Here is a 72089-nt window from a genome sequence, read left to right on the forward strand (position 1 = left end):
GACTAGGTCGTTAGGGCCATATTTTTCAACATCGTCGGGGGCTCTAAATAGTTCTAAACGCTCCATCAACCAAATCTGCAAAAAAAAAAAAAAAAAATTGAAGATTCCCGTGACACGGCAGATTTCACCATGTCACGGCAGACACCCACCGTGACACGGTGCCTGTTTTGTGTCACGGGGGCTACTCGGAGAGTATGTTTACCTGCAGCAGTACCAGAGAGCCCTTCTTGATGGCTTTCCGGTCAGCTTTTGCTTCGTCAAGGCCACGAAATGTTTCTCCAAGGCACGTCGGCATAGGAGATCTTCCAGATTCGACATGTTCAAGCACAGACGGTAGACAAGCATGTCCTACCCTACCGTTTGCAAATAAAAGCTTTCTAAACATGCAAAAAATATATGCCCTTCTACGATATACATGATAAGACTCAGAGACAGGGCGATTAAAATATAAATTTGCAAGTTTTTCCGAGTCTACCTCATTACCTCACACAATTCTATTTAAATCTGGATCTGTTAGATTTAGATGGAGTTCAAAATCTTGGTAATAATAGTCACGTAGGTAGGCATGGCAATAAGATTTCTAGCAGGAAATACAAAGATTGCACCGAATTCCTCTGGCAGGGGACAGATTTCATCATAATCAAATTTAAAACATTGTGTTTCTGGACTCCAATAATCTAATGCTGCCCTAAGAAAATCATGTTCAATAGCTACATGTCGCAGGGCTAGCAAACCCCTGACATGAAATAATTCTAACTCTCTTTTGTTAGCATTGGTCAAAGAATAAGACCAGTCGCGCAATGTATTATCAAAATTCTGAGACATGATTATTGAAATATGAAATTCTAAATTATTTTGTGTTTCGTAATTATGCATATCATGAATATACTGGTCCTATTTTATAGCAAAAGCGCTCGAAACTGCTCAGAAATTATCTTTTCATACGCGTAAAACACACCGTTGCGGAATAAGCGTACCGTGACACGGGAAATCCCACCGTGTCACGGGAACTTTTGCCGCGACACGGCAGTTTTTGCCGTGACACGGTATAAAGTGCCGTGTCACGGCACCCCACACGTTTTCTTTTTTCATCCTTTCCCGTATCTATCCAGATTTTTTTTAGTATTTTATCTTCACCGTTTATTTTTCAGTTTTCTAAGAGTTTTATTTCTAATAAAATTCTCAACTTTTTTATTTTTATTTTATTTTTATTATTATCTTTATTTATTCATCACTTTAATATTTTATTTTTTTATTTTTTATTTTTCTCTTTATCATTTTGTTTACTCGTTCTATTTATTTTTACTTGTCTTTTTATTTCTTTTTCTTTTGGGGAAGGTCGGTACCCTCCATTACTCAACTTCGTTTTTTGTCGCGTCATTAATAAATACACGATCACACACAATGAGTCTCAAGCACACACTAACACACAATAATAAACACATAAACAAATAATGTACAAAAGAGTCATAATAATTAAACAGTGTCAAGTGTCATCATAGTATGTACAACTAAAAAAACTCGGTCAAAAGTCTCTAGAACTAGAATCAGTATCATCTCCACCCTGTGAATATGGGAACGGTGAGCCAAAGAGTCCCTCCATCATCCGAGTACGGGGAGTAGTGTCCCTACTAGTCCCTGTGACCCCAGCAGTAGTCAAACTCAAGGCAGGACCCGTCCAACCGGCAAACGGTGTAGACTGACTCAAAGACGCGGGAATCGTCGGTGAAGGCATCGTCCCATACATTAGAACTGAGAACAAGCCTGACACTTGTGGAGGAATCCCAGACAATGGAGCTGAAAATGAACCAGGATCCACGGGAGTCAAGACAGACCCAAGCTCAGGCTGTGGAGGCTGTAAAAAACGACTGCCGCTGCCCCTGAATCTGGCCCGGAAAGCGCTGGGAAGACTGAGGCTGCTGCCACTGAGCCTCCTGAAACGGCTGAGTAATCTGAGGCTCTCGTTGAGAATGAGAACGCCGGTGAATCTCAGGAGATCGTCTACCACGACCAAGCTCCTCGTCCGAGCCTCTATGCCTCGAGCGCGAGCGGGACCTCCGTTGCTCCTGAAAGATACAAAATCAAAAGGTGTCAGCAATGCAAAATAAAACAAATGGTAGAAGTGAAAAAAAAATGAAGGATACCTCAAGAACGTCGCTAGAGCTACGACAACTCGCACCGCGCCGAAGCTTGATGATGCAGTACTTCAGGGCGTCAACCAGCTTCATGAATCCCATCATCTCCGGGCGGTTAGACTGAGGATAAAACAAAGAAAAGTCAGTAACAAGCGGTGTTAAAAGGATGAATAATGCATCAAAAAAACTTACCGGCTCAAAGACCTGGGGCAAAGACTCCTGCGCCTTTCTGTAACCCTCTGGCGCGTCAGCAATATGGTCCTCAGTGATACCAATCGGCCTTGGATAGCGGACAGACTAAGGCGAAATCTCGATCCTCCCCACAGGGCGAATAGTCGTCTGAAAATATAATCGAATAATCAAGTTATTCAACTATTTAAAACAGAGACTAGTAACAAAGATCCTTAGAAGAAATCATACCTTAGGAAGACGGGGTGGAGGAGCTAGAGAGGGAAGCAAGTCCTGCGCATAATCACCCTCCATGTGCACAAACTCCTGCCATGGAAAAGTATAGTGCTCTCCCCTGTTTATCAAATCCCTAATCAAGCGTGAGTCCAGCATCGACTCTGGTGGAGATGAGGGCACCACAAAGCGATCACCGCTATGCTGACGAACGACATGCTCCCCCAAATACCAGACAAACGTAAGGCCTCAGGAAGATCAGTCATCCCGGCCCAAGGACGATACTGGACATCAATGGCAACATGAAAACCATAAAAAGTTGGCATGAAACACCAGAAACGACGTCGGAGGGAAAATAACAGGCAACAAAACTAATTCTTACGCCAACAGAAGAGGTGCCTCGGCGTAGCAGCCCATGCAGCGCAGGGACAGACTCCACCCGTGACTCTCCTCGATCACGCCAGCTGGCCCCAACAGGAAATCATGGACCGCTCCACGACGCCAGCGAGGAGCCAAGCCTGGGAAGTACTCGTAGAACCATAACTGCAATGAAAAGTAATCTTTGAGCACATGAGTCGAACAAATTAAAGTGAAACAAGAAGAGGAAAAGATCATCACCTCTACGACTCTCCACAGACCATAGACAGTGATGGGAGACTCGTCGTTCAGCTGCCGACAGCCATGACGTAGCGATAAGAGAAGGTCGGCGTATCCGAGGCTGGCCCAGCTATAGGATCCTATCTCATGGATCCTAACCAAAGAAGGGAGGTAGCAAAGGAGTACGTGTGAACTCCTATCAGGAGAAAGAGTCATAGAGATCAGAATCAGAATGAAGATCTGCACTCGCTGCTCAGTCGATGTCTCCTCCATGTCGAAGCCACGAGCTAAAACTAAAGCCAGCTCCGATCGCCCGCTCCTAGGACCACCTCGAGACATTGGTCGGGTTCTGATATGCTGAACGATCGGACCTTACAAATTGGCTGCCTCAGCCGATCCCCAAGACAGATCAGACATCTGAGCTACGGCCCGGTCAGTAAAGCGCAGCCCGCTAATCATACTGAAGTCTAGAGGGGTCACTGTCATCTCCCCCCAAGCAAAATGAAAAGTGTTGGTAGTATCCCAAAAATACTCCAACAATTCGCGAACGACCGTCGCACTGCAACCCTGGGGGCTGCGAAACCCTACGACTGTCGTATAGAAATCTACTAAATCAGCCGATTCCCATAGGACGTTCGTAGCAGGATCCTTCGTAATGATCTGGTGAAGACATGGTAGCGAAGCGTGCCGTCGACTATGCCAGAGAGTGGGCGATGAGAAACGTGGTTTTCACCGCAGAAAACCAACTGGTCCGGAGTCCACAGAGGTGGAACCCACCTACCTCTACTCGTAGAAGCCCAAGGCTCGGACTCTAAGGCATCGTCGTCCATACCCTCGGGAATAGTGGGAGTGTCCTCCCAAAAAGCCTGACGCCGGCCGTGGGTGGAAAGATCGCGATCCCGTCGCCTAGGCATGCTATTATAAAAATAAAGATCTAAATGCTTAGCATCATTTCCTAAGACATTTAATTCAACTTGCATTTTTATAAAAAATCTAAATACTTAGCATCATTTCCTATGTTATTTAGTTGTTTATTGCATTATACGCCAAATTTTTACCTCAAGGCTAAAAATTGGCAAAATTATGGAAGTATTTATAGTATTTAGTTTCTCCATGACAAACTAGTACTATAGTTCTCCTAGCCGTATGACACTATGTTCTCCATGACGATATAGTACATACATGAAATATGTTTCAGAATTGCACAAAAACAATGAATCAACACATAATGACATATTTTACAAGATTTACCACCAATATTTCACCATTTCAGGTGCAAAAAAGTAACATGAACATCATTTCATAAAAAGTAGTACCCAAAAATGGTGATTTGCTCAATTCTTCATCAAATCATGCAATTTTTGTCTCAAATTTCACACAAACACACATACATACATATACAAGTAAATTCATGGCAAGAATTTCAACATAAAACCTCAAAATCAAAAATCCCCAAATTCATTTTCAAGGGTTTTTCATGAAATTACTCATTTGAAGCAAATTCGAGACAAAAATTAAGAGGAACTTACATAGATCCTTGTAGAGGTTCGAATATGAGGAGTATGGAAAAAATTTGGAGTGAATTCGGTGAAAAATCGAGCAACAAAAGCTCGAAAAAAAAAAAAACTCCGCAACCCAGCAGACCACCGCGACACGGTCAGTCAATGCCGTGACACGGTGAGTGTGTGCCATGTCACTGTGAGCCTGAGAAGAGACGGAGCTTCGGCGACACCGGCGACACCGGCGGCAGCTTCAGGCAACAGCAGGATGACAAGCAGCAGTGATTAGCAGCGAGTTGAAGAGAAAATAAAAAAAAGGGGGAAGCAGAACCGCCGTGATACGGTAATTTATGCCGGCCGACGGTAGAAGCTCCGAGCACCGGTGAGTACGTGCCGAGACACGGCAATCCGAGCAAAAAGATTTTTCTTTGGGTGAAAATCGGACAAGAAAGAGGAATGGTGGATGAGCAAAATAGGAGAAATGGTTGATATTTAAAACCATAAAAAAAAATCCCGTGCAACGGACACCGTTCCCACGTAACGCTCATATATTATGTGGTGCACATGCTTTGACTGGTCAAAGATACCAGTTGACCGATTTTTCAGCCAACAAATTCCCGCGCCATGGGAATTTGTTCCACGTGAAGGGCCCCCCCTACCGCTTCACGGGAAACAGCTTTGCGTGACGGGGAACCGTGCCGTGTCATGGGAATCTTTTTCGTGACGCGGTGGCTTTGTGCCTAACCTACACAGTTATTTGCGAATATTCCTGACATTTTGACTAAAATTGCATGATTTTTCGCATAAATTGAACAGTTATTTTTCGCTGGAATTACGCAGAAAATTCTAACTGATTTTTAAAGGGGACTAAAATTACCATTTTACCCCTAGCAAGCATCAAAGTCTATTTTTCGGCATTTTAAACACCTAATATGGTCGGATAATCGATTTGAAGGGGTGAATCATCTGCGGCCCACGTTTGGGGATAATCGAACCGTCATATACTTGCAAATTTCAGCAATCGTCGGCTTTCCTCAGGCATGGAAAGCGTTATCGGTGGATTTTTCTTCAAGTATAGAAAACCGCCAAGTCGGCTTTCCTCAAGCTTAGAAAGCGTTATCGGTGGATTTTCTTCAAGTATAGAAAACCGCCAAGTCGGCTTTCCTCAAGTATGGAAAGCGTTATCGGTGGATTTTTCTTCAAGTATAGAAAACCGCCAAATTCCTTTGTCGGCTTTCATCAAGCATGGAAGGCATTATCGGTGGATTTCTTCAAGCATAAATGACACCAAATTCATTCGTCGACTTTCCTCAGGCATGGAAAGTATTATCCGCATGGAAAGTATTATCCGGTAGGTTTCTTCAGGCTTAGAAAGCTACCAAACTCTTTAGTCGGCTTTCCTCAAGCATGGAAAGCGTTTCAACAAATGTCACTAGGTGGATTCCTTCAAGCATAGGAAACTGCCAAATTCGTTTGTCACCGATACACTGGTGCCAGATACGTATTCTATCCTTTTATCCTTTTATCTGTAGAACTAACATGTTTCTGCAGGTATCGGCGTATACAAAATGATTTAGGATCGCAGAACGTCTTAAATCATTCTCCGTCCCTATCGGCTACTTTGACTATCGTTTTTGAAACTGACGTTTCTACATGGACTAGTCTTAATGTTTAGTAAAAGAATAATTTTTATTTCAGCCCAAACTTATATTTAATTTTAGCCCAAACCCTTTTTTATTTTATTTTTAGCCCAAACCTTTTGTTTATTTTTATTTAATTATTTTCTTATTTTAGCCCAAATAATAATAAGTCAGAAAAGGCCCGACATTATCAATCGACACTTAAAATGCCGAATGGAATTAGGGTTAAAATGTTTTTAGACGGAAAAGTGGGCTTGAAATTCCCGCGCCACGGTAGACAGCCACCGTATCACGGGAATCCTTCCCGTCTAACGGTGGGATTTCCCGTGACACGGGACATTCCGTGTTTTTTTCGCGTAAACCCTTAACGCGTTTTCTTTCCCGTTTTCTGAAAATTTCCCGCGTCACACCAAAATTGCACCGTGTCACGGGAATGTTTCCCGTCTGACGGTGGGATTTCCCGTGTCACGGTACAGTTTGCCGTGTCACATGATACTTTTTTAGGGTTTTTATCATTTTGGGGTTCCGTGTGCTCCCTCAACACATTTTCCCTATATATACCCCCCTCATTTCTGATGTACAGGGCATCAATTAATTCTCTAGTTTTTACTTTTCTCTCTTCTATGCTTTAGCCTAAACACTAGCCTACCCTTCTCATTTCAAAATTCCTTCTTCAAGTGTTCAAAGGAGTCCATACTTTACTCGTGGTTTTGTCTTTAAGCCAAGGCGTGAAAGGTAGAACTGTTTGAGGGTTTGGCCCCAAATCAACTCTACTTATTTAATTTAATTTAATTATTGTTTTATTATTTCCTTGAAGTTACTAACTCGTTTATTATTTTGTAGTTGCAAACAAACAGAATTAAAGTAAGAATTATGTTCCTTTTATTTCTATTATTTTTCTAACGATTTTATATTGTTGAAATTGTGGTTAAATTGCTTCCAATATTAATGTTTATTCTATTATTGTTATTATGATCACCATATTGTATGTTAAAGGGAATATGTAATTGAAAATCACGCCTAATAAGATAATTTGGACAACTGGTTTAGGATCCTTTTTAATCTTGTTATTAATTGTAGTGATCACCAATATTTTAAAATAATGTGTGCATTAATATTCAACCAATTTAGCTAAATAATAGTTGGAGCGAATTGAATATTTTGTTTGTATGCCTTTGAGATCACAGAAATGCTTTTCACTATAAGAATCGAGTAGAGGCCAATACGGGCGAATGTGACTCCATGACTCACTTCGTACCATCATCCCCGATCCTCCTTTCGTGGTTCTGAACCATATAAAGTTAGTAATCTCATGGATTATGACTGGGGTGTAACCTTCACGGGTCAATCATTGTTGCCTTCGTTGTCCCTTATTCGTGGTTGCCTTTTTATGATCCGTGAACGGTTTATAAGTTCCTTAAAAACTTGTTGGCGGCTCCCTACTTTCCTTGTCCTTAATCGTATATGTCAATTCTCACTTCCTATGAGTGCCAAGCATATTCACCACATGCTTTTAATGTAGGCGCACTTCGAACGACGCCTACAGGTATTGCAAGGCAGCAGGGGCAAAGAAAATTGACGCCTGCTCTGGTTCTCAACTAGTCGTACTCCAGGTCAATGGAACGTACTAGGCCACTCATTTGGCCATGATAAAATATTTGCAGGCAGTCAAAAGTGAAGTTGGGACACTTGAGGAGTTCCATCTAACTCAGGTGCCCAGATCTTCAAACAATCAAGCGGATGCTCTGTCAAAACTAGCATCATTTGCCTCGTGTGAAATGCCTCGGTTGGTTTTCTGGGAGGTCATGGAAAAGAGAAGTATATCTAATGAAGCCCCATTGGAATTCTCGACCGAAGATCTAACTAGATGGACAACATCCGGGCTTATCTTGCAGACGGCACGCTCCTTAATTCACCCCAGGAGGCGGCTGTTCTGAAGAAGAAAGCGGCAAACTTCGAGCTGAGACAAGGAGAACTCTTTAAAGCTGGTTTCTTGAAAACCCTGTTGAAGTGTGTTACCCCAGAGAAGGGTAAAGAGGTCCTCGAAGATTTGCGTGCGGGTTTCCTCACCTCCCATATAGGCGGCAGGTCTTTAGCTGCCAAGGCCAAGCAGCTCTATTTCTGGCCTACTCTGGAGTCGGATGCCATGGAAATGGTCAAAAAATGTGACAAGTGCCAAAAGTTTGGCAAGCTCATCCATCGTCCGGCCACAGACCTGACGGTCATCCACAGCCCAATACCCTTTGCCAAATGAGGTTTGGACATACTAGGGCCTTACACAGCAGCACCAAGCGGCAAGCGCTACATATTGGTAGCTATGGATTACTTTACCAAGTGGGTAAAGGCGGAGGCGGTCAAAAACATCAAGACAAAAGATGTTATTTCCTTCATCTGGAGGAATATTATCACTTGTTTCGGGGTGCCCATGTCTATGGTTTTTAACAATGGTCCTCAATTTGAGACGCCTCAACTCAAGAATTGGTTAGGAGACCAAGGGGTCTTAAGCTTCTTTGCATCAGTCGGCCGGCCTCAAGCAAACGGCCAGGTCGAAGCCTTCAACAAGCTAATCTCAAACGAGATTAAAAAGAAAATTGAACGGGCTGGTGGCCTTTGGGCGGATGAATTACCACACGTCCTCTGGTCCATCAGAACGACTGCTAAAGGGGCGACTAGAGAAACCCCATTCCTCATGGTGTATGGTGCAGAAGTTGTCCTGCCTATTGAACACTAAGAATCTACTGTTCGAGTCATGTTATATGACGAAGAAGTAAACTGGGAGGCCATGCGGCTAGCATTGGACTCACTTCCAGAGCGCAGGGGCAATGCTGCCTTGCGCCATGAGATTTACCGTCTGAGAATGACACGAGCTTACAACAAAAGAGTACACAAGCGTCCTCTCAAAGTGGGGGACTTTGTGCTACGGAAAATGGAGGCAGTCGGTAGGGCGAATGAGCAGGGAAAGCTAACCCCAAATTGGGAAGGCCCCTATCGAATATATGAGGAAGTAAGAGACGACACCTATCGCCTGGAAGAACTAGACGATAGGCAGCTGCCTAGAACTTGGAATGTAGATAACTTGAAAAAGTACTATTTCTGAGTACGAATGTAAATACCTCAAATTTTGTCATTTCAAATTTTTTTAATGAGAATATGCCTTCATTTCCCAACTTGTCTTTTTTATTAGCGTCGCCTGTACAAAATACAGACGACCAATGTATTTGGAAAGCGTCTGTCCCAACAGCATACGCCCCAATCTCTCTGAAGGAGCTGAGTACTTTAAAGCAGTCGTTCTTACGAAAATCTTTAAGTTTATGCCAACACTTAACGAATATCTGCTTAATTCTTTAAAAGGCCTAAGGCCAGATAAAATCATTTTAAGGTCAATGGTTGGATGTTAATTAACGAATAGAGGCCGAACGGTCACAGTCTGCTCCAACATGAGTATGACAGTCTGCTCCAACATGAGTCAGATAACCGGCGACGTCCATTCGGGCGAATTCGTCGAGGAGAAGCATCTCCCATTTGGGTGGCACATTGCTCTACGAATACATCAAGCGGCCCTACCGAATGCTAAAGCAGCAGTCGTTTGATTTAATCGAAAGTGAAATCTAAAAAGGCCAGAATTTTCTAACTGTTCCAGCACACTCGGAAAAGGGTCATTGTTTCATAAGTAGAGGCTATTAAGGAATTAAGCCGGATGTGCCTGTTTTTGCTCTGGGGCAAGACAGGCGGAAAATTTTGCTAATCTACAAGTTAAGTTAACTTATGAGGCCTTTGGCCAGATACGCCTGTTTCTGCTCAAACGCAGGACAGGCGGACTATTACTTACGAAAAAAAGAGCTAAAACACTTCGCAGATTAAAAAAGAGACATGTGGGTCGGATGTGCCTGTTCTTTGCTCTTGGGGCAAGACAGGCGGATTATTCTTCCTAAGTAAAATTAAGATTAAGTTAAAACTTAGCATCTTATCTCGACGTGGCCTATGGCCGGATACGCCTGCTTTTAACTCTTGGGGAAAAACAGGCGAAGGTTTTCTTTTTAGCAAATTTGCTAAGTCAAGAATTTTGTATTTCGTTTGTACCAACGGCCGAATGAAAACAATTATTCATTAGCTCCGGATGGCCGTCTGTCGCATGATTTGGGGCAATCACCATAGTGATTGATTGACTTAGAAACCATGCATACTCTTCTAATTATCAATAATTTCTAAATCAATCAATCCACTCAACCAAAACCACTCGACATCCGTCCAGGGGCAAGAACATTCGCATGGTATACAGGTTATATTACTTAGTAAAAAAAACATGCAATGAAAAAATTTAAAGAACAACAATATGAATAACTTCAGCCAAACAGCTGAATAATTTCAAATTAAAAAGCCCAATTGTCACCAGACGACTGGGTAAGATTGTTTGTTGGCAAAGCCAGAGAAATTGTTAATTTACTCGACTCCTCGGTCGGTAAAGATACACATTTACTCGGCACGCAGGCCGGAAGATGAGATAAATGGTCGTTCGGCCGCAGAAAGAGCTTATAAAAAGCTTAAGGGGCAGGGGAGTTATCAACATTGGCGGCCGCATCATCACCTTCCGGCTGCTTCGCATTTTCATCATTCTCTTAGTCCCCCTCCTCGTCCCCAGAAGAGCCTGATGAGGAGCCGGCCTCTTCGCCCTCAACATCAGCCTTGTTCGCCTTCTCTTGAGATTGGCGAAGAAGTTCAGCATTGAAATCCTCGTTTTCTTGATCAAACTTGGATTTCCAGATGCTATAGTCAGCACCCGGCTATACCGCCCCTATGCCATCTACATGATGGCCTCATAATCCTCCATCATTTGTTTGACAAGGGCCTCATTCTCCTCCTCAGCTCGGGACTTGAACTTGGACTTCAGCTGCTTCTCCTGGTTCGCCAGGCGTACCTCCAGGCGGCCAACCCGCTCCTTGGATCTCTCGGCCTCTTTCTTGGCCTCTTGAAGAGGCTCAAGCTTTTCCTTAAGACCTTTAATTTCGGCCTTAAGGTCAATGATTTTGGAGTGAGCCGAATCTAGGTCCTTCTTTACCTGCAGGTTGGCATCCGCCTAGGAATACATCATATCAAGGGTCAGAAGCTTATTTTTAGCAATTTCAAATTGAGCTCAGTCTAAGGCGGACTCGGCTCAAGCTTTACCGGCTGTTACCACTTTAGACTTCTCCTAGATTGGCCTTCTTAGCCCCTGGATACGCAGCATAGTCTGAAAATGAGAAAAGAGCTGAATGGTCAAGACCAGTCGGACATGTGCTTAACTAATAAGAAAATTAAGTTAACTTTTTACCTCACAGAGGTTCCCCAAGATGGCATCCAAGTTAAGGGTGTCGACTCCTCTTACGGACGCCTTGTCCTCTAGGTCAAGCGCCCTCAGCATCTCCTTGGCCATCTGGACGACAGTCGACCTTTGCACAGGAGCTGCAAAATTAAAGTTAGTCAAAGAAGTTCTAAGAAACTATCTTGATGTAGAAATTCAATAAAGACGCGGTTTATACCGTCTGGGTGAACCTCCTCCTCCTTCCCGTGACGCCTCTTCTCTCCTACTGAGCCGAAAGCAGTACTAGGTTGCTTAAAGCCACCCTTCGATGCCTGAGTAGCATCCGGTTTGCTGACCTCCCTATAAGCCTCGAGAGTAGAGCCGTCCCCTTTCTTGGGCTTGTGAGCAATGTGCTTTCGGTTCTTGCCGGATGCACTCACATCACCAGCCCTAGTTTTCTGGATTTTGGGTTGGGATTGCTTGGAGGGAGAGGGCCTGATGGAACCACTCTGCATGAGCAAAAAGAAAGGCGTCAGAAAAACAAGCGGGCAAAAATTAACCTTTGTTGAAAAATATATCGTGTTATAAACAGCTACCTTGGGGTCCCGACTGTTTTCAGCTCGTCACTCGCTCGATTAAGGATGTTCGAGCGATATTTTGCTGCAGAAACAGCAACCGGCTTCCTTGTTGCCGAGACCTTTTCCATAGCTTTGTCTGCACTAGAAGCAGGAGTTAGACTTTATAAACAAACATTGAAAAGCAATTTAAAGGTTGCATAAAATCAGACGGCCAACTACCTCTCGGCATCTCAGAGCTTATCCCACAAGCGACCAAGAACACCCCATCTTCTAGCCACTTGTAAAGGGGTATGTAGCTCTGGCCCCTGCTCATTTGTGCGAATGGACACTTTGAACAAACCCCGGTCAAAAATTTCCTCCTAGGCCCGCTTAGGGAGAGGGGGCAAGGCACTCTTGCCAGCTAGGAGGTACGAATCCTTGTTCCACCTATTGTATTTCTGGTTCAGTCGGCTATCAGAGGAATGGAATATGTAGAACTTTGTTCTCCAATCCTTCCACTTGTTCTCCTTGCCGACTGCCATCATGTACCCCTTGCAGGTGGACAAGGTGTACCAGCCTTTGCCGCCCTTAGCAAGTGCTCGGCTGAGATAATGCATGTGGGAAATGCCTCAAAGCTGGGATCCACCTCCAGCATTTCACATGCGGCAACGTACCTGGTGATATTAATCCATGAATTCTGGAAAAGTTGCCAGATACCCAGTTGGTATCCGTCCAGCATTCTCTCCATAGCCGGATGGAGAGGGAAGCGTAGACCAGCCTGGAGGACCGCCTCGTAGCAGCCGAATGCTTGGTCCTTATAACTGGCCAAGGTTGGCCAGGTTATCGTATCCTCCTTGTTGGGAACGGACAAGGAAAAACCATGACCCATTACGGTCTTGCACTTGAAATTGGCAAGATTGGATGTCATAGAAGTCCGCTTGCTTTGCGGGACATGGTGATAGTAGGGGGCGCGTTCCAAGCGCCTAGAAGCACTCGGCTCCGCCCAGCCTTCCCCCTTTTCCACTGACAAGGATTCCCTTGCAGTGCTTATCTTTGCTCAGGCCTCCTCTGAAGTAACAGAGGCATTTTCAGAAGATGACGAGGCTGAATCGTCATCAGAGCTCTCCCTAGAGCTAGGGGACTGTCGGCTGGGGCCAACAGGGTCCTCCCCTAGACTCTCCTCCGACGCCTGTTCCGAAGGCTTGGCCTGGTATTCACTGTCGTCTTCCCGCAGTATAGTATCACTGGGGGTGCCGCTTGAAGAAGGGGAAGAGTAATAGGTTGGAGTTTGGGGAAGGTCAGAAGAAGGGTTTGGGGGGTGCTCAAAATTTCACTAGCAGGCACCCTAATGGAGCCATCAGAGTTGACAGTCTCACTGTGCGAATGGTAAAAGGAACCATCCGCCCTATATCTCCTCGTCGTCTGCTTTGTTCTGTCCATCGTGTCTTGCAGATGCTTAGACACTGTCGGATTTGGAGATGTACTTAAAGGAAAGTTCCCGAACGAGCATTCGGCATTCCTAGTTCTAGATTCAGCCGTCCCCGGTGACTGGCTGATCGCCAACCTAGGCCGTGCCGTGTGCGTTTGGGAAACCATTTGATAAAGAAAAAATGCAAGAAAGATTAAGTAAAAGAAGAGAGCAGGCGGTTACCTTAGAAGAAGGTATTACGAGACGCCTGGTTTGCTGAAACAGACAGACAGAAAGCCGAGCGTCGGATTCTTGACAAGTTTAGGTCTTTGAGAGTCTTTGAAAGTCAAAATTGCAGAGATTCTCCAATATTCGCAAAGGTGTGAAAACAAAAGGGGAGTCAAACCGTCCTATTTATAGAAAGGGTAAGCCCAAATTTTTCCCCCCAAAATGTAATTTGAAAATCCTGCCAGTTGGATGATGACACTTGTCACAAGTGTCATGTGCAATGCACGTGACCCCTGTGAGGGGCAAATGATTTGGGTATTTTTATACCCGACCAAGTGGCCCAATCGGAAGCCGCCATGTGTCATTAGAAGGGGTGCCATCTGGACCTTTGAGATGGTGACACGTGGTAGGCAGACATTCCCCCGTTCTGAGATGATTGATGATCCAGCACGGACCATTAAGAGGGCGACACGTGTCACCCTACGAGATGCCCAAAGGCCTTTTGGGCTCAGTGACACGCGTCACTCAGGCATTGCTTATGGAATGGCGGCCTTCTAGGACCCAAACCTTGTGGCGCCGTTTTACGGCGTGACCTAATCCCTAGGTCACCAGATCCTAGGGAGGGCACACTTTTCAAAAAGACCCTATAAATAGGGACAAATCCTACATTTATGAGAGAGGATACTAACTACGAGACAACACGTCACTTTCACATTTAATATAGAGTTGTCGTTTTCAAGAAACAGACAGCACCTTACCTGAGCTTGGAATCCGAGCAGATAACTTCATTTCCGCACGTTTTACTCCGAATACTTACTAACTTAATCTTCGGAGGCAGACCACCAACCAGTTGGCGGTCCGTTTGCTTTGCAGGTACAAGCGCCCTTTGTTGAATCCAGTCTTAGTGTTGTAACTCTCCCAAGGGACAAAAACCCCCGAAACACAAGCCTTTTTCAGAAGCTTCCATGAGATTTTTATACTTTGCCCGTTCTTCATTTGAGAAAGTTGATTGACACTCATCATCTACCTCGCGATAAATGGTAAACCCCTCATCCATGTCATATGAATTGTCATCTTCAATACTTTGTTCATTAAATGATGAATCTTGAGTTTTGTCGGTTTGTTGTGTATTAACTCTAAAAGCTGCTCTTAGTAACCCGTCCATATCATCTCGACCTACTGCATTTAATTGATCATCACTTAGATCATAGGTCTTACTCCCTGCATCTTTACAATGAAATATCTAATTTCTATAGTTTTTATAAAGACCATAAAATAAAATATGCCCTCCAACTTCTTCTACGGAATTCATTTTATTTAACTTGCACTTATTACATGGGCATTTAGTTTCCCATGTATTTGCTTTTAGGTTAAAATTGAGACTTTCAAGATGGTGTACAATTGCATTTTCACTGTTAATTACTCAATCATAACAAAATTAGACAAGATTATGAATATATCGATGTTTGATGCAATGAAATCGTACCTTAATAAACTTTGGCTTGTCTAAAACCTCATGTGAAATGTAACTCTCAACCAGAAATCCACAGCTGCAATAACATCAAACATCTATTCAGGGGAAAACCTGTTTATAAAGGAAAATTTTTAGCCTCATGCTTCCCTCCAAACATCATAGAGTTGTTTAAACATTATGCAAATCATTTGTGACGAGTTATTTAACAGTGTTGTTCCACCTTAGAAGTAAGCTTTCTGCACATAAATTTCTGTCAATTATGTAAATTTCATTCATTGCTTACTTTATCCTCTAAGAGGCAATTGTCGTCACTGAGTAATTGTCAATATTTCAGTTTCTTGATCCAAAATAAGAGCTAAAATATGGGCAATGAAAGAGAACTAGGCCAGGGCAGGCAGTAGTGATCAGATTGTAGCCAACATTGGTGTTTCAGATTGGTATCCTTATTAATGTGTCTACTATTTGGAATTATTTTTACCCTACTAATAGATAAAGTAACATAATTTTCTTATACCTAATATAAATATAGATATTAGATTCCTATAAAGTACACAAAAATTTTCAAGAAGACCTTTTCAGCTTCCAAACTACGAGAATGTCTTGGTGGAGGTAGACTTTATCTTCCACATTTTCATGGACTCGTGAAGAAAAAGACTCTGAGAGACAGAGATATGAGCACATGGAAAAGTTTACAGAAAAAACAATCAAACCTTGTGAAGCAATCCAGATCATTGTTTCCATTAACCCTATTGATAGAGGTCCCTTATTTACTCCCTAAGGAACTTCTAACATGTAACAAATTCCACTCAAGTAATGAATCACTCTCTGTATCCTAAAATGCCATCACTGGATTTCAGCAAGGTAGAAAAAGTTCATCCTTTCCCGACATAGTAGCCAAATATCATTGAATTTGGAGCTCCCAAAAATAACCCACCTACAATGGAGGGAGAATGAGAATGGCGCTACTAGAGTACTAGGGCAATTACAACCAAGATTACTTAACTGTGCAGGGCTTAAAAAATGAAAAGTTCTAATCCTCCTATTCGTTATATAAATTTTTTACAACAATAAATATTACTCAAGGAAATGAGTAATCATATATTAAGAGGTCCTTGTAATTTGTATAATTACTATTTCATCTACAAAATTAGTAGTTTATACCAACTGGAAAATTTATACAAGGTTGAATTTCTTTTACCCTTCAGAATAAAAAAACCTCCTTTTTGCTTTAAGATGATCTACCTGTACATACACATTATTTCACATCCAAGAGCTACTAATTAAAACAGTGATAGGAAACACCTATCAGCTAAGCTTATCTCAAGGACAGTGTAATCACACAAAGGCAAATTAACTAGAAATCTTACTACTAGCATAACCCCACCTTGTTTGTGTAATATACAGGAAGATAGGTGGTCATATTTTGAAATAGGGTTCTGGCTATTCAGAGTGATACTATTCATTGGCTTAAATAATGATTTGACAGATATAATAGATGCCCACAAGCCATTGTTTTGACCTCAAAAGTCATAATGTCATCAAAGGAATATCAGATGAGCAATATAGGAAGAGCACAGTGGCATTATCAAAATTAGAATAATACAATGATCTAAACTAAACAAAAATGTAAGAAATACAAAAAACCTCCAGCTTCATGCAAGGGATAACATTTAATCAGCAATTATCAATTTCAACTATACCCAAAATTCCCAAACCTAGGATCATGTCCTGTTCACACTACTGCCTTGGTTCTATACATATCATCTTAACGAACAAACAAACTTATACATTCTTAACAATAAGACTTGATTCATCAGCAGCTGGCCGTGAGTATTAGGGTTGTTGTCTAATGATTTATAAGGGAATGGGTATTGCTTCTAAGAGCAGAGCATGTGAAGAAAGAATGCAATCATCAGCCACCAAATCACCATAGAAAAATAAAAAAATTCATATCAAAAACCCATAAAATTCATATTAAAAACCCATAAAATTCAAAGCCTATGAAATTCATATAAAAAAAACCCATAAAATTTTAAACTAAAACCCTAAAAAACGCCATAAAAATCATAACAAAAACCAAAAAACAACTTTAAAAATAAAAAAAAAAACACGTGAAAACTTGGATTTGAAAACAGAATTCACGAAAATAAACAACATAAAAAGAAATTAAATTATCTAATTAAGGGAAAAAATTTACCTCGTAATAAGAGATCGATTCTTGTTCAACACCAACTTAAAATCGAAGACATGCAAAGAAATAATTCCCAATTTTAACGAAAATTTAGAGAATTGTGATATATTAGGTACCAAAAACGATAGATATATACCTAGAAACAATATTGTATAGAAAATTGTAAGTTAATACCTCAAATTTATGAAAGTGACGAGCCAAAAACCCCCCAAATTCCTTGAAGTTTAGCAAGCAAAACCCATAAATTAACCAAAAAGGAATGATTTTTTTGTCGCTGATGATGGAGTCCAGGTTTAGAGGAGAGCAGAATAGTATGGATGGGCGATTTAATTGGGAAGTTGGGGGAATTTGGGAACCTAATTCGAGTGAGGGTGAAAATACAACCGGTAATTTTTTCATTAAAAATTTCAAAATTGCGGGCAGCCACACTCACGTGCATAGCATGTGATTTTACCGACGCTTTTAAGTGTCAAGACAATCTTCGACCAGAAAAAGCACCGAGAAAAGACGGTACCAAAAATCATACGCTGACGCCACATCAAAAGCGTCGAACCAAAAGCGTCCAAAAAGCACGCCTTTTATAATAGTGACACCCAACAACACTGGTTTTAACATGATCAACATATTCACCATATTTAATCCTGTACACAGTGAGAATGAGTTCAATACATACCTTGGCCGATTCTATGATCTTACCATCCAAATATCACACTCATCTCATCATCTCGTACTTTCATCTTGGCATTGATAAATATTAAAACCTTCAATCTCAATTAACCAATACATGTGTGATCAACAATATATGATTAAGCTAGCATCTGACTAACATCAATGCTTATCATAATAAACACACACATGCATTACATTAATACATTTGCATGCCAAGAATGAAAAACATTTGACATAGTTTGGGTACTTACACTTGACTCCCACATGACTTGTCCAGTCCACTCACCACATTAACAACAAAAGTTAATTTAATATATGAAGGTTATACCTCATACCTTGAGTTATCTCATATGATTGTATCACCAACAAACCCCTGTAGACACCTAAAAATGTCTCCCAACAAACCCTATGATGAACAACCTTTCACTGCCATTATTGTCGGGTTGAGTATTTAATATTGGAGTACTTTAATCTATATTTACATTTCATAAACAAACCAAACTCCTATCCCATTTCCCTAAACCAAAACTTATTTTCCTCTTTTCGTGCCTTTAAACCCAAAATAATTCATTTCATGTCCTTTAAAATAATTAATTTCGTGTCCTTTTTATAAAAAACGTTTAGTCCAGTTTATTTTGGTCAATAATCTGGGTCCAATGATTGAATAGTTGGATGGGGTTTGAAAAGAGCTTTCTAATGTTATATTATAAGCCCAAATCCGAGTTACAACGAATAAGTTATGGCCAAAATACTAAACCGAGCCCAAATCGAACCTAAGCCCACCTTACCTACGACCCAATGATCATGTGGAGGGTCCAAATTATTTAATACCATTCCTAAACCAATTAGGATTAATTGGAAGCTTCTTTAAGTTTCTAAAAGATCTTAATTATCATTTTTGAAAAGATAATATTAAAGAGTTTGAAATTGAATAAAACTTTTCTTTTTGAAAGTCCTAATTCTATTCGAATTGAAAGACGTGCAAAGATAGATAGATATTATTTTTTGCCTCATTTTTTTATCCAAATTTTATATGGTTGGATAGCCCTTGAAATTTTCTTTCCAATTATATATTATAATATCAATTCCGAGCTATAACGGAAAAGATATGAATGAAATATCAAACTCTACCCAAAACTGACACCGTCCTACTATTTCGTTGATATCTTTTATTATACAAAGGAATTTAATATGAATCTAATTGTTTTAGAAATTAGAATTCAAGAGATTTCCAAAAACATCTTATTCATCTTATTCCGATTTCTGGATCAAAAGATATGATAAAAATAAAAACCGCAAAAACTACTGTTTATCGCAAGAGTTTTATCCGATTCGAATTCTTATCTTTTCTTGATTCTTCGACCCTTATTTTTCCTTATAAATAGAGGTCATATCTCCCCTTTTTCAAAGATCAACAAGCTTGATCATCAAATCATTCTCTTCTCCCTCTTTAGGCTAAATACTAGCCTCCCTATTCTTCCATAATACTTCCCGAAAGCAATCCAAGGAGTCCCATAGTTCCGTCCTTAAACCAAGGCGTGAAAGGTATAATTAACTGAGGGTTTGGACTAAATCAACTCTAATTTTTATTTAGTTTAAATGTTTCAATTTGATTTATATTTTTTTTGAAGTTACTAACAATTTATTCATGATGTAGCAATTTTAAGGAACACACAGAATGTGAGTAATTAATTAATTTAATTACTCCTATTTTATTTTAATATTGCTAGTATCATGATTAGGTTAATTTCTATTTGATTTGACTAACGATAGTATTGATAAATTTCTTCCAATATTAATGTTTATTTTATTATATTTTTTTATCACCATATTGCATGTTCAAAGGGAATATGTAATTCAAAATCACGCCAAATAAGATAATTTGGACAACCGGTTTAGGTTCCTTTTTAATCTTGTTATTAATTGAAGTGATCGCTAATATTTTAGAATTATGTGTTGCATTAATAGTCAACCAATTTAGTATAATAATAGATTGGAGCGAATTGAATATTTGTTTGCATGCCTTTGAGATCGCAGGAATCACATTTCACAATAAGAATCGAGTAGAGGCCAATACGGGCAAATGTGACTCCATGACTCACTTCGTACCATCTCTGATCCTCCTTTCGTGTTTCCAAACCATATGGAGTTAGTAAGCTCATGGATTATGAATGGGGTGTAACCTTCACGGGTCAATCGTTGTTGCTTTTGTTGTCCCTTATTTGTGGTTGCCTTAAATGATCCGTGAACGGTTTACAAGTTCCTTAAAAACTTTTTGGCGGCTCCCTACTTTCTTTGTCCCTAATCGTATATGTCAACTCCCACTTCCTATGAGTGCGAAGCATTTTAACAACATGCTTTAACGTAGGCACACTTCGAGCGACGCCTACAACCCCATGATCATTAGTCAGTCATGCTAGGAAGCTTACACAACCTTACTGCAAAACAGATAAACTCATAAGACATATGACTAATAAAATTGGGTCAATACCAAACTAATCTACTCACTAATCATGGTGAAATTGAAAAACAAAACAAATTCAATCACAAACACATTCATTTCAAGTTAAATCATGAAGGAATTTAATTATTCAACAATTTCCCAAACCTAGATTAAAATTCAAATTAAACATTCAAGTATTACAGGAAATTGCAATAAAAGTAAATTCAAAGGAAATAAATCTCACAAACTTTCATTGATATGAAGAAGAAATCTAAACTTGATTGAATCAATGTTGTAATACAAATTCAAATCCAAGAACTTCTATTTCTAGTTTCTCTCTCTAAAAACTAAGCAATTAAAATTATCTAAAAGTTGTTTTTCAAAAGGAAATACAAGAGTATATAGAGACAAAGAAGAAAAACTGATCGGCCGCGCCCTCTCTAAGAAGTCTCGCGGTCACGGAAAAATAGGTACGGAACCCATAACAAACTCCGCGGGCAATCTGGGCAACCCCCGCGCCCACGAGTACTGTAGCCCGCGCCCGCGTCGAAGACCCCTGCACCCGCAGCGAAGACCCATGCGCTCGCGACTAAGGGCGCGGCAAATGCCCTGCTCCCAAATGAACTTCAGGGGTCCGCGGTCTCTCTATGTAGCAACGGTATCTCCAAAATCCTTCATTTTGTGCACTTTTACCCACGCCGGCGGCCTTCGAGACCCGCACCCGCGGCTAATGGAAAAAGATGTGTGCCCTTTCCAAGCCCCTACAAGGAGCTTGCTTCTTCCTTTGCTTTGTATTTATAGCTCTTCTTGATCTTTCTACAAGGACAACTCCTTAAGTACCTACAAAAGCAAACAAAGGAAAGAAATATAAGAGAAATAGATCCAAATAAAAGGAAAACACGAAGAAATCCACATAAAGAAAGCTAAACACGAATAAAGAAGGAAATAGAGAAACTAAAGGAGAAAAGACCCAAAATAATAAAAGAAAGCTATGAAAATAGGGTGAAAACATCCTAAAAGACTACCCTATGAGTGCCATAAATAACACTCATCAACTGTACTTGAGAAACTTCACATACAGGTATAAAAGTTTTGGTTTAAATTGTCCTTGAATAATGAATATAATGTAGCTTTTATTGAGTAAATTGTTGATGGATTTTTAGATTTGTTTTGGGTAAAATGACTAATCATTTGAATGTAATGACATTGTGTTACTTGTTTCTAGGATAATAGGAAACGGCTAATAACAATGTTTTAGTTTTGATAAAGCCCTATGGCTATGGGTAGACATCAACCTTATGCTTATACTCAGATGTTATGTGCTCCACCTAATTGTATGTCTCATAGCTCAATTAAATTACCATGCTTTAGTCTCACTGCATTGCACTATCCTAGTATTACCTAATTAACAGGACAAAAAAGGAGTATGGTATGCAAATCACTACTTTTTATTAAATTAAGTTAATATATACTCCATTCATGTGTTAATTTGCGTTTCTTAGTTTGTGCTTTCCTACTTGAAGATTATGCCTCAAATCCATCCCCTTAATGGTCAATACTTCTTGATCATTATGTTCTGTATGGATTTAATGCTAAATTTCCATTTGTTCACTTGAATTCTTCCCCTTATACCATAGTTAAAGCTTAAAATTCAGGTATTATATGTTTGTTTCTTAAGATTGTTTTGTTTAATTTATTACATTATGAGTTGTAGATTATAGAAGATAGGATCTAATTTCAAGCTAGGGAGACTAGTAAAATAGTTCCTAGAGGATTAGGCATTGATAATTTGTTGATAGAAATCATAGGGCCTAATTTTACAGAGTTATACCGGGCTATATTCATTATTACTTTTATTAGCATTTGATAATTTGTCAATATTAAAAGCGTTCTTTTCTTAATATCTTTGTTTTATGCTTTAATTAGGATATGGGGGAAGGAACATTAAATATGGTGCTACTAAAGAAGATTTTGATTTGTGCATGAGGTGTTAATTAAGTACTTATAATTGATGCTACTGTTGAATATAATAATGATTATTATATCTTAAAAAAGAATCATGTATTCTTTAATATAAGTGGTGGAGACTTGATGTTCTTTAGTAGTAAAAAGAAAATAAGAATATGGTTAATTTCTACTATGTGATAAATGTAGGTATAAAGTATTTATGTAGCAAGTCATTGTCTCATGGACAATGAGCATTGAAGTGTTTTGTGTGTTAAAGTAAGGTTGTTTATTAAAATGCCATATTGAGAAAGATTCTTTGCAAGGTCATTATCTAATATGGTTTACATTGTTGTTGAGTAATAGTATGTTAAATTTTTCCTAGCCCTTATCTTTCTCTGTTTTCTTTTTAGCAAGATAGTTTACCTTTTAGAGAGCAAGAAGTCAATTCAGTAGAAAAGTTAAGAGCCTATTAGAATTGTAGTTTTTTAGGATTTCATGTCAAGAGTAATCTTTTAAATTATCTTAGTTTAATTTGATTGAGCTAGCTGTGTTGTAGCCTCACAATAATCTGAAATTGTTTTTTTTTTCACAATTTTGATTCTTCTTTTAGTTTAGAATTGAATATGGCAGGAAATAGGGATGAATTTTCAGCATTGCGGAAATGCGTCATTGAAACTAGACTTCGAGTTCTAGAGCTTAGGGAAGCTAATTTACTAGAAAAATTATCTGATGCAATGGCCATTCATTTTGATGTAGGTAATAGGATTACTAAGTTAAAGAGGAAATTAGATGAGCTATCAAATGAGATTTTAGAAATCAGGAGCTTTAGTGAAGGGAAAAGAGTTCGAAAGAATGTTGCAAGCCATGTTGATGAGTTTATGCCTATGGTGCAGTCAGAGAAGACCAAAATGCTGAAGACAGAACTTGGTGAAGATGTTGTGGTTGCTGTTAAGGAAGAAGATGATGGTACAAATAAGGAAGATGTGAAAAATGACACTGTTGAAGGCAAGAAAGGGGAGAGTGATGTAGTGATTGGCCACTGGTTTTTAGGGATAACACACAGAAGAAGAGTCTGATGGGGATGATCTTATTAATGGTTTGATCATGAAATTTGGCTGTAATGATCCTGATGTTGCTAGGAAATAGCGTGGTTTCAATTTTAGTTTCTGATTGTTATTTTGAAATTTTTTTGAGATGTTGCTGCTTTATAAAAATATGAACATGTCTGAATTTTAGATCTTGATTATATTGGCTTATAATATTGTCAAGGATTAATGTGAGATAGATATGGCTGCCACAGATACAAATCCTTCTAGGCCTTTAGTTTTTGAAAGAGAAAAGGATCAGGACAACAAAGAGGCTAGCAATATACTAGAAATAGCTTTTTTGATTAATTTGAGATTGTTGTTAAAATGGATGCTTGTAGGCTGTACTGAATTATTTTGTTTTGAAATTTACTTTGGGGTTGGTTATTTGTGGTGCAATTTGGCAGTAGGAAAATATGCTTAACTAAATTCACATTTTAATCTTATAGTGTATTCTGGCAGAAGTATAAGATTAGTTGAGCACAAATTAAGTATTCTGTTCAAAAACTAAAGATTGAAGGAAAGAAAAGAACACCCTTTGATTTTTCTAAAACTCAGTAATATTTTGAAGCTATTAGAATTTTGTGATTTAAAAGGAATGATCAGTTAAATAGGAAGCTGAAACTATGGGCTAACAACAATGGATGAAAACAGAAATAGTATGCATAGAAATACAGTTCAATAGATAAGTGCAATAATCTAAGCCTGGATTATGAGTGTTTAAATTAATTACATCAAAAGGCACACATTGCCACATCAAATTAGCTCCAGTAAAGGTTAAAGGAAATAAAGGCACATATTGCCACAATAGATAAAAGTTTTCAAAAGCTAAGTATATATACATGCGTGCTTGGCATAAACTATAGTGTGCCTTAAATTAGCCTTGTGTCTTAGATATCCATTCTCTCGGATGACAAAAACATGGAAAAATTGCACAAGTATTAAAAATATTGTTAACATTAAAGAGATTCGTCTGAGTCCAAAAAGGGCAAGCAATCATTTTAGAAATCTGAACATAGCTTTTTTAGATTTCTGGGAGGGGCAACAAGTGTACAAGCACAAAGTATATTCAGCTGAAATTTCCTAAGCCGAAGTTTTTTACTTAGAAGATTTTTGTAAAAATTTTGAAAAATCAGAAAAGCAAAATGAACAAAGTTTAAAGTAAGGAAATTGAGTGAAAAGTAGTAGATTCATGAAAAGTGTGCTCGGATTCCAAGCTACAAACAAATCGAATGTTTTATAAGATAGAAATAACGTCGGCATCTTCCCACAAGCGGAAAATTACAGTCGCCGAATCAAGTACTACCATAAACAAAAGCAAGGTTAAAAGTTTGTTCATTGAGGCAAGTTGAAGCAAAAAACATCTAAAGCAAAAAAAGGCTGAAGTTGATTACGGAAAGTCTAAAGTTAAGCGCACGTTGATTCGTAAGACTGAGTACGGTTGCCCGAGTTCCTATGCTTCAGGAAGATCAAGTTGTGCTAAGCTGGAATCAATGGGGCCCCCAGTGCCAGCTGAGGACGAGGCAGCATAAGCTTGAGCCTTCTCATCTTCTTTTTTTTTCTAGGCCTCAGCTTCTTTCTCCTTCTCAGCAGCTTCAGCCGCCATTTTAGCCAACTTAGCATCCTAGCGAACCACAAATTCTCTCTCAACTGGGTGGGTAGTCCTTATATAATAATCATCTTTGGCCATGGCCCAATCCTCAGCTTGTCCCAATTTATCTTAGGGTTGACATGAATAGCAAGGCACCAAGCCACCTTATAGCCAATGTTGTAGCCCTGGTTGTACTCCTCCTGAGTATAAATTTTGACCTGCAGCTTTTCCTGAGCATCAACAAGCTGCTTTTTTGCCTCGTCGAGTTGGAGCTGAACCTTAGCGGCTTGGTCCCCTAGATTCTGGAATTGATCTTGGACAAGGCTTACTGTAGTCTTAGCTTGAGACAGTTCTGTCTCTTTCTCCTTCAGCTGGTCCTCCATCTCTTGCAGCCTCCTGTCTTTGGCCTCAGTAGCGATATGGGCATTCAAGAGTTGATTATCTCTATTTGCAACAGCCTGGTCCAAACGCGTCACGTCTGCCTCCAAACTTTTAATTTTCTGCTCAAGTCTCTCTTCTCGACTAGCCATCTGAGAGTTCACCTCAGCCTCAATTTTTCGCTCAATTCGAGCCCGGAAAGTTAGAATGTCAACTGCCCCGTACTCATTGAGCAGAGCCTCTCCTTCATCAAAGGCTGGGAGAACATCCTTCTCTATCTCGTTGCAAAAAGTACTGAAGGCAGCATTCACCTTCTTTTCTTGAGCTTCAGCCTTCCTTTTATCAGTTGCTTCCAGCTTAGCCTCCAGCTCATCATGCATGGCAGTGGCCACTAAATGGTTCTATGATAGCTGCGAAAAGCAAGGAAAGTGTAAAAAAAAATTGAAATAAAAATGATGAAATCAAGTCTGAGAATGAAAGGCCGAAAGAGTTACCTGCATCAGAAGCCTTTGGCTATCAAGGAAAGGGTCAGGCACTCTATCTGAAACTTCAGGAGCCCTAGCAGCAGCTCCGTAAGCCAAAACTTCAACTTTTCTAACGCAGAGGCGTTGGCAGGATCGCCGAAGTAGGCGAAGGCATGAGGGCGCCATTCGTCCAGGATAAGCCAAGGGCGCTGAGGCAAGGGCACCGTTGGGATAGAGCCAAATCCCATCTTCGAAATGGAAAGTGCCAAAGGAGCCATCTACTGAGGAAGAAGGCATATAAGTCCTGCGATGTTCAGTAGCCCTTTGTTCCTCAGCAGCTTCCTAAAACTCTTTATCTGTAAAAATGCGTGGAGGCTCAGGCAGAATCTCCACGCCTTCATCCTCTTTCTTCCCCCCGCCCCCCGGCCAAGGGCCTCAGTTTCTTAGCTTCAAGTTGAATTTCAGCCAAGAAAGAATTAGCTGTGTGCCAAGGTGAGCTTCAGCTGTTGGCTCAGGAATTTGTTGGCTAACCTCCTTCTCCCCATGAACTTCGTTTCGAGGAGGAGTCTTCTCTGCACTACCTTCTTCGACAGGAGAAGTCTTCGGAGAGGGGGGAATGACGGTAAAAAGGTATTGTTGCAACTCCGTCTCATTTATATGATTTTGCAATTGTCTTTTTGTGATTTGGAAATTTTGTACAAGTAGACTAAAGCTAAACCTCTCTCCTTGTCACAATTTACACTTTTCATGAGCTTTTTGCAAATGAAATAAGACCAAGTTAGAGAAAAAAAAAATGTCAAACATTGTAATGATAAAATGATATTACGCGCTTTAAAAAAATAATAATAGAAAATGTATATTTTGGCATAAAAAAAAGTGGGAAAATGAGGGAAATGCAAATACATTTGTTGTGGTTGAAAAGGAATAAGCTTGGGGGAGAAATCATTTACTAATCAATTGTTAGAATATTTGATTTGAATTTGGTATTTAATTGAGTTTATTGTTGGAATATTTGATTTGAATTTGAAGTTGGTATTTAATTGAGTTTGAGTTCAGGAATGATCAACCTTGCCTCACTTTTGAGTCCACTTTCAATTTCTAAATTTGTTTCCATACCCCTATCCCTAGCCAAACCACTTCGACCCTTTTAAGACCTTCCGACCTTAGTGGGGGTTGAGTCATTACTGGTGGAAGAAGATCAAGTCAAGCCTATTGAGCGAGACAGTAAAGTCAAGATGTCAAATAGCTTAAATGTTTTCATGTTTATTTCTTCTGGTTCCTTCGAGGAATCTCGAAATATTACCTTAAAACCTCATGCATCCACGACAACCAAAAGCTGCAAAATGCATAGCAAAGCAGGAAATTGACATGGTTTGGGTGGACCAAACATCCTTATTGATACGATGGTAAGCTTAATCCAAATGTTCTATACATAGTACACCAATCATACAAAAAGTAAATTCGCCAATATAAAAAAGGATATACATATAATTGATGTTATTTGCTTCAAAACATTTTCCCAACACCCTCTTGTCGGGGTACAGACTCATGGAGCTCCATTTGCTTCCAATTTCCAACCATTGCTGCCAACTCGCGAGTCTTATCAAACAGGCCAAGCAAGCCACCTGTATGTATAAACAGGATCCTTCTTCCTTGCCACTTCTCCGGATTTTCAGTAATATCTTTCATCAATCCGAAAGCAGCTTTTCCACTGCAAGTGATAGTCAAGCAGCTCAATTTATACTTTCATAACTATACTTAATGTACTTGATATATATACATGATTTTCAGATGGGGATTTATTGTCAATTAGGCTACTCAAAGTAAAACACTAACATAAGAAGATAGGAAGGATATAACTCTTACAGATGCATAGCAAATAGAGAAACAAGAGTGTGACCATTTCAATCGTTCCTTCTGTTACTCAACGTTTTATTCATACTGGTTGCTAAATTGTGAATTTTAAGCACCTGATGTACAATAGCTTTTCAGAGGAAACATAGAAACACTTTACAAAGTGGCTTTCACATAATCAAACAACCCTAATTCATAATGATATTAGGAGCATGAAAAACTAAGAGTATGATCAAAGCACATAGCATTACCTTTTGCATTTGAATATTTTACAAAAAAAATTACTCCCTACATTTGACTTTGTTAATCCTGTTTACCATCTCTATAGATCCCAATGCAAATGAAATTTAATACTCTCCCAATAATTACACGAAGAAAAACTCATGGAATCATATTTGATTGGTCTCGATATGCAATTTCATAACATCAACCTTTTAAGATTTTCCATATACGTATTTGAAAATTTGCATATTGGTTTGCACTGGAAACAGTGAAAAGCGTAACAAGAGTCACAAAAAGAAACAAAGGAAATGGCAATATGCAAAGATAATATTTTACTAATGTCTGTACATACCTGTAAACTGGATCAAGAACAACACCAGTAGCAGATGCAATTTCTTTAACAAAATTAAGCTCCACTTGTGTGTTGATTGCATAACCCAAACCTTTTGCCTGGGGAGTTTTACAACACAGCAATCAAATACATGAAGTATCAAGAGGATCACATGCATTATGGTTTGAGGTTTCTTGATACATCATTAATGACCGACGATTCAATTTAAAAACCACATTCAGCCCCCACAAAGAACTTAACAATCATAATCCTCAACTACATCCCCCCAAAAGAAAGGAACTACACCAAATTGAGAAATTGCATCATTCCTCACATGCTCCTTAATTTACTTTCCCTCTAAAAGGTATATCCAAACATGGCACATAGGAAATTTATTTATTATTACTTTCAATCATAAGCAACAGAAGCCAGCTTTCCTGTCTGGAAACGCACACACAAATATCCACATATATGTAAAGTAATAGAAATGCAATACTTCAGTTATCGTACAAAGTTATCAGGATCTCTATCAAGAGTTGTAATCAGAAATGCATATATATGACCTGGATCTCAAGTGTGCATTTTATATCCAATAAATGTTTAACTAAATGGAAAGTGAATTGGAAATGTAGTTCTGGTACTTTTACAAGGATTGTCCATCCTTTTTTTTTTTTAAAAAAAAAGCCACGTAAACCTCCTATCAGTTAAGTAGAGAAACTAGTCCATAAAACTAGTAAGAAAAAGCAACTTTGCATTCTGTGTTCACAAAAATTGTACATCAATCAAACATTGAAACAAATAAATAAAAAGAGAAATAAAATTATTAAGGCGAAAAAAGTGGACATACATTATAAATGTTTACAATGTCACGAGAGCTAATTCTGGCCTTAAGTCCATCGAGGAGACCTTGAGCAAAGTTATAGAAGTAATCTGGATCGTCACAAACTGAAAATGCATGAACCTGCAGAGCCAGGCTACCTAAGATTATCAAGTCCAAATTTGGTAACCTCAAAATCATGAATGACAGACAGCTTGACAAGAGAGACCTACTTTTGCCTTCAAATTACTAAGCCATGCTCCCAATGACAGACCAGCAATTGTACCCCCACTGACCATAATGTAAATTTGAACAATATTAATAAATTATTATCAATCAAATTAACAATGGCATATAATTTAAGCTTTGTCCAGATTTTGGAATATGCCTCATATTTTTTCGATAATAAAACAAATTTCAATGGACAGTAAAAAAAAAAAAAAAAAGAAGAGGGGCAGAAGTCAACCGAAAATCAAGGCAAAAGAAAAGGAAAAAAAATAAAAGCAACTCTTGCAATATACCTTGTATTCTATACTTGCAACACACCTTATTGTCACGTTATTTGAGGACGTGATTAGAAATATTAAAAGGACAGATTAGCATATAAAATTTTAAACCCTAACAACTCAACACTTTCTTCTTATCAAAGGTAAAATCATTCTGTTTAATTTGTCCAGTATAATGTCCTCCTTAAAGTGCATGCCAAAGTGGTGTGTTGCTACTAAATAAAAATGGATAAGTATAAGAATGGGATGTGTTAGAGAATGCTACAGGCCCCCAAGTAACATGAGCCAAATTGAAGCTAAATATATCGCAGCTTTGGTAAAGAACCACAATAGACTACTACTAGCCACAAAAAATATTTTTCCTTTTTAACCAAATCAGCCAGATATAAGAAAAAATATCCTGCCACAAAAACTACTCCTTTTACCTTATGAACTCCAAATATTGTATCAGGAGATGAACCCCAATTAGACCTGACAATCTTGACCCAGACCCGAATGACCCGACCCCATGACCCGAAATCGACCCAAAATCCGAATTAACCCGACCCGAAGTGGAACTGACCCTACCTTGACCCAAAACCAAAATTACCCAACCCGAAACGACCCGAGATGACCCGAGACCCGACCCGAAGTTGACCCGAGACCCGAAGTTGACCCGACCCGAAAATGACCCGATATTTAACTTCTTTTAGTAAACAATTGTATAAGTTATAAAAAGTTTATATTAGGAAATTATACATTAAAATAGACCCACCAACATCTTACATGACTACATTGACTTTGATATAATAGCTAAAAAGACGGTCAAAGTGAGATGCGTAAATAGTGCAAAATGTCAAATCGTTAAGAGTAATTTGGGACTGAGAGAGTATAAGAATAATTCAAAGAAATTATTACAACAATGACAATGATAATAAGAGTACGTATTAAAACTAAGATCAATAAGAGAGTGAGGTATAACTCAATTAGTTAGAGCATCCCTCTTAGTTTCAGGAGATCCTGAAAGTGATTCTCAATCTAAACACACAAAAAAAAAAAAAAAAATAAATAAAGGTTAATATAAGTCAAACAATTACTATATTCCATGAAAAAAATAGCCTTAATAAATATAGTGAGTTTTTCGTCAATAAATAAATAAATAAATATACATAGTTGAATTTAACCCAATGAATCACCCGAATATGACTCGACTCGAAGTTGACCCGACCCGAAGTTAACCCGAAAATTGACCCTACCCGAACTGACCTGACCCGAAAATTGACCCGACCCAAACTGACCCAACCCGAAAATTGACTCGACCCGAAGTGTTGACCCGATACCCGACCCAACCTGATTATCAGTCGACCCGAAATCAACCCGAAACCCAAAATGACCCGACCCGAACCGAACTTGACCCGATAACCTTTTGACCCGAACTTGACCCGACTCGAAATGACCCGACCCGAATGACCCATTTGCCAGGTCTAACCCCAATGAAAAAAAAAACTCCAATGAAATCCAACAATACCAATAGCTATTTTCAAAGATAGATGACATAAACATATGATTCTTTGTCTCCTCAGTCCTCACTGAAGGACATAAAGGCGGTGTTTATTTAGGGGGATAAAAGGAAAGGGATAGGAATAAGGGGATGGAATATCATAGTTATGATGTTTGTTTAAAGGGATGGGAATAGGGATAAAATCCCTTATCCCACAAATCCTATGCCTAGGGAGGGGTGGTATAAGGAAGAGGGATAAGTATTGGGAATAACAAGACCTATATGCCCTTAATTAAAAGTAATCAAGGAGAAGGAAAGAATTCGTAAGTGTATATTGATAACTTTTCTACTCATCTCATTCCTATTCCCTATACATACCAAAGATGGTATAATACATATTTTATCCTTATTTTAATCACCAATTCCCTATCTTGATCCCACACTCTTATCCTTCTTATCTCTATCCCTTAAGACAAACACTCCGAAAGTACACACATGCAGGCTGGTATATGATCAGCAGTTATGATGGATAGCTTAAGGACTCAATAGGAATTACACATACAAGCAATTTTCACCCAGGTTTTGCTTTTAAAAGTCCATACCATATTTGGCTGCAAGCACAATGCTTGTCAAGAAAGCAATTTGAATGGTCAAAAAACAAAGTACTCCCTTTGCTCACTACAACTTCTTGTTAGATTTGGGCAAGTATATTAAGGGGTTTAGTAGGGTGGCACTCTTTTTGTAGAGAGAGGGGGAAATAAAAGTAAAAATACGTAGTATATTAATTGGTAGAGAAAAGTTGGTGGTTGCCTGGTGGAAGTGAGTATTAGTTTTTTTAGTGAGTATCAGTTTTGTTCTTTTTGGACCGTTGTGATAAGCATTGTCAAATGACCATCTTTAGGGACGAAAGATGCCAACTTGCCAAGGCACAAACGATATCAACAAGAAAAGATATATAGCCTCTAAGACAGGTCACTCATGGAAACTAAGTCATGGTGGCTTAGTTTCTAGTCCAGATTTTTTGCTTTAATCGTGCAGTGCTAACTTAGCAATGGTACAAGCCTTGTACAAAAATGGACAAGGTGATCAAGAAGAAACACAAGTGAGCATTAAATAATTCGAAATGCATTCTAGCCGACTGGCATAAGAGTGGGTGAGGTGGACAGAACTGGGACCGAGTCACTGAGTTTCTACAGCTTTCGGTGAGTTTGTAGTTGAATAATAAATGCATTGACACAATATCTATAAAGGTCTAACATCAGCACAAGCATTATAGCAAAAACAACGCTGGGAGGAAGCTTGGATTTTCATTGATCATTGCTACCTAAAGAGCTTTTTGGATTTATATGATGTTCCCAGTGTAGCTCACCAGATTGAAAAATTCATAATGATATATTCTAAGGCCTAGAAAACTTGAGCAAAAGACCTACAAAGCATTTAATATAGACAGAGTAGATTGGATTCTAACACTTAAGGGACCTATGCAGCAGCATGGTAAACCAATGCCTCCCCAAAACCCATAGTAAAGTAAAAACTGAAGGAGTTATGTCTTCGTCGTGTGCAATTACTAGATATATAAATGGATCAAATTACAGAGATAATTAAGTTCGTACTTTTGGGTCGTCATTTTGCCATAGCTAGAGGTACTAACGATCTTTGGACTAGTAAAATAGCCCAAAGCCCAATTGGACGGATCCTATAAGGTCACACAAAGGGGCTAGATCGAGCATTAAAGGACGAGGCCCATATGGGGATTAGAAGTGGTTTTGGGATTCGTGCCCTAGTCTGATTATAATAAGATTATAAATAGACTAGGTGCCTAGATTTGCAAGAAGTGTAAGCAATTTCAAATTGATCAAACCCTAATTAGCAAACACGAAACCCAACCCCTCTCAAAGTCCTCTCTCTCACACGGCTCTCTCCTCCTCCTCACGCCGGTGGTGGTTCGTGGTGGTGGTTCGTGCGGTGGTCGGTTGTCCATAAAGGTGGTGATCGCGGTTTTCCTCAATCACTCGACCAATCTAGTATTGGTGGACGGCTCATTCGAATCCCGTGGACTAAGTAGAGGAGCAAAGCTTGGGGCTCTATTCTCTCCCTGATTTGCCTGTCGAATAGCTACGTGGAATTCACACGTCAAAGGTATGATTATGTGTCTTGTGTGTTATGCATGCGATTTTGGATTGGTACTTGATTGAATATGATTCATGTTTTCCCGCTGCGTAGTACCTATAAAATCCTATAGTGGTATCGGTTAGCCTCTTGCATGAACGCGCTAGATCATAAAAATACGATTATTTGATGTCCATGTTAATTTTATAATCAATTAAGAGGGAGAAATTAATTTAATTATGGTTCAATTATTATTTTAATGTGATTAAACTTTTTGAATCGATTAAATGTGATTTAATTATGCTCAAAATAGCCATGAAGAGACCGAATTTTAGCCCTAAATTATTCGAAATTTTCGAACCCCCTAACCCTAAATTTCGAATTTTTTCGAAAATCCTAGCCCTAAAATATGATTTTATGCTTGATTTTGATTTAATTCGATTAATTTTATGTTTCATAATTTTAATCGGATTGATTTATGCATAAAAGTGTTTTGTGTATGATCATAAATTTAATTTTAATAGTTAGAATTAAATTGGGATTAATTTTATGATAAACCCTAATTTTAAAGTTGAATGTGATTTAATTTTAATCTTATGGACTGATTTAATTTAATTATGATAAGTGTTATTTAATTAAATTAAAATTTCAAAAAAAAAAAAAAAAAAAATAGAGGCGGCAGCCACTGTGGCTGTCGCCGCTGCTGGTCCAAGAGGGAGAGGAAGGGGAGGGCGGAGGTCGGGGGTAGTTGTGGGCAGCAGCGTGCAAGCGTTGCACGGCTGCTGGTGCTGCAGCCACGCTGCTGCCCTTGCGGCAGTGGCTGTCATCAGCCAGGTCGGGGGTCGGGGGTGGCTGTGGGCAGCGTACAAGCGTTGCACGGCTGCTGGCGCTGCTGCCCTTGCGGCAGTGGCTGTCATCAAGATAATTATGAATTATTTTGAGATAAAATCAGTTTTATTTTGGATAAGATAAAATATTTTGAAAATATGATATTTTATTTTAAAAGATAAAATTGGTTTTATTTGGATAAAATCTTTTATTTTAGGATAAAATCAAATATTCAAAAGTTGTTATATTTGGTATTATCCATATTTAAAGTTGTTAAATTGGTAATTATCCTAATTAAAGTGGTTAATTTTGGATAAGATTGATTAGGATATTCTGAGCATATTCCAAAAGAATAATAATTGATTTAAACAATGTGATTATCCCATAATTAGATTAGGATATAATTGATTTTAAAATTATTTGATTGACTAGTAATTAGGATAGAAACTCCTAAATTTGTTAGGATAATCATGGAAGATTAAATATGATTTATCTTTCTAGATTAAAATATGATTTGATTCTATCTCATGACTAAATTAAATATATGATATTTTATAAACGGTCATGAATAATATATGATATTATCTAATTATGATTAAAATATAAGATATTTTAGGAAATGCGTTGACTTAATTATGAACATTCAATGTTGTAGTTTAGACAAGCATGTTGAGTGATTTATTATATGACACTTTTATAATATATGATATTATGTTGCTATATATAGACTAGTATGGCCCATAGATTCTTAAATACGATCTGCGCATCGTGAAGTATTTTTGTAATCTAAATACGGTCTGCGTACCGTTAAGTACTTTTGTAACTTCTTTTTAAAGTAAATAGAATAGTTATTTAAATAGTGTTAGTCCAAAGAAGCCCATGAAGTGAAGGCCCAAAGGAGTAAGGTGGATGGAGATCCATGACGATTCAAGCGGTAGCATTTTCATTTCTAGTTTTCTTAGGACTAAGGGTCATACTATGTCATGCTTTATTTTATTGCATTAGTAGATTATGCATGTTAGATTTTATTTATGTTGATTGATGATGCGCTAGAATTCAATAAATAATCACAACATAATAAATCTAGGTCCCAGTAGAGGCAACTTTTTCAATTAAAAACCCGATGAAACCTTTGATATTTTATGATGGGTGATGCTGGGTGTCATATTATATCTTTGGGGAGTGGGGGTAAATCACGTTTTACACTTTTAATTGGTTATACTCAACAAGGTTACCTAAAGGGTTTAGAACCTTGAAGCTAAGGGTAATAATTAAGCATGTGATGATTAATTATTCAACCAAGAGTTACAAGAGTTGTAATCAGTAAAGAGTTTACTCATCTTGAAAATGTAATGGTTGATGGTATGGCCTCAGTGGTCAATTATTGCACAAATAAAGGATCTTGGAATCACTTAAAATTCAATTGGGATCCATTAATTATTGAATAAAGTGTTTTAAAGTTGCCTAATGAATGCGTTTCTAGTACTTTAATTTTAAATTAAACATAATTATTAAACTTTGCCTTATTTTGACATACATGGGTAGCCATAACAATGATGACAATTCTTTACCTCCAACGATGATAACAAGGCTTAACTATCTCAACTTCAACAATTGGGAAAGCGAACTTAGAAGTGTTCTAAGGAACGAAAATCTTGAATTTCGTTTAGACTTACCAATCGAGGGCAGATTTAGTCCAGGCATGACTCTTGAGAAGCATTTGAGAAATGTTTGAGATTGTGAGAGAATTGCGCATATGATGTTGTCTTCTAAAGATTGGGCTAAAAGATTCATGAACTATGAACCTTATCTCTTATTCGAGTGCTTACGTGAAATTTGCTATGGAATTCTGAATTCCCATGTTGATGGAGAAATGGATGAAAACGTTAAGGAAATCATTAATATGGTTTCCAAGAATGACGACTCCTGGACTGGAAGTATTAGGTTTTAAACCTACAAAGCTCAATGGCGAGATAATTTCAAGAAAACTCTTGTCAGGCCAGTACAGATTCATGTGGATACGATGGTTGAACTATTTGACCGCATGAGTATGTTAGGGAGACCATATGAAGATCATCAGGTTCATGATATAATTCTGCATTCTTTACATGATGGTTTTGACCTCGAGAAACTTTGTCAAGATGATAAAGATTATGGAGTCAAACTAGTTGATTTACATTTTCAAGGTGAGTCAAACTAGTTGATTATCTGAAAGGAGAATAAGCCAGTGCTTGAACAAGGATGAAGTGACAGGTAAGAGTTACCTAACACTCTTGTTATAAACATTTTAACTTTCGCTTAGGTATGTGATACCAAGTTGCAGTGCTTAACATAGTGACGTTGCGCGGAACTACAAACAAGTGAAGCTAGCAAGGAAATGGAGCTTGAAGGTGCACTAGAAGTATTTGAGTGGCCAGAGATAGCTTCATAGTTTTAAATTTTGATTAGTTTATCATGATTTTAGAACAATTTACAGTTTTGATGAAACAATATTTTGGTTTTCTTGTTTTGAATACTGAATTTGGTTTACTTGGCTTGGACAAGTGTTGATCCATGACCAAGGTAATAAATTGTTTTCATTTTGCTAGATATGAGTTAGTTTTGTTTTATGACATTGATATAAGTAGATCACAAAAGTAAATTTAGATGTATAACAAGTAAGGTTAGGTCACATTAACCATTTGCACATCCAAAGTTATGGATGGACTCTTATTCTTATATGATTATGAATCACTTGAGAATTAGAAGTCATGCTTGATAAGTTAGGATGACCAAGTTGATTTTTAATAGAAAGGGTAAAAGAAGCTAAAATGACCTTTTGGTACTCATACATATGATGTATATGAACCAATGAGTTTAAAGTTAGCAAAGAGATTTAACTATTTCATTGCTTTTACTAACAATTTAGGAAAATATATCGATAATTACTTAATAAAGTAAAGCTTGGAAACAATGAAATGTTCAAAATTCCAAAAATGAAATGTAAAATCAGTTTGAGATAAACAATTTAACACCATAATATGATTGTTGTGATAAATATTTAACTCAAAAGGAATGATCATCTAAAGGAAATTGTTGAATTAATTCACAATCCAGAAACATTACAATTAAAGTGTATGTTTATGAAGAAGGAATCAAACTTTGCTTGCCATTGTTTGATCCAAAATTTAATGATTTACAAATAACGTTTTGAGGATATGCATTAGAACAACAACAATTGCGAAATTACTAAACAGGAAACTTAACCAAAGCAGTAGAAAAGATGTCATAAGAGTTATGATTTGGAAATGTTCCGAAAGTTATTTTTTCTAAACAGGATTAAGGGTTATGAAATCAATGTAAAATGTTTACAAAGATGACATAATGCACCCTAAATCAGAAAATAGTTCTTCATGGGTTTTCTCATGGAAACTAAAAGGTATTATTCTTACAATCGCGTAGAACAGTGTTTTTGTTGCACGCGATAATGTCTATATAGAAACAATGTCTTCCTACAAAGCCAAGTGGGAGTAAAGTTAGATTTGATGAGAATTCGAGACGAGCAACAAATGGATGTGGATAACACTACATCAGAAACGAATGCGCATGAAATCAGCTAATTTGATAAAACATGTGTCGAAGCAAGCTAATTCCACTAGCAAGGCTTCTATCGTCCTCCTAGAATGAAAGGCTTCAAAGAGTTGAAGAGAATAATTCTATTGTCGCTCATACCTATCGTAGGTTACTTGGGATTAAAACAAACAGTTTGTTGAAATTCTGAGAAAATGTGGATTTTTAAATTTTTTATTAGAACGGTTAGAATCCATGCCCTACAAGCAAGCTTTGGATAAGTGCCAACTCAGGAAATGGCTTAAAGCCATGAAATCCAGTATAGACTCCATGTTTGTAAAAATGTGTTAGTCCATAATAGTCTTACAAATAGGGTCAAACCTATTAGTTGGGTAAGCCTATTCGGATTATTCTAGTTATGGATATTAAAATCAACTTCATGAAATGTTCTTGATGGTGAGTATGTATATGATACATCCTAAGAATTTTGAAATCCAGAAATCCTAGAAAGTTTTACAAACTTCAGAAATTCATTTATGGATTGAAGTAAGCATTAAGGAGTTGGAAAATTCGTTTTAATTAGGCAATCAAACAGTTTGATTTTCTTAGTAGAACGAAAAAGAAATCTTGTAGAGACAAGAAGTTTAGTGGGAGGAATTGGTCTGCTTGAATAAGTCTAGCAGTGGTTAGAAAGATTGTTTCTATATGAGAGACTTAGGAGATGTAGAGTACATATTGGGAATTAAGATCCATGAAGTGAATCTGGAAGAATGATTAGAATGAATCGAGAGACTTATGTTGATAAGGATCTTGACAAGTTCATGAAGCAAGACTCTAAGAGAGGATGTTTTCCCATGTTTCATGGTATTACATTCAGTAAAACTCAGTGCCTCAAAAGCTAATAGAGTTTAGTTGTATGGATAATGTACCTTATGCTTCTACAAAAGGATCCATTACTTGTGCCATGAAATGTACAAAACAAGATGTTGCATATGACTTGTGCATGTGTAGCAAGTTTCAAGCAAATTCAGAATAAGTATACGGAGAATTCCAAGAACAAATCCTTGAGTACTTGAGAAGCACTAAAAGGAATTTTTCTAGCTATTGTGTTAAATGGTAATTTAAGCAAGTTGTTAAAAGGTTACACGAATGCAAGTTTTCCAAACAGGCAATATGATTCTAGATGGTGATCTAAATGCATATTTGTGTCTGGATGGAGAAGGACAGTGAGCTTGAAGAGTTCAAAGCAGAGCACTGTTGCATACTCAATGTCAGAATATGTGTATTAAACTATAGTAAGATAGTTACAGAGGAAGTTCGGATTAAAATGTCATGTGACTAACAGGTCACCTTTGCCCAAGAACAAAGGAGCCAGAGTCACATCACAAATCCAAACAAAAGGATATGAGAAATCACCTCAATTATGAGATCATTGACAGCGGAAGGCATGTTCTGCTAAGTTTTATTATGAGTGAGAAATCACTAAACCCCTTCCATGAACTAATGTATGAGAGTCATATTAAAGTCTTAGGATTGAAGCAAGTTATGTAATTTAAGTTTTATATGTTTTGAGAAAACATATTACATGAGAAATGCATCAATTTGCAGAATTATGTTTAAAATAGAAATTATTATTTCTCTTATTTAATTATGGTTTTGGAAATTAAATAAAATGTCCAAAATAATTATGAAATGATGGGTTCATCGACCCGGTGAATTGAACCCCACAAGTGAACAAAATTCATATATTATTTAAAGTTCCTAGTTCGAGATCATTAAAGTGGACATAAATGATTTCAATAAATGAACTAGCATGTAAGATTGATTGGATAGCGCAGTTTCATGGGTTATAGGGGCATGGTGATGCTCGGTCAATCACTTGGATATGCATGAATGATGCATGATCGAAATATTGACCTACTTTGAAGTTCAAGTATAGAGCTTCCGTATATATTAGTGGATTTCCTTTGACATGAGTGGAACATTAATTTCATTCAATGGATGTTGTGACTGTGGTACACTCAAACGTCTAGCCGTAACCGGAGATTATAAAAGGTGTTTCCTGGTTATTTTTCAGAAGTTGAGTGGGAGTCATGTTACCACAAGATTGGATAGAGTCTACCTATTAAATTAGGAAATGTGTCATGGCCTCTTGAAGAGGGAGAATTCAGAAAATACGTGGCCGCGTTCAAATGCATTACACAGTAATCATTTGGTTTTGTAATTCTAACTCAAATTTCAAGAAACGATTTGTAGATTAATATGATCTCGACATGTGATGCAATCATATTATCAAATCGACACATACATTGACTTAAGGAATTTGAATATTGCACCCTTGTCTCAGACAAGTGGGAGATTGAAGGAGTTATGTCTTCGTCGTGTGCAATTACTAGATATATAAATGGATCAAATTATGGAGATAATTAAGATCGTACTTTTGGGTCGTCGTTTTGCCATAGCTAGAGGTACTAACGATATTTGGATTAGTATAATAGCCCAAAGCCCAATTGGACGGATCCTATAAGGTCACACAAAGGGCTAGATCGAGCATTAGAGGACGAGGCCCATCATGGGCCTCATCACTCTAGGTGGCCGGCCATATGGGGATTAGAAGTGGTTTTGGGCTTCGTGCCCTAGTCTGATTATAATAAGATTATAAATAGACTAGGTGCCTAGGTTTGCAAGAAGTGTAAGCAATTAACTAATCAAATTGATCAAACCCTAATTAGCAAACACGAAACCCAACCCCTCTCAAAGTCCTCTCTCTCACACGGCTCTCTCCTCCTCCTCACGCCGGTGGTGGTTCGTGGTGGTGGTGGTGGTTCGTGCGGTGGTCGGTTGTCCATAAAGGTGGTGATCGCGGTTTTCCTCAATCACTCGACCAATCTAGTATTGCTAGACGGCTCGTTCGAATCTCGTGGACTAAGTAGAGGAGCAACGCTTGGGGCTCTATTCTCTCCCTGATTTGCCTGTCGAATAACTACGTGGAATTCACGCGTCAAAGGTATGATTATGTGTCTTGTGTGTTATGCATGCGATGTACTTGATTGAATATGATTCATGTTTATCCGCTACGTAGTACCTATAAAATCCTACAAAAACTAATACTCCTCGGTTTAATATTAGTTGTAACATGAAAGTGGGCACGGAGATTAAGAAAAAGGGAGTTAATGGGTTTTGGTCCCCACATGGGTTATGAGATTAGACAAAGAAGCCTTGCATAATGAAAGGGGATTTAGCGGGTTTTGATCCACACATGGGTTACCTTTGGTATTTTGCTAGGGAAAATTATTAAAATTAGTAAAGTTGCAACTAAAAAGCATCCATTTTAGGGAAGTGTTGCCTTTAAAGAGACCGAAGGAAGTAGATTGCAATAACATTTTTTATTAGTGGTTCACAGTAGCAATTTTGCAAATGGTGTTTGGTAAAAAGAAAAAAATGACTTGCTTCCATGCTGACTCTTAACTCCTAAAGCAAAACTAAAGGTTATTCCCTGCAAAACATCTATAATAATCTGTAATAAATTAGTGAATGGTAAGTGAAGAAAGAAACTAAGGATACGACTAAGAAGAAACAATGAGAAATAGTAAGGTCAACAAAGATGGACGTACAGAAACATGGAGAGAACAGTAAATATGCTGTGAAAGACAGAAAATATGATCATGGCCTGAATTTTAGTTGTATTTTTGTAAACATGAAAGTCTTCTCCACATACTTTTGCAAATGTGTTACTAGGAAAATAAGAAATTCTATTAGTTTCTTTGTGGATATAAGTGGACTAGATAATGGTGAATTTAAAAATATCAAATTGTCAATCTCAAACTTACACAAATCTGCATAACTAATTATTGTAATTTCAGATATGTACAGTATCTGTAGTATCCTATTATTTTGGAATTTGGAAGTGACTTGATTCATCAAGCATCGAGTGGCTTTCTAAGCTTCCTAGTGAACTTATGTGCAAGCATTTATTTCTATTTGTAGAAATATGCAAGATTATTTTTTCTGTAAGAAAATAACCTTCAAGAAAATTGTGTTCTAACAAGGGCATCATAAAAGGTCAATTCACAACAAAATAAGGGTCTATTCACATTTACTGAACTGAGCCTGAACCAATCTGATTAGAGCTGAACCGATCTGATTAGAGCTAAACTAAACTGAATAGATTGGAGCTGTATTGAACTGAGCTGAGCTTAAATGAATATTTTATGAGAGAGGGAAATTAGAAGTTGAACTGAACTGAACTGATTGGAGCTGGACTGAACTGAACTGAACTGAAATTAAGTAAATGTGAATAGGCCCTAAGCCACATAAGTTCAAATAAGTTCCCATATATGTTACAAAATTTTAAATAAGTCCAGTGAATGGGTTTTCAGGAGAATAAAGCCAAAGGAAGTTCCTACACTCTTGAGTTAAATTATGGTTTCTACCAATCTTTAAAGAACTATCATTTGTATTTAATCAACACTCTGTTATGAACTAGTATATAACTATATATTAGCTACCAAAACAGAGAGATTAAGGACACAAAACGGAGACTAAAAGAGGAAGAAGGAATAGGGAAGAACAAGCAAGATATGTTTTTATAGGTAACTCATCAGTGATCATCACCAATTAAAGCTTAGCCAATATTTTGAGAGGAGTGATACTCTCCCCACGAAAAATCTAAAAGCTAACAAAACACTCAATAATAATAAACTTGCCTTCTCTCTCACTGCTTTCTTCTTTATATAGCATTTCTATCATTCTATGTTTATGAACTTACTTTCTTCTTCAAGTTCATTCTACTAATAATCACATTGCCTACACTACCCCTCCCCCTTAGGCCTGTTCATTTTATAACCCTATCTGTCTCAATATTTGTAGTAGATTGTAGTATTGTACAGACCTGCCACATGCTACAACAATGTCATCAAAACTTCTCGATTCTGCAACATTATGAAGCTGCTGCTCTATTTCCCTGATCGCCTCGATATAACCCCTGAAAGTCAACATAAGCACACGAGCTGATTCCAATGTCACAACGTTAAAGGACAAACAAAACATGCATCCTTTTTATACGAACAGACATACAGAACAAAGATGGCAGAAACAATGACCTTTTGAACAGTAACTGTTTAAGAAAGCAAATTCAGGATACATTCTTCTGGATATACTCGAAATGAGAGACAAGAATTAATAATGGACTGTAACTAAATAGATCAGATACATTCTAGTCATGTTCAAGTGCTATGTTCTGCGACAGAAAGCAATAGCAGAAGATAGGATCACCCATTGAACTCAACCATTTGAACAAATATAGTTCCATTGTAAGTAAAACCCCCACATTTTTATTTAAATAATCATCTGAGACAGGATTGATATTTATATGTATTCTTAAAGTAAAATCATATTTGCAATAGAGCTTTATTTCTTGGAAAGATTAAGTTGATTTCTAAAGGAGCTTACATATGATAAAAAAATATTTCCAAAGAAAATTATGGCAGATTGAATATAATAATGAATTTATGAGAAATAGCTATGTAATCCAAATATATATTTCTTTTTAAGTGCCCCATTTTGACTGGCACAGTTGCCAACGCGAGACTTTGACCAATAATATCTTTGATACTTTATAACTAATTAACTATACATTGAGACGATTGTAACAAGGACCAACATGACTATGTTTGATCTTATGCATAAAGCAGACAAGGTAAATTAAGCTATGCTATGTTTGACCTTATGCATAGTCATAGCATATGTGAACCCCACTTTTCTTAAATAGCATGAAAAAGTGTGAGTTGGAAGTATTGAAAAACGGAGGAAGTATAGTATTTGTATTACAAAGTAACCTAGTACTTCTATTTCTGATATTTGTCCAATGAATACTTGAAAGTGATTTTGAGATAAAATTACATATTTGTCCACCCACTTCACCCCAATAAAAGTAATAAATAAATGTTGCCTTAGCCAAGGATATCAGGTTATATTTTCTCCTTTTCTTGAAGGACGATGTCGAGTGAAAATTCATGAACAGAATGTTACCAATGTAGACAAGTGACATTTTCTTCCACAGGAACCTACAATAGAGAAGAGGACTATTGTATTTTCATAGGGCTTATAGTTGATCACTTATACTTAGGCAGAACATCTAACTCAAAGGAACCGATAGTATCTCACCAAGTTCCCAGAGAGTTTGAACCTCCAACAGGAATAACATACGGTTTTCTTCCTTCACTTATCAGCCTTTCTTTCAGCACATTCGTCAAAGCCTGCATGAATGACAAAGATGGCCCCCATATCATGTTTATTTAGGCTATTGATCCATGCTTTTCAATTTTCACATAACCTTGTATGCAGGAGAAAGGATACTGAATAAAATTACAAGCATGAGCTGTACACAGAACATTCAGTAGGTGCATATCAAATCATACTTGATAAGGTTCTACCAGAGAGAACATAAAACTGTACACTCCAGCCTCACAGCCTTGCAATTAATTGGACAATGTAAACCTATAGCACTTACAGAGTGTGAAAAATTATAGCAGTACATACTGTTAATTTTCAAATATGAGAGAACTTTGTCATCTCACATTCTTAATCTACCTTGTCTGCTTATCATATGAAGCAAGAAGGGTATTGGAGAGAGGAGACAATGAAAAGAATCATCGAAATTGTACTTTTATTTTTCTAAATCTGCAACAATAGCCATAACACTGATAAGCCATACCGCCCAGTCCTTATCACTAAGTATTTACTTTAGGAAGCCAACCTAACCTCAAATTTTCAACTTTCAATTTTTTGTTTATAATCTTTCCTTTCTTTCCCTGAATTCATCAACAAATATTGTTTCCATCTCAAATTTTTCTTAATGAATAAATAATAAAGGAAAAATTGAAAAGAATAATCAAACCTTTGCTCGAACTACTCACGACAATCCAACTTTTACAAAATCTAGAAATAATCCCACCTTTAAATCCTATCTTCTCAAAATATTCCCTTGTCCGGTTTTTTTTAAGTTGGTAACCGGTTAAAGAAAGTGACTTGTCACATGTTGCCTTCTAATTTGTCCTATATTTTAAAATAAATGATAAAACAAAAAAAAAAGATATTCAGCATCCCCTTTCCCACTTTCCCAGCCCCCAGCCTAAACCAGCAGTCCAGCACCACCCCATGGGCTACCCACCTTCCTTGTCAGAGCTTGTTTTGTTGGGGTAGGGTTTTCACGGGGTGGGGCTTATGGGATGGGGGTTGGTTTCTGGGTGGGGAATTTCAGGATGAGGGTGGGTTTCTGGGTGGGGACTTTCAGGATGGGGGTGGGTTTGTGGGCGGAAAATTTCAGGGTGAGGGTGGGGTTTCAGGGAAGGAGAGACAGGTGGTGCTGGGGCTACCGAGGAAGGGGGTGGGGCTGCCGGGGAAGGGGATGGGGCTTCGGGAAAGGGAAAGGCCAGACAACTTTAAGGTTATGTTAATTTTAAATGCTTGAAAAAACCCATGTGAAACCCGAGAACTTTATTCCATGCAATGGCTAATAAGGCGATTGATTCCGATAGCATCTTTGATTACCTAATCTGGCCCCTTGACTTGTGAACATATCTAGAATGTTGGTAGTTTTGCCGTGGAAGTTACTTGTATGACTAACGGCTTCGTAAACCATATATGAGGGAAGACCCTCGGAATTGAGCATTAAATAAGTGCTTCGCAATTGAAAATTCCAAAACTAGTTGTGCAAAATGTCACGTCTTTAGCATTTTGAGAAGAGCTGTGGGTTAGACACTTTAGAAACCCTCACGAAAGCACACTCGTCCTTTAGAGTAATCTAAGGGTTTACGCTAGAAACAATCATAATTCCTACAAAAGTAAACATAAATATTGCTAGGCTTCACCTTCTTTCTCTCTAAGTTTTAGTTTACTTGCTTGAGGACAAGCAAGAGTGTAGGGGAAGTTGATGAGCGGCATTTATGGCAAGCAACTATTTCATTTGGTTGTTCAAAGTTTAGGTGATAAATAAGATTGCGTGGTCTGTCCATATAATTCTAGGTTAAAAATATAAAGTTCACGCATCAAAGACACTAAATTTTAGTCTCCAAAGAGCCTAACGTGCATGATCCATATTTCTAAGCCAAAAGGCTGATAAAACTTTTCCAAGAAAAAAGAGAAAAGGGCAGTAGATGAGTGCATCACTATTGTGAAACATATAAGGCCATTACTGAATGATGTTGCTCAAAGATAATAAACCTACTTTCAATCATCAACAAGTCAAATTGTCACTCAGCAAAGATGTAAATCTTTGATTGAATAAACTTAAAAGTTTGGTTAACGTTCAAATTACTCATAAAAACAAATAGAATAAGAAGCCAGAAACAAATAAAAGAGATAACAAAGCCTAGAACTGTGAAGACTTCAACATACCACACTTCCAATTTTTGCGTATTCTTCTTTTGAAACAAGTTCAACATGAGCTCCAACTAAGCGTTCAACCAACAGATTGCCAGTTAAACCTGGATCCTTATCCAAAAGAGCCTGGCACCATAAGCTTTGAGTTAAAGTCACAATAATTTCAAAAAATAACCAAGATTAAAGCATAGATTTCAATTAATTGGCAAACCTTGGAGGTACGTAGTATAAGAAAAGAGTCAAGATTCAGATACTTAGCAGCCACTGCAGTTGCACGACAGTGGTTACTCTGGATGCCGCCAATTGTTATAATACAATCAGCACCCTGTGCTACTGCATCTGCCATCAAAAACTCCAGCTTTCTTACCTTGTTACCACTCAACTGCATACCTGAGAGATCATCACGCTGTAAAAAATAATAGATGTTCTTGTCAGATCAAATGGTATATGTGTGATTTCAAAACAGAACAGAATTTTACAGACGAAGAAAACGGGAATAGGAGAATATCAACTAAGCTTTGGTGGTTGAAGTTTGGGAATTACAAAAGAGTAAACTGACATCCACTACATATTGATGCTAGGATTGACAAAGAAAACAGACTAAGCCTGCCGTGAAGAAAGAGTTGAACCAGTAACTGCCTTATGTAGCAGGAACACAACCAAATTTGCAAGACATATGTTATAATATCATTACTTTGGCATTGGTAGTCCCAATCATTCACTATAAAAAAAGTTTAAAAGCTGCAAGGGGATAACGTCTTCTTAGTAAGGGCATATATGAAAAGCTCAATAACTGTATTCACCACGCATGTACATACCCATCTTAGAAGAATTACAGGACTTCATAAGAGAGAGAAAAACCAAACATTATAGGTTGGGTGTTTTAAAGTTAAATGATTAATTCTTACATGCTTATTATCCCATACATGCAATGTTTCACATGCTGCATTACAATTAACTAAGGAAAAAAATCCCTGTATTTAGCTTCCAAAATGACTATGATACAGGCCTAGTGAGTGTATAAAGTGAAAGGTTAATGACTATTTGTACAGTCAAATTGACTAATCAAATCATTGCCTATAAGGTAGAGGCTATTTAAAACCATAGGTGACATTCATATTCATGCAAAGGATTTGTTTAATGTTTTAAGGGAGAGGTGACCATACGTAAAACCATCGGTGAAATTCCTATTTTCCTAAAGTAGTCAATGAGATAGAAGGAAAAGTAGAGAGTTCCTTTATCTATATTACAGTATACCATTGGAAGAACAATTAATCAATCAATCAAAGCATTAATCCCATAAGTGGAGTCGACTACATGAACCAAAATTGATTATTACATGTGGTCATCCACAAAAATCTTTCGTGGATAAGGACCATAATATCAAACCGATAGCAATAGCTGCCATTAGTTAACCACGAAGGAATTCATACTATGTGAAATTTGATCTGGAAGACTTAAATATATAACGATAGATTGGATTAAGTTCACATCAATCCAAGCCTCATCACTTTTACCCCTGCCATGGTGAGGAGATCACTCACCAAAATCAATAATATGTACATATGTGTGTGTACTGTACCAAAAGAGATTGATGACACCAATATAGCCACTATAAATGATGGTCTCACATTAGAATTACTTTTATACATGGTCAAAAGAGCACATGACGCAAATTAGATCATAACAAGATGGTAATTCTTAGATTGGTCCACCTTATTAGAAGCTATAATTTCAACTCAACACACTTATCATTTTATAATTTTATTTTATTTATAGAGAAAAAGGGTAGAAAATGATTAGGATAATTTGTCAATGTTCCACTCTTAACAAAAATATCGAGCCTATGACAATTTATCTAAAAATAGACACCTTTTAGCCAGCTAGCTGAGTTACTATGGATAAATGGTAACAGTTTATCCGAAGGCCACTTTTCCTCATGATCTTTTAGCAAAGAAGCATGACAACTAAGCAATAAAGGAAAATCAACAATCATGGTGGCAAAGGCGGCATATAAATGATTATAAGACTCCTATAAAAAAAAATGGGCACTGAAGAACCAAAGTCATCGTTTTAACAAATATAAAATAGAATGCCATTACTTTTGCTTCATATACAAAGGACTAAATAAAAATGGCTATAAAAATTATGTGCATTCACTATTCATCATTAAGTACCAGGCAGTGATTACATCTCATATTCAATGCGAAACACCGGGTAATTAAATGAGTAAGGTTGCTAACATCTAACCCCCTTCAATGGCATGGACAATCACCTCTTTACAGACACTGGAAATCTGGGATAATATTAGGTTGTAGTTCCGGTTTTTTATCCGAAGAAAAAAAATTTAATTCTCTTTTGCTTCACCAACCAATCCAAGTAAATTTCATCAAACAATTTACAAATTCTAATAACCATGAATCCAAACAAAACAACCCCAGATGCCAATCAACCAAATAAATCACAAATTTCACCAACAACCCCAAAAACTACAAATAAAAGCAAAGAAACAACCATTAGAAAAAAGAAAATACCTTCAACCAAACTTCAGTATTGGGGGGTAGATTAGGGAGATTCCACTTGTGAATTGGGGTAGGAAGCTGCAAAATATGTTATCAAAGTAAACCCAATTACACAATACAATCATGTGATCAAAGTAAAGCCAAATACACAATACAATCAATAAAAGGGAGAAAGAAAAGAGAAGAAAGTGAGTACATGGGCAAGAGAGAAAGTATGAGAAGGAAGGGGGGAAAGATGAGTGGCCCAAGCAGGAGGATCATAAGGTTGTTTAGCGAGGAAGCCGAAGCTGGTGTCGGAAGCCATGGGAGTAGAGCAGAAGCGCGGTGCTGCTGAGTATGAAGCGCGGTGCTGCTGAGTGGCTTTGATGACTCCGAGCTGAATTGGAGTTGATGGTGCAGGCACTACTAACATTTGTGAATTGTGTGATGTGCATCAGACTAAGGAGAAGTTGATGAATTACAATATTACCCCAAAAAAATAAATAAAAAAAAAAATAACGAAAAAAAATTCTTACAACCAAAAACCAACTAAAACAACAAACTAAATAATCAGAAAACTACATCAAAAAATTTCTTCTTTCGCTAATGAATCTCGCTTACGTTTGCAACCTACCTTAATCCTGCAAAATATGAAACGGTTAGAAACTCGCATTCTACTACCTGATTTTCGTAAACCTAGAGATGGAAAGCGACATAAAGAGGATGAATGATTCGATGATAGGGACCGCACTAAAAACCAAACATCCCAAGTAATTAAAATTCAAATGAGGCAAGCCAACTGGATGACTTTGTTAGTTGCTAATATTTTGTGATTTGAATTTTCATGGTCTTTAAGACGTATCTTAAACGACATTATCTCCATTGCCATACTTATAAAAAGAAAATTTTAAAATCACAAAATTGTTTTTTTACCACCAAAACTTCTTATGGCTTGTCTAGATTGTCTTAAATAAGTAAGGGAGTGCGGAATTTTTAAGGGTTGGATTTTACTGATTGATCAAATAAGGGGATAATTATTTATGTCAGGGGTAGTGGTGGAGAAAGAGCAAGGCAAGAAGGAATGAGATGGAATCATTGAATGACGTGAGGTAGGAGAAGGGAGCTGGATAATACTTCGTATTTTAGAAAGGAAAAGTTACACTTAGGGGTTAGGATAACTATTACTCCTATTTTGAGGGGAATATATTATCCCTTGAAAATTCTATCTCCAATACAGGCATTTCTAAAGAGGTAGCCCCTATTAATATCCTATATTAACATATCATGTAAATATAGTGGCATTTTGGAAAATAAAAGCACTTCTCTCTCTCCCTCATCCCTCTTCTCCCATGGCTTTGCCGACCATCCCCTCCCATGGCCACTATTTCTTCTCTCTCTTCCCCTCCCGTGGCCTTGCCAACTATTCAACCACCATCGCGAGTCTAAACCAGCCGGCCAAACATAAGACACCCTAGTAGGACATATGTAAATTAAGCCCATACTAACCCCTTAGGGAAAGGGTGTGGTGCTCGCAGAAATGCGATGGTCTCTATTGCTACTAATTGTTGTGCGGTGATTAGGCCTGGTTATTGGGTAGGGCTACCCAATGGTAAAGGGGTCGGGCCTAATACTAAAGGGTTTTGACCCTTTAATTTTTTAGTGGACATGGCTTTATAGAGTCTTATTTTATAGGGTTTTTATAGGGTTTTAATTGGGTCCCATTAATTTAAGAATTAAAATAAAAAGCCCAATAATTTAATATTGGGTCAGCACTGTCACCCCACTCACCCCTTGTTCTCTGTCATCACTTCTACATCTCTCACCTCACCTTCTCAAATGGTAAGGTTATACAATAATGGCGTCAAATGTTGCAATTCTCTCACCTCAAATTCATCAAAAAAATTCAACTGGTAATTATACCTTTTCCAACACTAATTAACAAAATTCCAATTCAATTTTGAAATTAAATTCAAAATTGAGACAAATTGAGAGAAATTAGAGAAATAATAATTAATTGCCAAGAAGATCGACACCTTGAACAATGAGAAAATCAATGGCGTCTTGAAGATCTTCAACAGCTTCCATACCAAAATCATCCATGTTTTCTTTCATAACTTCATCAAATGCTTATTGTGATATTGTCCTATTCGTCGGTGGACCACGATATATTCTGCCTTGGAGCTGCAACAATGGCGTAGGGTTGATGAGGATTGAGGAGATCAAAGCTTTAAAAATCTCAATTTCTTATGGGTTAACCAAAATATATTCTATGGAGTGAAATAATCTAGGCCCATTAATGACCCATCTTAATTTTGCATATAGCCCTGACCCGCCCCTGACCCGCAGTAGCCCTGACCCGCCCATGACCAGCCCCTGACCCGCATAACATTCCCCTTGACCTGCCCCATTAATGACCTGCACCGACCCGCCCCAACCCGCCCAATAACCAGGCCTAGCGATGATCGATTGGTAGTGGTGGTGGTAATGGTCGGATGGTGTAGGGAATATTTCAAGCGTTAACCCCTAGCTTGAACCCCACTGTCATCATACACTAAAGTACGGTGGCGTCTAAAGGGAAAGAAGATAGAGCAAAAGAGTCGACAACAAGTTTTTTAAGGAACTTGTAAACCATTCACAAGGTGAAGGTTACACCCCTTAACGATCCAAGAGATCGTTAACTCCAATAGGTCTGGAACCATGACTGTAGTTCGGGGATGAAGGTACAAATCCAACCTAAAAGAGATTGAACTTGCCCTAATAATAGGCCTCTACTTTATTATTCTCGTATTCATGTGCGCTTTCTGACTACCATACAATCAATAGGATTAACCCTAAACCTGTTTATCTATGTTGGTTGACTATTAATGCACAAACAAAACTATTATTGGCAATCACTTGAATTATAATCAAATTAACCCTAAAAAAGATTATTAATTATCTTATTAAGCGTGATTACAAATACAAATTCCCTTTAAACATGCATAAAAGGTGTGATCAAGCAATAACAATAAAAATCAAGCAACATAATAATAATCAATATAGTAATATATAATTATAAATATTAATAATAATCAAAACAATTATAAAAATAATCATGAATCATGTTAAAGCATAATAATAATAGCAAGATCCTAGGCATGATACTAACAAGATTAATAACAAACCCTAGCATGTCACTAAGAAATAAAAATCAAATATATAGCCCTAACATGATACTAACAATCATAAATATTAGGAAGAACATAGGAAACATCATACTTTTAATCATACTTGATATTAAAGTTACCCTAGACATGATACTAGGAAGATAATAACAACCTAAGCATGATTTCTATATCATAATATCAATTAAAAACCATTAAAGCACTTACTTGGATGCCTCGTACCTCTTTCTAATAACAAAATACACGCGTTAGTAACTTCAAGGAAAATAATAAACAAACAATTAAATTAAATAATTGAACTAAAGATTTGGGACCAAACCCTCAGAAATTAAAACCTTTCACGTCTAGGGCGAAGGAAACTTCGAATATGGCTAGGTGTATCTAAGTCTTGTGAATGCCGAATTTTGTATTTGAGAAAAGGCTAGTTTAGAAAAGAGAGAGAGAGAGAATAATCAAGAGAATCTTGATGAGAGTTGGTCCATGAAAACGGGGTTTTTAGGAAGCTATTTATAGAGAAAATCAGCCAAAAAGATAAAAAATCAAAATAGAGTTCTGACGCGCATAAAACTTGATTAGCGCCGACGCTGGCAATTAGCGCCAGGCGCTGAAGGTTAGCGCCAGGCGCTAATGCTTAGCGTCAGGCGCTAATAATCAGTTTCACGCGTTTTTGTTTTTATCATATCTTTTGATCCGAAAGTCCAAATAAGGCATATAATATATCGTTGGAAAGGTCTTGAAGTCTACTTTCCAACCCAATTAGAATCAGATTAAATTATTTTGTAGATAAAAAATTTGGCCGAAATAGTGGAAGGGTGTTAGTTTTGAATAGAGTTTCATGTCTCATTCTATCTTTTTCATTATAACTCGGATTTAATATTATAATATATCATTGGAAAGATAATTTCAAGATCTATCCAACCATATAAAATTTGTACAAAGATTATGAGGCACGAAAATAAAATCTGACTATCTTTGAACATCTTTAAATTCGAATACAATTAGGATTTAAGAAAAAGGCAAATTTGGCCTCAACACTCTAAACTTTGGCTTGGGTGCACTCAGCACCCTGAACTAAGAAAAATAGCCAAAACACCCTGAAGTATTAGCATGGGCGCACTTAGCACCATACAAGAAAATTTATGGCCAAAAGTGGCCAGATTCTGGCGATTTTTTTTTAATAAAAAAAATGTTTTTTTAATTTTCTTCTTCTTCTTCTTCTTCTTCTTCTTCTTCTTCTTATTATTATTATTATTATTATTATTATTATTATTATTATTATTAGTATTATTATTATTATTATTATTATTATTATTATTATTATTATTATTTAATATTATTATTTTTATTATTATTATTACAAATATACCTCAATTTGCGTGTTGTTATTTATTTTTTTTTACGGAAATTGTTCGGTTAAGGTTTTGATGGTCATTTTTACCCTTAATGGATCTAAATTAAGCTCGGAATTCGCAACAAAGTAATGGAAATACCTCGTTTTGCGTGCTGAAGAATATCTCGATTTGCGTATTGTTATTTCTTGTGACGGAAATTGTTTTAGTAAGGTTTCGGGGTCATCTTTACCCTTAATGGATCCAAATTAGGCTCGAAATTCGCAAAAAAATAATGGAAATACCTCGTTTTGCGTGTTGAGGAATATCTCGATTTGCGTATTGGTTTTTGGGTCATTTTTACTCTTATTGGGTCCGAATTCAGCTCGGGATTTGCAAAGAAAATATCCCGTTTTGCGTGTCAAGAAATAACTCGATTTACGTGTCTTAACTGCTTAGATATTTCTCGACACGCAAAACGAGGTATTTCCGTTTTTTTGGCAAAATCTGAGCTAAATTTGGACCCATTAAGGTTAAAAATGACACCCGAAACCTTACCTGAACAATTTCCGTCAAAAAAATAACAACACGCAAATCGAGGTATTTTCGCAATAATAGTAATAATAATAATAATAAGAAAAAAAAACATTTTTTTATTAAAAAAAAAGTCGCAGAAATCCGGCCACTTTTGGCCGGAAAATTTCTTGTATGGTGCTAAGTGCACCCATGCTAATACTTTAGGGTGTTTTGGCTATTTTTCTTAGTTTAGGGTGCTGAGTGCACCCAAGCCAAAGTTCAGAGTGTTGAGGCCAATTTCGCCTAAGAAAAAGGAAAGTTTTAAAAAAGGAAAGTTTTTATTTAACTCAAATTCTTTGATTTTATCTTTTCAAAAAGGATAATTAAGATCTTTTAGAACCTTATAGAAGCTTCTAATTCATCCTAATTAGTTTAGGAATAGGATTAGACCTTTGGACCCTCCACATGATCATTGGGCCGTAGGTAAGATCCGATTTGGGCCCAGTTTAGTATTTTGGCCATAACTTCCTCATTATTCATCGGAATTGGGCTTATAATATATCGTTGGAAAGGTCTTTTCTTCAAGCCCCATCCAACTACACCATTATTGGACCCTTATCATCGACCAAACTAAACTGGAATGCACGTTTTTTCAAAAATAGGGTAAGAAAAGAAATATTTTCAAAAACAGAAAGAAGAGATATTTTAATAAAAACATCCTCATCACTAGACTTTTCACACTTTCACTTTATTCGATAATCAAATGACATGAAGGTATTCATCACTAGGTTTGGTTTTAGGGAGACACATTTGGGAGTCTACAGATGGTCATGCTAGTGGTCGTGCGATGGTTGGATGATGGTATTGGTGGTGGTAGTTGTTTTGGGTGTTTTTGTCCCTTGAGAGAGTTACGTCACAAAGTTGGTCCAGCGTGAGCTGTACCTGCAAAACAACAGAGACTCCGGTTGGTTGGAGCTCCGCCTCCGACGATCAAGTTAGTAACTTGAATAGGAGTAAAAAGGTGCAGAAATTTAGGTGGGTATCTGCTCGGATTCCAAGCTCAAGATGTCTCTATCAAAGAGTAATTGTGTAATAAATGGTAAAAATGTGTCCTCCGAATTGAGGGAATCTCCCTATTTATAGGGTCCTTGAGAATTGTGCCTCTAATTAGGTCATCGAGCCCTAATCATTGGTGAGCTGCGCCACATTGCGGCTTTCTCGGGATTTGGGCCATGAAGGTCGCCTTTTTCCCATTTCTTTGTAATGCCATGTGTCAAGCAAGGGTTGGTCCATTTTAGACTAACCTTAGGCTGACACGTGTCACCCTCTTATTGGACCACATGGCGGGGTAAAATTACCTTAAACATTTGCCCCTCATAGATGTGACGTGGCATTCCAATTGGAATCTGTGACACGTGTCACTCTTCCATTGGGGGTGATTTTACCACCAGTTTTTTTACTGTTCACCTTCTGAGGGAATTACTGGGATGCCCCCAGATTTACCCCCCATATATAGTCGTTTACCCCTCATTATTTTGTACGTTCACAAAAAATTTTAAGAGAGATAAACTTAGAGAGAGTGAGCCTGCCTTTCGTTTGTGTCAAGCGCAAGCAATCAAGCTCGTTCCCGTCAGCCACAGCCAGTTCCGTCTTACCTTCAGATATCAAATCTCAAGGTACCGTCTCTGTCTCTCTCAGCTCTGTTCATTTTTTCCCGCTTGTACATATTTCTTGCAATAAATGGATGCATCACCAACACACACGACACAGCCTAGGTTAGAGTCCAGCCGGTCTCCAGGTACGGTTGAGTCTAGGACTGGGAGTGCTGCCTCGGGGTGTTGGGACCACCCTTATGCTTGGAATCCGACCGTATATGTGTCTGTGCAGGACACAATGGCTCGGATAATGCAGACGACCCTAGATCCTGATTACAGAAGTGAAGGCTCAGGCGGCTGATGAGTCTATTATATATATATTTTTATTCCCCTTCCCACGGTCATATTTGTGCTTATTTGAGCTCTACGAAGCTATTTTTTATTACTAATATACATTTTCTAGTGTTTTTTTATAGTTGGTATTATTTTGTAGGAATTTGCATATTTATGACGATTTTCGAGCTTATTGAGCCACTACAAAGACATTGGAGTTGAATCGTATTTTGTAACTATATATTTTGAGCCCTGTTAAAGAGATTTAATCCGGTGATTAAGGCCTTGATATGTGAAGAGGTCCAAGATTTTACAAGCTATTATTACGGACCAAGGAAGGAAATTGAGTCAATAAAAGTAGCCCAAATAATATCTTTCTGCTGGGCGTGATTTTGCCGGGCCCATTCCAGATTGGGACGTATTTTGGGCTGCTTGATGCTTCTATGGACTGTTGTTGCTGATTTGGGTTTTGTTTGGTTGATTGTCGGTTTAGGATTAATAGTTTTATTTTGAGGAGGATTAGATGTTTGACTTTCTATCAAACTCTATCCTCTTATTGTACTACGGATAAAGTAGGGGGAATTAGAGTTTTAGTCCCTTGGTTTTTGTTTTGTTTTTCTTAGGTTTAATATTTCTCCATATTACTCTTTTCTATACTTTAGTTTTATTTAATTATTTTTATTACGCTTATTTAATTGTTTTGTTTAGTTTAGATTTAATTATGTGCGAGTAGTTTTCTTTCTAGGGTTGTGGGGATCCATAAATAATATGAAGGGGTAATTTATTGTTGTTAATTATCAATGCTAGATTAATTTTCTATTGATTGATTTAATGCTCTGTGACTAGATTAGGCCTGATCTTTTATGCAAGAGTTTGACAACATTGATTCGAGATTCGAGAGATGAGAATTGATGTTTAGGTATAGTTTCAATAGGCAGGTTAATTTATAAATGGTTAAGTCGAGATTCGAGAGATGAGATTTAATACCGGTAAATTAATTCTGTGATTGTAATACGTAGCGAAAGCCTTTATGATCTGATTAATTATGCATTGATGATTGATTGTTATGTTTTACCCTGGAATATTGTTTATTGGTGAACCTATGCCCTAGGTCTTTTATTCATTGATTTTCTCTTACTTTTATTCATTCCTACTCTTACTCTTAGTAGTTTAGTTACCCTTTATAAAACAATTTGGTTACTTGATAATTTAGATTATTTTTGATTAATTAGGAATAAATTAACTCATTTCCCTACGGTTCGACCCTTCCTTCCCTATCTACATAGTTAATGGAATTAGGTATTATTTTTGATTGGGTGATTACGACTTTATCCTGTCAACGGCCAGACGCCTGCTGAGAGGTCCCTTTCGCGTGCCCTTTCAACCCCTGCGGATTCCTTCGTCGAGGAATGCGATCAGGGAGACGGTGAGGAAGCCGTCTCTATGCCCTGCTCGCAGGATGAGGAGTCATTCGGAGAGAGCTCCGCCTCCAGCTCCGAGAGTAGTGACGGACGTATGTCACCGCTTGAGGATAGCTAGGTGGAGAAGAGGAAGAAATGGAGTGAGAAGGACGATCCCTTCAAAATCCACGTCTCTGCCAATGATAGGGCGAGCATGGAGAAGTACTTGGAGAAGTTTAAACTCAAGCGCACGCTGGGAGGCGATTATAGCATCTAGGTGCCGCCTGAAGAGGGCATTGTCTCCTGGAAGGATGAAGAGAGGAACGCCAACGCCTACTTTGGCTGTTATGAGGCGGCGTACCTAGTCGGGCTAAGGTTTCCCCTTCACGAGGCGGAGAAGGAAATTATGAGAGGCTACGGCCTGGAGTGTGGTAACTAACCCCCAATTCTTGGACCAACATTTTGGGGTATGTTGCCGCTTGCGAACTTCAAGGGTTGCATCCCGGCTGGGAGGCCTTTGCCCATATGCACTATCTTAGCTGCAACCTAGGCGGCTAGAAGACATGGTATACTTTGACCACGCATCCTCAATATATGATGACTTTGGACAAGGTGTCCAAGTTTGACGGCTGGAAGCACCGCTTCTATTTGTTGTCTGCCCCCAGTCAGCGAGTGAATTTTGAGCTCCGTCGGCACAATAAGAAGCCCGAGATGATGGGCCGAAAGTGCTGTCTTCCTCGGATTCCGAATGAAGATTATGACAAAATAATAGAGTCCAACTTTTTTGGTCTTGAGACTGCTACCCTCTCAACCGGGGAATCAATAAAGGTTCCAAAGAACTGGATTCCCAAGAGCGCCTGATTAAGAGACGAGTGCTTTTTGTCCGCCTGTGGACTCAGTACCATGTTCGCTAAACGTATGCGCTTGAGCATTATGACCGTATGTACTGTTTCTGTGTTAGAGTTGTGCTGATTTCCTTGTTCTTTTTGCAGAAGAAGCTTTGTCAATGCTCCCAGACGAGAAAACACCCAGACGGTCCTCATCCACTATCCGCAAAGAGCTTGCGGAGAAACAGGCGGCCGAGATTAGGGCCAAGGTAAAACGCCTGGCTCTTTTTCCTTTAATTAACTTGCAAGTTGTTTTACCGAATGTATATCTAACTTGAATTCTTTTTACAGGGAGGAGAGATCCCGAAGACATTTGAGAAGAGCCTCAAATGGGCAAGGGAGGACCCCACCTCTACCCCCAGCAAGTCCAAGAAATCAGCCTCCACAGTGGCTCCTAGCGCCGCAGCCGGGAAGACTCAAATGCGCATAGGGGGGAAGACCCAGGATATAGGCGGAAGCCTGGGTCTTGACCTTGCCAACCCTCTGTCCGAAGGCAGAGGTTTTACAACGCCTACAAGTGGCTCTCGCCACGTCGCCTCGGAAGGTAGGGCAAACCCATTTGAGTCCCTGCCTGATTTAGGGTGGCCTTTGCAAGTGAAATCCCACTCTTAACAGTCTTCTTCCTCAGACGGTCGATAACAGATTGGTGCCGCCTTTATTTTGCACTCATCAAATGTTGATTATGGTGCACATCAATCCCCCCGCTGGCCAGACGTCTAGAAGCATGCCAAGGCCATGCTTGTTGTCGTCCGCAAGAGGGACAAGGAAGCTATCCCTGGGATAGAGACGTTCAATCTTGAACGCATTTTGTCCCTTCTGGCTGAGGTGAGATATAAAAAAGATAAATTCCAAGTGTTATTCCGCCTGCATATCTTACGTGATTTGTATTTGCAGGCTCTGTTGCGGGTAGACGGTCTCAAACGTCCTTACTCCCGCAAGCGAAAAGAGGTAAAGAGAGCTAATAAGTCAGCCAAGACGCTGACAACGTTGCTCTTTACTCCTGTACCATAAATGAACTTGAGACTAAAGCCACAATAATGGCACAGGCGGCGAGGATTGAGCAGCTAGAGCCGGACTTGGGGGCAGCTAAACAGAAGGCTAGCAAAGCAGAGACGACGCTAAAAAAGGCTCAGGAAGACCTTGGCAAGGCTCAGGCGGATTTGGACAAGCTCAAGGGTGTTTCCCAATAGAACACCGATCTCAAGGCCAAGGTGAAAAAGCTGGAGGACGCAGCTGCTCAGGCGCAGATTAACTTTGCGGCGACCTTGCAGGTGGAACAAGAGTGCCTGGTTGCCGAAAGTGAGGCTGATAATGACGCCCGGATGAGGATTGCCTGGAACGCCTTGTACCAATAAAAGGAGTACGACATCTGGGCACTGGCTCACAGGTATGCTGAAGAGGTTGTATACTTGAGAGAGAAGGGCGAGCCGGAGCCGGATTCATTCGAAGTTTGGGCCAGTACTGAGCTGCCAGAGCTTGAGCTTCCCTTCCATGGTCAAGCACATGATATTCCCTTAGAGGATGAGGATGAAGAGAAGAATGACCAGGAGGACTCATCTGTAGCTCAACCATAATTTAAGCGGCAATATGCCAATTTTTTTAATCTTTTTCAGCAGCCGTATGCCAAGTTACTTTCTTTCCGGCCTACGTGCCAAGTATTTCCTGTTTTTACCGCCTGAGGATCCGGGTTAATTAACAATATGCATCACTTTCCTGGACGGGGTCCGGTTCACATTGCTCTACCACAATTTTTTGGTTGGGTAGACTTTTAATGAATGTGCCGATTGAGTCGGTTTTGATCATTTTATCGTTTTGCGTTTAAATTTCGCGTTTTTAGTTTTGCTTGTATACTTGATATTTTTGCCTAACTTATGGAAAGCATGTGGTAATTGACAATCTGGCTGTTCTTGCCCCTCGGCGGTTGTGTGGTTGGTTTCAACTTTAAGTTGATTGATTGGCTTGGAAACGTCTGATGCTTTAAAGAGCATGATATGTTTGCAAGCCAATCAATCACAGTAGTGATTGCCCCAAACCAAGTGCACAGTCGTCCAAACAACAGGCGTTCCAGCCTTCTACCTATACGGAAAGAGACCGTCTGAGAAGATTGCATAGCCATCACACAACCCTTTTTGCCCCACTATTGTGGTCATATGACCTTTGGGTGACTTAGAATATTTTTGAGACGTTTGACATCCCATAAGGCAGGAGGCGAATGGCCACCTGTTAGGGCAGGAGGCAAATGGCCGCCCGACTCTTCATAGGACAGGTGGCAAATGGGCGCCTGGGGGCAGGAGGCTAATGGCCTCCTGACACGACAGGAGACAAATGTTCGCCTAGGGTGTTTATAATCCAATTACACTTTTAATGTCCTCTTACCCCATTAGGAGGACTTGTATACTTTCGGAAGGTAATCTAGATTAGAATTTCGCTCGGTCACCGGCTGATGTCTTTTAGACATTCGGTTCCCAAAGACTTGGTGGTTCTTTAGAGTACCCAAGTCAGACGGCTATGAGTTGACCAATTAGGTCGTTTAATTTTTGCCGCCTACATGCGTACGTAAAGCAAACAATAGAGTGATTTCTGCGAAAATTGCACCCGAAGGGGTGTCATCGGACTCCATATTTCACATTGGAATAGGCGAATTTATAAAAGTGTATAACCATCTGGCCATTGGCCTCATGTCTTTTTCAAGACGGTTGTACAACCATTGCACAACTCTATTTGCCGCAATGGGAGAGTATGTGCAATTTTGGAATGAAAAACCTAAGAACTTCAGTCGGTCACCGGCTGATGACGTAGGACATCTGGTATTTCGAAGACTTAGTCGTTCTTTAGATTGCTCTGGTCAGACGGCTATGAATTGGCCAATTTGGTCGTTCAATCTTTGCCGTCTGCATAGGTACATAGAGAAAACAGGTAGGCTGCTCTCTGCAACGATTTTACCCGGAGGGGTGTCGCCGGACGCCATTGTCCAAATTGGGACAGACGATATTATAAAACAAACAACCATCCAGCCATTGACCTCTAGCCTAGGTGGAGACCGGCTGTATAGCCACTAATCGTTTTTGTGCCTAGTTTAGTTATCTAGCCAGTGGCCTCGTGTTACTTGGACGTTGAATTTGTTACTAAGTTTGAAAACTAGACGGTTCAATAATTGGGCCGTCTGTGCATTGCCTAGACGGTTTTAAAGTTAAAAAGGATTTAACATAATTGAAAACAAAAAGCGCTTTCTCATTAATAAACTTTTTGTTTACAAAAATTTACAACTTAGAAGTAGTACTTTTTCAGATTGTCTACATTCTAAGACCCAGGCAGGCGTCTGCCGTCTGGAGTTTCCAGGCGGTAGGTGTCGTCTCTAACCTCCTCATAGATCCGGTATGGGCCTTCCCAATTAGGAGTCAGCTTTCCAATCTCATTGGCCCTACCGCTTGCCTCTATTTTTCGTAACACGAAGTCACCAACTTTTAAAGGGCGCTTGTGCACTTTCTTGCTGTAGGCTCTTGTCATTCTCAGACGGTATATCTCATGAATCAAGGCGGCATTGCCCCTGCGTTCTGGGAGTGAGTCTAATGCCAGACGCATGGCCTCCTGTAGGCGTCGCTCGAAGTGTGCCTACGTTAAAGCATGTGTGAATATGCTTGGCACTCATAGGAAGTGGGAATTGACATTACGATTAGGGACAAATAAAGTAGGGAGCCGCCAACAAGTTTTTAAGGAACTTGTAAACCGTTCACGGATCATAAAAGGCAACCACGAATAAGGGACAACGAAGGCAACAACGATTGACCCGTGAAGGTTACACCCCATTCATAATCCATGAGATTACTAACTCCATATGGTTCGGAACCACGAAAGGAGGATCGGGGATGATGGTACGAAGTGAGTCATGGAGTCACATTCGCCCGTATTGGCCTCTACTCGATTCTTATATTGAAAAACATTCCTGTGATCTCAAAGGCATACAAATAATAATTCAATTCGCTCCAAACTATTATTTAACTAAATTGGTTTAAAATTAATGCACACATAATTCTAAAAATTTGGTGATCACTTCAATTAACAATAAGATTAAAAAGGATCCTAAACCGGTTGTCCAAATTATCTTATTAGTCGTGATTTTCAATTACATATTCCCTTTAAACATGCAATATGGTGATCATAATAAAAATAATAATAGAATCAACATTAATACCAATTTAATCACAATCCCAACAACATAAAATTGTTAGAAAAATAATAATAATAATAATAAAAGAGCATGATCCTTACTTTGAATCTGTTTGCTTGCAACTACAAACTAATAAACGAGTTAGTAACTTCAAGGAAAAACAATAATTAAATTAAATTAAATAAAACTAAAGTTGATTTTGGGGCCAAACCCTCAAACGATTCTACCTTTCACGCCTTGGTTTAAGGACAGAACCTCGAGTAAAATATGGACTCCTTTGAGTGCTTGAAGAAGGAATTTTGAAGTGAAAAGGGTAGGCTAGTGTTTAGGTTAAAGCATAGAAGAGAGAAAATAAGAATAATAAAATTCTGGTTGCCCCGTACATCAGAAATGAGGGGGTATCTATAGGGAAAATGTGCTGAGGGAGCACACGGAACCCTAAAATAATAAAAACCCTAAAAAAGTATCCCGTGACACAGTCAGATTGTACCGTGACACGGTCAGACTGTACCGTCAGACGGTACACTTTCCCGTGACATGGTACAGCTTTGGAGTGACGCGGGAAATTTTCAGAAAACGGAATGAAAAACGCGTTAAGGGTTTACGCGGAAAGGACATGGAACGTCTCGTGTCACAGCAGACCTCCCGTGTCACGGGAAGTCCCACCGTAAGACGGGAAGGGTTTCCGTGACACGGTCAGACTGTACCGTGACACGGTCACTTCCAGTCCATTTTTCCGTCTAAATTCATTTTTAACCCTAATTTCTTTTGGCTTTTTAAGTGCCGATTGATAATTTCGGGCCTTTTTCTGACTTTTATTATTCGGGCTAAAATAAGAAAATAATAAAATAAAATATTTGGGCCAAAAATAAATAATGAAACAATAAAATAAAAAGGTTTGGGCTTAAAATTAATTAATAAGCTTGGGCTAAAATAAAAACTATGCTTTTACCAAACATCAAGACTAATCCATGGACCTTTCGAAAGTATGAATTTAGTAAAATACGATTTTTTAAGCACTCTCGGGATTAATTACTAAACCCGACCAATAGAGGCGGTGAAAGGTTATTTATCATCGGGTTTGGTTTTGGGGAGACATTTTTAGGTGTCTACACCTCCCAATTTGCCTCCTCATCATAAAGCATGACACTGAGAGTCAACTCGGAATGTTCAATGGGCAAGACGACTTCAGCACCGTAAACCATGAGAAATGGGGCTTCACCGGTTGCCCCTTTTGCTGTTGTCCGGATGGCCTATAAGACATGAATTAATTCTTTTTCCCATAAACCAACGACTCTTTCAATCTTCTTCTTAATGTCATATGAGATGAGTTTGTTGAAGGATTCAACTTGGTCGTTGAAGACACCCATTTGTGTCTCCCCAAAACCAAACCCAGTGATGAGTACCTTTCACGTCGAACCATAATCGAATGAAACGAAAGTGTGGAAAGGTCTAGTGTTGCGGAAAGTTTTATTTCTTTTCTTTTCTTTTCTCCCTGTTTTTGAAAACTTTATTTTAAGAAAACAGCCAATCCAGTTTGGTTGGTCCATGATATGGGTCCAATAGTGGTGTAGTTGGATGGGGCTTGCAAAGACCTTTCCAACGATATATTATAAGCCCAATTCCGATGAATATTGAAGAAATTATGGCCAATTTACTAAACTGGGCCTGGTTTAAGCTTTAAGTACGGCCCAATGATCTAGGGGAGGGCCTAATATAATTTATCATTCCTAATGCAATTAGGAATGGTTTTGGTCTTCTAGAACATTCTAGAAGGTTTTAATCATTCTTAATTCAATTAGGATTCTTCAGAGTTTTAATCAAGATCGAATAGCATTTTCGACTGAAATTATATTATTTTATCTTCCGGTACGGTAATTTATCAGATTTTCGAAAACGTGTTGAAATCCAATTTGGCGTCCAACCCCAGGCCTTGGCGCCTGGAATCAGGATTGGCGCCAGACAAAATGTTCATCTCTTTTCAACAACTTTCATCAACATTCTCTTCTTTCTTTTCTAATCTTTACTTTTTTCACACAAAATTCCGCATTCACAAGATCTAGAAACACCTAGCCATATTCGAAGTTGCCTTCGCCCTAGACGTAAAAGGTTTTAATTTTTGAGGGTTTGGTCCCAAATCTCTATTTCAATTATTTAATTTAATTGATTTGATTATTATTTTCCTTGAAGTTACTAACGCGTGTATTTTGTTATTAGAAAGAGGTACGAGGCATCCAAGTAAGTACTTTGATGGTTTTCTTGATATTATGATGTAGATATCATGCTTAGATTGTTATTTATGATTCCTAGTATCATGTCTAGGGTATCTTTGATATTTAGTATGATTAAAAGTATGATGCTTCCTATGTTCTTACTAATATTTATGATTATGATTATTTATTATGTTGCTTGATATGCATATATATTTTATATTGTTATTGCTTGATCACCTTTTATTGCAGGTTAAAGGGAATTGGTATTTGCAACCACGCTTAATAAGATAATTAATAATCTTGTTAGGTTAATTGTGATTATAATTCAAGTGATCGCCAATAATAGTTTATTTGTGCATTATATTCAACCAACATAGATTAAACATGTTTAGGGTTAATCCTATTGATTGCATGTTAGTCAGAAAGCGCACATGAATACGAGCAGAATAAAGTAGAGGCCTATTATTAGGGCAGGTTCAATCTCTTTTATGTTGGATTTGTACCTTCATCCCCGGACCCTTATTTGGTTCATGACCTTATGGAGTTGACGATCTCTTGGATCGTTAAGGGGTGTAACCTTCATCCTATGAACGGTTTACAAGTTCCTTAAAAACTTGTTGGCGACTCTTTTGCTTTATCTTCTTCCCTTTTGGACGCCACCGTACTTTAGTGTATGATCACAGTGGGGTTCAAGCTAGTGGGATTTTAAAGGCTTGAAACTATTCCCTACAGTTTTTGGCGACTCCACTGGGGACGATTTCTATTTTAATTCCTGAATTTGTTTCGGCAATGATTTAGAATGAGTGGATGAGACTCGAAAAGTTCTAAGTATTTCACGTGCGTAATTTTGATTAACATTATTGTCATATGCATAAAAAGGTTCTCATTGGAAAGACCATCCGTAATGAGTCAAAAACATAGGATTTTACACGTAGGAAATTTGAGAAATGTCTTTCACAACTAGGACTGAAATAACACCGCGCGAAACTGGATGATTTTATCGAGCACAGAAAGCTGCTGAGGCATGTGGGAAGTAGCGTCAGGGGCCAGAGCTTGGCGCCAAACTTTTAGCCGTAGCGGCAGACGCCAGTATTGGCGCCAGGCGCTACAGTTAAAAGGTGGCGCTAGTCTCTGTTTGCTGGCGCCAATTTCCCCCAATACCGAGCCAGAAATATGCGTTCTAATTTCGACCAGTTTTTCGTATTGTTTGCTCGATCCTGCTTCCTGATTAAATTTTTTCTCACTTTTTCAGAAACCCATATGTGTTCTACATATGGACATAACCCTCTGGGAATTCATGCTCTATCTACCCGATTGAACGCTCCTGGCAACAAAGGGTACATCTGAGAGGTTGAATTCACCAAACCATGGAAGCGAGTTTTTTTCTAAAAACTCGCGGTGTTCAATCCACACGCGTTAACCCTTCACGGTTAGGCTTCTACGCGGTGCATCTGGAAAATCAACCATGGACCCTATTTGACCAAACCATATCCCGAACTTTAGAGAACTAGAGCCATGGTTAGGTTGCGAACTCATTGCATCATATTGTGCCTACTTGACTACTTGTGCATTATTTGTTGTGCATATATATTCTATGCTCTTCTTAACCGTTTGTTGATTTGTGTTGAGATTATAATTAATGACTTAAAGAACTTTGCCTAATTAATTAATTAATTAATTAATTAATTCGAGTCAATAAAGTTTTTTCTTCTTTTAATCGGAATTGACGTAGTACGACTTTAGGCATACCCCAGTTGACTAATAATACTGAAAACAGTCCCAGACCGAAGCACCAATATTGGCGCCAAAGTCTGATCTGTAGCGCCACTATATGGTGTGTAGCGCCAGAAATTCATTAAAAGTCTTGCGCCAACCACCATATTGTGATGCCAGTCCTATCGCTTGGCCGACAGTTCGGATTATTTGTCGAGTCATCACCTAGGGTCTAATTAACCAGTTTGCTAATTAATTCGGTTAATTTTCGCTGTCAATAACACCTTGTCAAGTCATTAATCGAGTCTTTGTCACATAATCTAGCCACATGGTCATGACACGAGTCTTAACATGTCACCTACACCCACTAGTCTTAGCACACACTTTGAGTACACATCACCATGGCCATGTCTTAGGTTCATGCATAAGTCGGTCTTTTCCGTCATTTGAGTTGGGGTACATTCTACTCCTAATCCTTCATATCCCTCCATTTAAATCCTCGTCACATTCTTCCATCTTTCTTCACCTCCTCCATCCATTGCATGTTGAATAAAGTTTGAGTCAAATAATTAACAATAAGTATCCCCAAATTCCTTTTCCACAGTACTTGGTCGAGGAGAGAAGGGCGATTAATCAAGGACAACCTCTTTATTCAAGTCTCGCTTTTTGATAAACCGATTCGTCAAAAGAGGAAGGCTAAGAAGATAATGGAAACTCAAGAAGAAGCCAATGAGCTTAGGAACCAATTGGTTACCATGACTGAAACACTGAAGCTACTCACCCTCAAGGACGATGATCCCGTGAAGCAACAACGGATGGATCTCATGCAAGAGAATCTAAGCAAGCTATCTAGTGACTACAAATTTCAGGGCATGAGTTCGTAAGGGGTCTCGCTGGACAAGGAACTTCTTCCGCATAAGTTCAACGCCACTGACATCCCAAAATTCAAGGCAACAGATAATCCTTACTTCCATCTAAAAGCTTTCGAAACTATAATGACCATTAAAGGTATCGATAAGAAGGTGTTCCCCTCTCTGTTCCCGCTATCTCTTGAAACCGTTTTCCAACAATGGTTCTTCTCCCTTGACAAGGAGAAAACCTCTACCTGGGAATCGATAGTAAACGCTTTCGTTGATAGGTACAAGTGCAATATCCAAGTTGAAACCGACCATAGACAACTTGAGATGCTAAGACAAAAAGAAAATGAAGGCTTTACTTCTTTCTTTAATAAGTGGAGGGAAACTTCCGCTAAGATGATTGAAGTCCCCACCGAAAAGGAATCTGTGAGGATGTTTATCAAGAATCTCCAAGAAAATTATTCGAAGCACCTAAAATATCAACACAATTTGAATACTTTCAAGGCCGTTTATGACATCGGAATTGAAATCGAAGATGACCTTGCAAAGCAAAAAGCTACTAACAATAGTAACCACGGTGGCTGGAAAGGAAAGAAGAACGACAATCCTTCTTCTTTTGAAAACGCCCACTCTAGTAACAATGTTAGTACCTTTGATCTCAATGAAGTTTTAGCCATAGATAACCAAGGATCTAAGAAGCAACTAAGGAAAGACTTCACCCCCATTGGGATGAGCTACGATACTGCATTCGATCGACTCCATGCCAAAGGACTCATTACTCCCATTGGACCTATTCAAGATCCCGCACCTGAAAAGAGATTGCCTAGTTGGAATCCAGACGAACACTGCAAGTACCATCAAGGTAGGGGTCATACTACTGAGAGCTGTTGGAAGCTAAAGGAGGCTATCCAACATTTGATTGATAATAACAAGCTTCCCATGCCTCCAATTAACAAGAAGAGCGAGTGATGATAAAGGAAACAACACAAGACAAGAGGCGAGCTGCTACGACAAGATTTCATGGCCTCTTTTTCTATTTATTTTTTCATCTTTTCTTTCCCCAATAAGTCTAGCATAGGCACCTTTTCTTTTCCTTTAGATTAATTTTGTAGATTTTTCCCTTTTCCCTTTTTAATAAAATGAGCATTTAATTCCTTGCATATGATCATTTCATTACATTGCATTCAAAAAAAAAAAAAAACCATGTTGAATCAAGCACAAGGTATACCAATGATTTGAGGCACCCCTTGTAGCCACATCATATCTCCTTTCGCCCTTCAATTTTACACATCCTTTCTTCATAAACCACTTTGAGCCTCGTCTAACGATAAACCCTTCTTTTTTCAACCTACATCTACCTAACCTTGGGATGGGATGGCGTGCAACTTATGCAATTCTAAAAGAGCTTGAGCAAATTCAAAAGAAAGCAATAGCAAAAAATAAGCAATAATAAAAAACGAAAACAAGTGTACAAAAGGGCAAGTGTTCCAATGTCTTTGATATGAAAATATCTTCGATAAGAACATGTCTCAGATTGCGTCTCTTATCGAGTGCTCGGTACCGTGCCTGAGAAACATGAATGCCAAGTGAGTAATAGACCGTATGATCGGGATTGCCTACACTTATAAAAATAAAATAAATGCTAAAGCAAAAAGAGCTAAAAAAAAGAGTAGAAACTCAAGCATGAAAATACAAAGATTCAAAAGCGAGGTTGCACACCTTGGGGGCTTATCTAGGGTCTTGAGTCTTTATCCCCTTCTTCTTCTATAACCTTTAGCCTAACCACGTCACAACCCTTAAAAAGACCTTTTTTAGGTATACACACTTGTGCGAGGTTCGGCTAGAGCTACGTTCGGCCTGATTCCTAACGGATACGTAGGCAACCTCACATCGAGGTGCGACCGTAATAAACATGCATTCATATTCAGATTCACACACTTACACCATGATCATATCAAGGGATCTCCAATGCTCATCCCTATTCACTTAGAGCTAGACTTGGGGACTTGATCCCTATATTATTAGCTTACCTAGCCTAAGAGTCACCACCATTTGACTCTTTTCAATATGTTTTTCCACACATTTAGCTCTTGTGGCCTAGCTTTAATGTCACTATCACACACTGCACAGATACATGACCAAATATACTTCCCTTAGGAACCCTTTTTCATAAAATCATAATGTTGAAGCATGCCTTGTCATATCAAAATCGCTCATCACTCATAATCATCATTGCATCACGAAGTATGAAGTGCTTAGCCTCCGTGCCTAAGTCACCCAAATACTTTCATCAATTGAGTCAACCATTAAGATAGCCTAGGATGGATTAATCCTTGAACCTTAAGAGATAGTATCGAACAACATTTGACTAAGCTCATTCAACATGCATCTTCAAACTTTTGATTTTCTTTTTCACGTCTTTCTTTTTTGGGAGAAAGTCGGTACCCTCCACAAATGAAGGAAGATTTTTGCTTTTTTGCTTTTTCGAGTCGCACGATCACATTACAATGCACACGAGTCATGTACACATTGAGTCATGTCGTGCCATATCACTTTGATTTGAGTCACACGTGTCATTTCACTTCGAGTCGAGTCAACCTCGAGTCAGTCAATTATCGAGTCAAGTTTATACTTTGAGTCGTGTCTAGTCAATGAGTCAAGCAATGTTAAGCCTTAGGTCAACCCTAAGATGATTAAAGAGATTGGAAAAGTTCTATAGTAAAAATAAATACAGGTGCAGCAGAACAGGGAAGACCCTATCGCAGCGTTCGCGACGAACAGAGCAAGAAATAAAACAGAAAATTGAATTTAAAGAAGAATCCGTGCTGGCGCCAGTCCCTAGGCATTGGCGTCAGACGCCAATTCCAGCGCCTGGCGCTAATGCCATATGTTTGGCGCTGATTAATTTTCAGCGACGCCAAAGCAGCCAGCCACCTGTTGGGGTTGTGCTAGCCTTCTGCAATATATTTTTGGGTTCCTTGGTACGCCAGTTAGCCCCTATAAGTAATATTGACATGATTGAGTAGTCGATTTGATTACAACAACAAATAAGTGATCGACCTGATGAAAGATCGTCTCACTTAGCTTAAGGCGCCTAAGAATTGGCTCATTAACAAAAAGCACCGACATACTGGTTCAAGAGCAAAAGGCACCGACATACAGGTTCAAGAGAAAAGAGCGCCGATGTACAGGCATAGCAGAAGCAAAGTTCGAGCGAGCTCTAAAGATCGACAAGTGTTGGTCTTCGATAATTTTCTTTGGAATATTATCGCAACAACTGAGGATGACTTCAAGTAAAGTTATTTTCGACAGCATTCGCTAAGATTGTGGAAGTTGTCACCAAAGATTTGAGAAGATAGCACGAGATGGGCGGTCTTCGACGGCATTCGCTAAGATTGTGAAGGTTGTCACCCAAGATTTGAGAAGATAGCACGAGATGGGCGGTCTTCGACAGCGTTCGCTAAGATTGTGGAGGTTTTCACCCGAGATTTGAGAAGATAGCACGAGATGGGCAGTCTTCGACGACTTTTGCTATGATTGGAAAGGTTGTCACTATGATTCAAGAAAAGGCTCAAGATGTAGCAACATTGATCGACGGCATTCCCTAGATTGCGGAAGATCGTCAAAACAAACATCAAGATGGCGTTCCCTAGATTGTGGAGGGTTGTCACAAAAAACTAAGGATTGTTTCAAGAGAAATAATCTTTGATGGTATTCCCTTGGACATGGAATATTATCAATGCAGAAGAGGATAGTTTCAGGCAAAGCAATCTTCTAATTTGGAAGCAGTTACAGGCGTAGCAGTTTTCAAGCGGGATGGCATTCTCTAGCTTGCAGGAGGTCATCAAAACAATCGGTTACTTTCAGAGACGCGTGCTCGACGGTGCAACATACGCGTTTCTTAATTCTTCTATCTGTTTAACTAACGCTAGTTTTGCAGGTATCGACGTTATAAGATTGATATAGGATCGCAGAACGTTCTGAATCATTCTCCGTCCCTATCGTTACTTTGACTTTTGTTTTTGAAACTTGCGTTTCTCCAAACTTAGTCAAAGTGGGGGCTTCTGTAGACACCCATTTGTGTCTCCCCAAAACCAAACCCAGTGATGAGTAACTTTCACGTCGAATCATAATCGAATGAAACGAAAGTGTGGAATGGTCTAGTGTTGCGGGAAGTTTTATTTCTTTTCTTTTCTTTTCTCCATGTTTTTGGAAACTTTATTTTAAGAAAACAGCCAATCCAGTTTGGTTGGTCCATGATATGGGTCCAATAGTGGTGTAGTTGGATGGGGCTTGCAAAGACCTTTCCAGTGATATATTATAAGCCCAATTCCGATGAATATTGAGGAAGTTTTGCGGTCTTCAGACTCTGTTTTGATAAATTATCTTTTTTGGATGATTTTCTCTATAAATATCGTATCAAAAACTCCGTTTTCATGGATCATCTACATCTATCATCCACCAATTCTCTTTATTCTTAAGTCTTCATCAACTATCTTCATCATTCACCAATTAGCATTTATCTAAAGTCAAATAATCCTTTTCATTCATCTCTTTTCATCAACTTTCATCAACATTCTCTTCTTTCTTTTCTAAACTTTACTTTTTTCACACAAAATTCCGCATTCACAAGATCTAGAAACACCTAGCCATATTCGAAGTTGCCTTCGCCCTAGACGTAAAAGGTTTTAATTTCTGAGGGTTTGGTCCCAAATCTCTATTTCAATTATTTAATTTAATTGCTTTGATTATTATTTTCCTTGAAGTTACTAACGCGTGTATTTTGTTATTAGAAAGAGGTACGAGGCATCCAAGTAAGTACTTTGATGGTTTAATTGATATTATGATGTAGATATCATGCTTAGATTGTTATTTATGATTCCTAGTATCATGTCTAGGGTATCTTTGATATTAAGTATGATTAAAAGTATGATGCTTCCTATGTTCTTACTAATATTTATGATTATGATTATTTATTATGTTGCTTGATATGCATATATATTTTATATTGTTATTGCTTGATCACCTTTTATTGCAGGTTAAAGGGAATTGGTATTTGCAACCACGCTTAATAAGATAATTAATAATCTTGTTAGGTTAATTGTGATTATAATTCAAGTGACCGCCAATAATAGTTTATTTGTGCATTATATTCAACCAACATAGATTAAACAGGTTTAGGGTTAATCCTATTGATTGCATGTTAGTCAGAAAGCGCACATGAATTCGAGCAGAATAAAGTAGAGGCCTATTATTAGGGCAGGTTCAATCTCTTTTAGGTTGGATTTGTACTTTCATCCCCGGACCCTTATTTGGTTCATGACCTTATGGAGTTGGCGATCTCTTGGAT

General features: G+C 38.4%; 1 protein-coding gene and 2 long non-coding RNA genes across 10 annotated transcripts; all 3 read right to left on the minus strand.

Annotated features, from left to right (window-relative positions):
* Positions 1-1546: 1546 nt before the first annotated feature.
* LOC110733196 lies at positions 1547-2968 on the minus strand. Of its 2 annotated transcripts, XR_002513582.1 has the most exons (5): positions 2920-2957; positions 2556-2821; positions 2328-2474; positions 2145-2255; positions 1547-2066 (listed from the first exon to the last, which is right to left on the minus strand). It is a non-coding gene; the product is annotated as an uncharacterized LOC110733196 (long non-coding RNA). The 2 variants fall into 2 exon arrangements; XR_002513581.1 differs by having other exon boundaries at positions 2556-2968.
* Positions 2969-10498: 7530 nt separating this feature from the next.
* Positions 10499-17853, minus strand: LOC110733197. Of its 7 annotated transcripts, XR_002513589.1 has the most exons (5): positions 17584-17853; positions 17416-17450; positions 11582-15329; positions 11437-11500; positions 10499-11347 (listed from the first exon to the last, which is right to left on the minus strand). It is a non-coding gene; the product is annotated as an uncharacterized LOC110733197 (long non-coding RNA). The 7 variants fall into 7 exon arrangements; XR_002513586.1 differs by having other exon boundaries at positions 10499-12060; positions 12148-15329; XR_002513585.1 differs by having other exon boundaries at positions 10499-11712; positions 11790-15329.
* Positions 17854-27349: 9496 nt separating this feature from the next.
* On the minus strand, positions 27350-49219 carry LOC110733198 (bifunctional D-cysteine desulfhydrase/1-aminocyclopropane-1-carboxylate deaminase, mitochondrial-like). The gene is made up of 10 exons (XM_021913208.1): positions 48783-49219; positions 48599-48664; positions 46276-46470; positions 46080-46190; positions 43848-43939; positions 42574-42666; positions 29444-29501; positions 29241-29354; positions 28415-28512; positions 27350-27697 (listed from the first exon to the last, which is right to left on the minus strand). The coding sequence occupies exons 1-10, from the start codon at positions 48996-48998 to the stop codon at positions 27493-27495; spliced, it is 1248 nt and encodes a 415-aa protein (XP_021768900.1). The 5' UTR covers positions 48999-49219; the 3' UTR covers positions 27350-27492.
* Between the last annotated feature and the right edge of the window lie 22870 nt (positions 49220-72089).

The sequence above is a fragment of the Chenopodium quinoa genome, unplaced genomic scaffold (assembly GCF_001683475.1).
Source record: "Chenopodium quinoa cultivar QQ74 unplaced genomic scaffold, ASM168347v1, whole genome shotgun sequence".
NCBI classification, from domain to species: domain Eukaryota; kingdom Viridiplantae; phylum Streptophyta; class Magnoliopsida; order Caryophyllales; family Amaranthaceae; genus Chenopodium; species Chenopodium quinoa.

Excerpts from the sequence above, each read along its gene's own strand:
- LOC110733198 (XM_021913208.1), bottom strand. The coding sequence starts at position 48,998 with ATGTTAGTAGTGCCTGCACCATCAACTCCAATTCAGCTCGGAGTCATC. Across the intron at positions 28,513-29,240 it reads ACATTGTAAACATTTATAAT|GCAAAAGGTTTGGGTTATGC; the intron begins GTATGTCCACTT and ends AAAACTCCCCAG. Across the intron at positions 27,698-28,414 it reads GTTCTTGATCCAGTTTACAG|TGGAAAAGCTGCTTTCGGAT; the intron begins GTATGTACAGAC and ends TATCACTTGCAG.